The sequence below is a fragment of the Acomys minous genome (genome assembly GCF_964271855.1).
Source record: "Acomys minous genome assembly, chromosome: 1".
NCBI classification, from domain to species: domain Eukaryota; kingdom Metazoa; phylum Chordata; class Mammalia; order Rodentia; family Muridae; genus Acomys; species Acomys minous.
Genome location: NC_140483.1, coordinates 25,871,048 through 25,942,500, shown reverse-complemented (window position 1 = coordinate 25,942,500; position 71,453 = coordinate 25,871,048). Strand labels below are relative to the sequence as shown.

Here is a 71,453-nt window from a genome sequence, read left to right as displayed (position 1 = left end):
AAGGGAAATTGAGAACTGAGGGATGGACACAGACATGCTAGTTTAGGATGACAGTCATCCTGACATACCAGGAAGAGGTGGGTCATGGGAGGTGGGACTTCCTGTGTCACTGCAGACATTCAGCACTTCCTCTGGGCTAGACATTGGCACTCGCACTGTGGTTTGAAGGAGTGTTTCTGAAGGGTGAATGTGCAGGATGCTTGGTTCCTAATGGGAACTGGGACCTTTAGCAGGTAGGACCTAGTGGAAGTCGTTAGGTCTTTGGAGCACACGCTTGGAGGGAATTGTGAGCCACAGACTTTTCCTCTCTCACTTTGTTTTCAGCCACTGAAGGGAGCAATTTACTCTGTGTCTTGCTCCCAGCAGGCTGTGCTATCTCACCGGGAGAACTAAAGCAGTGGCTCTTCGATCTTGGAAACTGCAAAATTACAGTGAATCTTTTCTCTCCTTTTGAGCTGTCTCAGGTTGGTTCCTTCCAGTGGCGGAGAGCTGACAAACACTTGGTGTGGGTGTGCTGGCGGGTGAAGGCATCATAACTGTAGAACCTGCTTGCACCCTTTAATGCTTTCATGGTGTCTGCCTCCATTTTCTGCTGCTGTAGCAACATGCCTGATACTAGGTAACTTATAAAGGAAAGAGGTTCATTTAGGGCAATAGTTCTGGAAAGTGGGATGCTCAAGAGGCCGGTGCCAACATCTGCCAAGTTTCTTCCGAGGGTCTTGTGCTGGTTCAACTCATGTCAGAAAGTGGAAGAGCAAGTGGGTGCATGCAAGAGAGGCAGGGCACAGGTGTGGCCTGGCATGAGGTGGTAATCTTGTCTGCAGCATGAACCCCTCTTAAGGAACTAGCCACCTTTTAAAAGCTTCATTACTTCTCAACAAACACCATTAGAGTGGGAATCATACTTCAACATGCTTTTCAGAGGAGACAAACCATATTCAAACCATAGCTCTGAGATCTAAAGCAAGGACCTTCAGTGTCACACCCACACTACAGAAATAACACTATCTAGGCTAGTGGCATGGCTGGCCACGCCTTCCTTGGGTGTAAAATAAGGATACGGGGTTGGGTAATGTCTGAGGTGCTTTCTAGTCCTCCTGTGAGTTTTTGTAAGCTAAGGGTACAAGAAACTTGAGGTAGATGTGATGGCCGTGGCTGGGGTCAGCTGGAGGAAGAAAGCACGCGAACCCCCAATGAGAGACCCTTTTGGGGGAGGACTCCAATTTGAGAAGACAGGACATGGTCAGTTATTGAATGGGAATAAATGAGAGACGATTGGTACCCTGCCGAAGCAATAGGTTTGTCATCTCATATGACAAGACATCAATCTGTGGGGGACAGATTAGTGTGTGTGGTGGCTTCAGCTCCTGACCACATGGCAGAAGCTATGAACGGGCACCGCAGGAAACGGGACTGGGACTGGGCTGGCGAACAAGTCGGGTTCTTAGCTCTGCCTTTCCTTTTCTGGTGTGTACGTGTGAGCGGGTGTGTGAGTCATCCTTCCTCGAGAGTGGGTGAGTGAGCTGATGATGCTCACGGACTTCTTTTTCTCCGGCTCTGTCTTCCCTTTCTGTGTGTGTATATGAGCACGTGCCGGTGGAGTCATTCCTCGGGAGCAGTCCAGTCCACCTTGTGTTTTGAGACAGACTCTCCTACTGGGACCTTGGGCCTGCTGATTAAGCTAGGCTGTCTAGTCCTAGTCCCGAGGATCCTTCTCTCTGCCTCCTCAGTGCTTGGATGACAAGCAGCACCACTAGGATGGATCCTCTTTTAAGTGTGAGTGCCAGAGACGACAGGCACTTTTCCCACTGAGCTCTTCCCAGGCCCCCCCCCCCCCCCCCCCCCCGCTCACCATATTCTGAGACTTAGACTCCAAGCTGGCCTCCTACTCACTATGCTGGAGAGGATGACTTTGACCTTCTGATCCTCCTGTCTGCATCACTACACCCGCTTTACAATGTAAGAGAAATAAAATCTAAGGCTCCTTGCATCCTGGATAAGCACTCAAAGCTATAGCCAACTGAACTACAGCCTGAGCCCTGGACTGTTTCTTTATGCTGAGAATTTTGGCCTGAATGTGCACCAGGGCTCTTTAGTTTAGGGCAAGAGAATCTCAAGAGAGATGACACTACTGTTCTTCAATTTGGGGAGGTGAGACTGCATGATTAATGTGCATATACCAACACACATAATTTTATATTCTAAACTAGCCTAGCAGGGCATGGTAGTTATTTAGTTTTTAAAGAAGCAAGATTTTAAAAAACGCAATATATATGAGTCTATGAGTCTGTGGTTGTGTCACATGCGTCACAGCTTGTGAGGAGGTAGCTGAACTTCCAAATCAATAAGGCAATTGCGTTATTTCCTTCAAGTGTTTCAGGCTATTACTTTAAGTGAACACAGGGTAGTTGGCTGTGTTTGCTCAGCTGTAATCAGCGTTGGACACACTGGGCACACTGCTCTCTTCCAACACCATTGGGTGTTTGCCTTGAACTGGAAGACGTGCTCTGTCTCCTTCATTCCTTCCTCCCGTCCTTTCCCCATCAACCTTGGGCTTCTGAGAGACCAAAGCAAAAGTGCACATCCTTCTGCCAGCTGGGCTGCGAGCTTTCCGCTCTACATCACCATCACTTGCTCTAAGAGGAAAAAACAATCAGTTTTCTGAGACTCTTTACACTTACACACACACACACTCTCTCTCTCACACACACCCTCTCTCTTCAACAAAGTGCTTTTTAATTTAGAAAAAGCGCTGAAAACAACAGGTCCACTATAATTCTGCAGTGTGTCTCAGAGCAGAAAAGCGGTCCCCAACCCAGCAAGAGAATTGCCCTCCCTGAAGCTGCTCCCAACTCTGGCCAGCTCACAATTCCAACCTTTGTGATGACCAAAGAATCATGGCCCTGTCCCCTTCCCCACAGACTCCACCCTGCTGGCCCCCAAAGGTCACCATCGGTGATGTCACGGAAAAGCATGTGTTAAGCGAGCCTGTCCTCAGAAGCAGCCGTGGAAACTGTTGGTAGATTCCAGAAGGCTGGCAGGACCGCCCTCCTTCTGCTCAGCCCTGGCCCTGGGAGACGTCTCCCTCTTGGATGCAGGGCACTGGGGGAAGGACTCTACTGAGGCTGTCGTGGCCTGGGTGGGCGATCCCACTGACAGTGTGGATGTGCAGCCCACTGCTGTGCTCTCCAGATTCCCCCCCCTCCACCCTCAGGCAACCCATGGAAGACAGGGACAGCTGGGACTCGGCCCCTCCCTCCAGCCCCCAGCCCCTCCTCGCACGGCTGTTTCTACTTTTCTCTTCTTTGTATCTGTTTGCCCTTGCACTCCCTCCACCCTTTACCTTTAGTAGATGCACACACAGAGATGCACACTCACTCAGGTACATCCGACCCTGCCTCACTCAGCCAGCCCTCTCTGTTAACCCTCTCTGGCTCTAGCTGGGGACCAGAAGAGTCCAGCCAAAGCCTAGCAAACTGTGTTAGCTAGAGCCTACACAGCTGGCTGGCCTGTCAAGAGCTTCTCCCAAAATGCTTAGAGCTGAAGACCTCATGGAAAATGCAGAAAGGACCTCAAACTCCAAAACAAAATCACCACCAAGATTCTACTGTCTTAGTGCTACTGCCTGCAGGACATGAATTTCCTGTTATCTGCAGGTGACTTTCAGGGGCACTTCAAGCTGCTCCTATAGAGAGTGACTGCAGTGTGATTTTAAGCTAAAGAAACCCAAAGCAGGGTAGGGCGGCATTAAATAGCCCAGTTAGAAGCTTAAGGACCTGAGTTTTGATCCATGAAATCCATGTTAAAAAAAAAAAGCCCTCTTGCTTGTTATTCTAGGTCTGTTAAACAGACAGTCAGATCCCTAGGGCTCTCTGGCTAGCTGAACTAGCTACTTTTTGCTTGTATTGTTAAAAAGGAGGAAAAAAAAACCCAGAAAGAAACAGCAAGGCTTGGTGGCACATGCCTGTAATCCCAGCACTTGGGGAAGTAGAGGCAGGCGGATCTTTGTAAGCTTGAAGGCAGCCTGGTCTACAAAACAAATTCAGGACAGCCAAGGCTACACAGAAAAACCTTGTCTTAGAAAAGCAGAGAGAGAGAGAGAGAGAGAGAGAGAGAGAGAGAGAGAGAGAGAGAGAGAGAGAGAGAGAATGTGGTCAGGTTTGACTAATGACATCTGAGGCTAGATTGTCCTCTGACTATCACATGCACACACACACACACACACACACACACACACACACACACACGCACGCACACGCACGCGCGCACACACACATACATGACAATCTAAGACTCTGTACTACCTTGGGGTATAGAAACTGCAGTACGTAGCCAGCATTATTTACCCTACAGGAGGGAAAGGGAGTGTGCATGCTTGCACACACGGGGACTGCACAGACATGCTGGGACTGTGTCGACCGGGTAAGGAACTTGGAGCTTGGTAATGAAGGTTGAGGAAGCAATGCTTGCATCTTCTTTTATCGCCTTTCTCTCTGATACATCTCCTTGGAATGTGTCTTTCAACTTAACACTACGAAGGCTGTCCCTGAGGCTGCCACCACTCGGCATTCCCAGGTCCATCTGGGGAAAGTCCTGGTTTCGATCGGAAGTCCCTACTTCTGTCCTGTGTGCCCAGCACCTCTCCCCTTCCCTCTCAGATCACTCTGTTCCACATTCCTCCCATTTAGGGCTCAAGCTTTTGTTGGCCACGCCCTTTGGCTGCTCTATACCCTTCTACCCCTCTTTTGGATGACTTCCTGTGGTCTTTTGAGTCCCATCTTCTGATGTCTCTCTTGCATCACCTCATGTCTTTTCCTATAACATCTTGACATCTATCTGACCCCGCGTTTTAAATGTGACCAGCGCTGAGTGTTAGGACAATGTCTGTGGCAGTGGATAGAGGTTGGAGGATGGGAGGCTGGCCTAGGAGAGCATCTTGAAGTCTGTTTCCATATCCTAACCAAAGGGACCAAGAATAGGAGGAGAGCATTGCAAAGAGGAGGTCTGCCAGGGCCTGGCCAGGGATTCTCTCCCATTGAACTTACTGGGCAGAGTCTGATTTCAGAGTTAGACCATCAGAGCCCATCACTTGCTGAAGGGAAGTTTCTGGAAAGTTTTGTCTCACTGCAGGAGACTTTCCTAGAAGACCTTTTGCCGACTCTTTCAACCCTTTACCCGATTCCGATATAACTGTGGCATTCCGAGGGTTGTACAGAAGGCAGGGGCTCTAAAAATAGAAAGCATTATTATTGCCGATTAAATTTCTTTCCACCTACAGAATTTTCTCAAAGTAATAAGAAGAGGAAGCCTGAGCGTGCTCAAGTGTTCAGGGAGCAGAGATGTGTGATGAAAGAGTGGGGAGGGAGCACAGTCAAGGTGAGGCCAGGCAGGTAAGATGCAGGTTAGGGTAAAAAGTACCAGGCAAGGGGGACCTTTCTCATGCACCAACTTTTAAAGGCAAGTTCTTGGAGCACTGAAGCCTCTGTGCAGCTGGAGGCAGCGCTGAGCCTCCAGGCTGGAGCTAGTCTTTGTACCTGTCTGCACGGGGTGAGGCAGGCATGCTCCCAGAACCTCAGGCAGCCTCTGATGTCTTCGCACATTTACATTTACGTCTGAGGCGTATTTCCCTCTCACTGAGACTGGTTTCAGAGGAGACTGACAGGAGCTGGAATGTTCCTCAGGACACCTATGGTGGCTCAGGAGCTAGAAAACCACACGGAGAGACAATAGGGAAAATATGCAGAATATACAGTTTTTATGTTTTTTCTCAATATCCCCGCCGTGGTGTGTGTGTGTGTGTGTGTGTGTGTGTGTGTGTGTGTGTGTGTGTGTGTGTTGTAAAGGTCAGAAATCTATGTCTGGTCTCTTCACTGAATCAGGAACTCGCTGATTTAGAAAAACTAGCCTGCCCGGTAGCAGATCCTAGCATCTGTGTGTCTTCCTCCCCTCAGAGCACTGGGCTACAGCTATGCATGCCACACCTGGCTTCTTTAAGGGTGCTGGGGCTCCACACTCAGGTCCCAGTGATTGTGAGGTAAACCTTCCTCCCACTCAGTCATCTCACCAGGCTCACTTCCCCGTTTCTTTTCTCTTCTCTCCCATTCCCTCTCTTCCTGCTCCTTGCCCCTTCTCCTGTCCCCTTCTTTCCTTCCCTTCCCTCCTTTTCCCCTTCTATCTTTCCCCTCTTCCCACTCTTCCTCCCCATCTCCTCTTTTTCCCAGCATCCCTCAAACTGAGGCAGGATGAAGTCCTGCAAATCTAGATTCACCTTATCTGCCCACTAGAGGAATTTAAAAGAATTTAGTGCCTCCTTCAGGCAGCACCACAAAGTCCAGTCACCTGGATGTGTGCCCTGTGTCCCTTCCTCTCTAGGATGGCCTATTCATTATCCCAGGAGCCTTCTCAGACCCTCTGCAGGAGCGACTTATCGAGCCCCATGTGAAATCCATCAGGGCCAAGCAAGCAAGAAACCTGGTTCTGATGGTAACTGGTTGGGGCTACTTGACTCTGAAATGGAATAATACCAAACTGTCATTTGTTTATAGGTAAAGAAGAGGTTGTATGACATCTTCTTCACGTGGCTTAATGTGATCCCTCTAACTTTTCTCTTCTGCGGGATAGAGGAAGTGGATAATGAAGTCTGTCTCGCCTGGTGGTGGTGGAGATGGGATGACGTCATGTGTGTGAACTGCTTTACACAATTCCTAGCATAACACTTTCTGTACGCTAGCCACTAGGATTAGTACGGGTATTATATGGTCACTAGCTTGGCAGGCTTATTTCCCAGGCTAAAATAGTGCTCTCTGCTGGTTATGGAGCATGAAGATTTAGGGAGCTCCCCACTTCACAGGACGCCCAGCACATTCTCGGTTGGGTCCTTGGGGGTTCCCCTTCAAGTGCAGTGCACAGTGTAATATAATGAGAGTGGATCCTTATTTTGTGTGTCTTTCTAAGCGGTTGATGAAACTGAGCTTATTTAAGCCTAGAAATCCCCACAGGATGGTTATAACTCTTCTCACTTGTCTGACGTCACAGAGACCGTACGCGATGGTTCAGCGAGGCTATTTTCATTTGTTTCTAGTTCATGATTTTTCACCCACTAAGTTGTATGCTCTTTCTTCGGGCTTCATGACTGTCCCCTCTGCAACCCAGCTTCTTAAGCTGTGTGTTGGGATCCTGTGCCTAGTGGAGACCACGAACGATCTGACAACAGTTAAAGGTTTCAAAGAAGTAGTCAAAAATGAACTCAAAATGGTTCTGGCACTGCTCGGCCATGCTATGCTGCATCCTGGCTCAGCCACAGTCTTTGTTCTGAATACAACACATGCACACTCTACCCTCAGCCATGCCGTTACCACCGGGCATGCTGTCGCAAGACACTGTGACAACGGACAGTGCCTGAAACACCTCGGCTCGGATTCAAGACTGTTGCGTGCTGGAAACTGTGGTGTGTTTAGCGTACACACAAGCTTTTTCTGCTCTCACAGAAACATGAATGTGTAATTAGGGACAAGAAAGGCTTTTGAATATTTTTCCCGTCATCGTTCTTCAGTGTGCAAGCATCAAATTAGTGTATTTTGGGATTGTATTGTATTAGAATAGAGTTTGGCTTGGGATAGGACAGGATGTCCAACAATTTTTGAGATGGCCCTAAACAGACTTCCGCCATCATGTACTCTGTACTTACGTTATATGATTTCCTCAGCACTGAGGCTTATAAAATAAAAATACAAACAAGCACTGAAAGAACTCTCTACATTCCTGCTGTGTCAACTGTTCTTCCAAGATTTATTGTTTGTGTAAAAATAAACAAGTGCATCTCATTAGCATGCAAATTTACTTTTTAGATTTATTAAATTATATATATATATGTGTGTGTATATATATATGAATGACTTTAAAATAAGTTCCATTATGATTTATTACCACTAAATGCCTGACACCTATTTTATATGGGTGTCACAATTCCAACAAACATTTCTTAACTGGTGCTTATGCAAGCAATCCTAATTAAAATCAGTGGTCAAAAGGAACGACATCAAGTTAGGAGGGGGCTTTCTGGAGAGCGGAAGGGTTTTTAGCAAGAAAGCAGGTCTCGGGGAGACAAAAAGAGGAAAGGGGGTAAAATCTCAGTTTGTGCATGCATGTGACTGTCAAAGAATAAGAAGTTCTTGGGCGGGGCTGTGTAGGTCAGTTGATAGATGCTCCTGTGGCACACAGGAAGCTCTGACTTTGATTCCTTGCCCCCCTCCCCTGCCCGATGCACGCCATAGAAACCTGGCACAGTGGCACACACCTGTGACCTCAGTGCTTGGGAAGCAGGAGGGACCATAGAGCCAAAGTCATTCTTGGCTACATAGACAGACTGAAGCTAGTCTTGGATGCATGAGATGCCATTAAAATCAAAACAAAAACACACAACCTCTGAGAGTTTCCCTTTCTACTCCCTCTCCTAGCCCCATGGTTCTCTTCTGGGCTCTTCTGGTGTCTATTTCCAAACCACGTAAATTATCTTTTCCTTAGTTTTTCTATTTTAAATGGTGTTGACTGAAATTTTTTTTTCCTCACAGGAGAGGGAAGATGTAACTCATCTACATCACCCTCCTCACTGCATTTTTTTGTTTCTTCATTGCTTATCCATGCAAAGTATTTGTTCTACCACGGAGCTACACACCTCAGCCCAAGCCATATAACTTTAAACCATTTATTTCATACTTTTGAGGAATGAAAAATTTAAAAATCCATACATTTCCACTTTAGACAATATTTCTTACTTCTGCACTGTAACTGGGTGTTCCTTCTTGCCAGCTGCCTTTCTACTGCTTTCATGTTTAGGGTAATCTATTTACATTCTGTCCTTGAATTATTAAGTCCCTTGTCTTATTTATATGTTGATTTTTAAATTTGGAACTCAATGAGTTGTGGGCAGTGTGATTATGCAACTGTTTTCTTCAGAATCAAAAAGTGTGATTAGACTTAAAACCAAGACACAGTTAGCCAGGCGTGGTGGTGCATACCTGTAATCCCAACACTCAGGAGGTAGAGGCAGGTGGATCTCTGTGAGTTCGAGCCCAGCCTGGTCTACAAAGTGAGTCCAGGACAGCTAAGGCTGTTACTCGAAGAAACCCTGTCTTGAAAAATGAAGAAGAAGAAGAAGAAGGAGGAGGAGGAGGAGGAGGAGGAGGAAGAGAAGAAGAAGGAGGAAGAGGGGAGGAGGAGGAAAGGAGGAGGAGGAGGAAGAGGAGGAAGAGGAGGAAGAGGAGGAAGAATAACTGTGACTTTTTAAAATAAGTATTGACTAATTTTTCCTGGTATTCTAAATGTTTTTTCTTTCTTCTTGTTCATACTATAATGCTATTCTTTCAAATTAGCCCCATAGTCACTGTGATGATTAATATTGTCACAGGTAGGATCTAAAATCACCTAGGAGACGAGCCTCTAGCTGTGTCTATGTGGGTGCTCAAGTTAGGTTCATTGAGTTGGAAAGAGCCACCCTGGACGGAATAGGAAGGAGACAGTGAACTGGGTGCTGCCATTCCTGATGCTTTGCTTCCTGGCTGCTGATGCAATGTGACCAGGTGCCTTTGGGCCCTACAACCATGCCTTCCCTGCCACCATGGGCTGTATGTCCTTAAACCAAAACCCCAAATATACCCTTCCTCCCTTACATTGTTTTTTTTTTTTTGGCAAGGGTATTTTATCTCAACAACAGGACAGGTAATCAATACAGTCATGCAGCTTGCACTTGTTACAGGCGCATCCTTTTGCTCTGAAAGACCACCCTCCTGTGCTGTGCTCTCTAGCTTGCTGGAGGACTCTGGATTTGAGTTCACTTTCTGTCATTTGTGATACCATGCTCTCCTCCAGGGCACCTGCTTTACTTGTCTGCAGAGTGTGTTTAAGTGGCTACAGGAGAGTCAAGGAAGGCTCATCACCTGGGCCTTTTGTATGTGTGGGTCACTGCCCCGATTTGGTTTACCTAGCATTCTGGCTTTGCCGTTATTTTTGCCTGAGTGCTGCTTCACAATACACTGTTTTGGTGGTGACAGTGCAGCCATGGTTGCTTTGTGGCAGGCAACTTTGTTTCTTTCTGGTTTGGACATTTTTTAGTGATTTTTTTAAATTTTTTAAAAAATATTTTATTAATTTATTCATATTACATCTCAAGTGTTATCCCATCCCTTGTATCCTCCCATTCCTCCCTCCCTCCCGCTTTCCCCCTACTCCCCTCCCCTATGTCTGTGACTGAGGGGGACCTCCTCCCCCCGTATATGCTCATAGGGTATCAAGTCTTTTCTTGGTATCTTGCTATCCTTCTTCTGAGTGCCACCAGGCCTCCCCATTAAAAACAAGGAATTCCCAAAATTTGTGGACAAATGGATTGAACTAGAAATGATCATAATGAGTGAGTTCACCCAGAAGCAGAAAGAGTCAAATGGTATATACCCACTTATAACTGGACACTAGCCCAAGGAGCATGTCCCACGAAAGTCTTCACTGACCAGGAAAGTGGGTCAGAGGGGAGGACATCCTATTGGGACTTTAGTGACTTCTTAATTCCCAGTGTTTCTCAGCTTTCACTGGGATGTGAGGGGGTTTTGACCTAGTTTCTCCACTTTAACTAGGTTGTGTGTGTATGCGGGGGTATGTGTGGCCCCATTTAGAGTTTTTTTTTTGTAAGATCCTGACATTTCTGGCTTTCTTTTATTGTTATCTTCTTTTCATTTTCCGCATACTGATTTTTCGGACTCAGTAAATGTCCGCCCACTGGAGTGGTCCTTTCTGGCCATTCCCACCCCCTTCGCTGATATTTCTCTACTGCTTCATCTTTGCTGTTGCTCTTGTTGGTAGCCTTCATAGGGTAAGTGTCTTGGAATTTGCTTTGTCAAAGCTCAGGCTGGCCTTGAACTTAACTTGTGGCAATCCTCCTGCCTCAGCCTCCCTCTCAAGTGCTGGGATTATAGGCATGTAGCACAACACCTGGCTGGCTGGTTCTTTCTTTTCTCCTTTATCTGCGTATCTGGAGAGGTTCTTTGACTTTAATTTGTAATAACGCTTGCTGTGTGGCTGTCCCACATTTACAGCAGGAGTTCTGTTTTATGCATGGGATGTCTCTTTGAGTCTCTAACACCAGTTAGAATTATTCAGAAAGGTTTCACTTTGCACGGCTGCTAGAGAGATGGCTTGGTGGTGAAGAGCAGGCCTCACAGGTGCTCCTCATTACCTATGATGGGTGGCTCACAACTGCCGGTAACTCTGGCTCCAGGGGATCCAACACCCTCTTCGTACTTTAGTGTGCCCATGTGTATATATTTACACACACACACACACACACACACACACACACACACATACACAGAGAGACACACACACACACCACTATGCATATATTTTACTAATTAAAAATAAAACTAATTGTTTTGGTTATTTTTTCGAGTTCGTGTCTTATTTGTTCACCTAGATTTTTTTTGTGTGTATGTGTATATGACATTGTTTTGCCCCAAACATCTAAAATCCTTGAGCACCTATTCATAGTTTTTGATTGACAGTGCAAATTAATTTCTGAAGTCAGCACAGAGTTCTCTTGTGGGTATATAGTCCTGCTTTCTTTCTTTGGAGTTTTTTTTTTTAGATTTGTTTATTTTATTGTACATGTATGAGTGTTTCCCCCGCATGTATGTATGTATACCACATGTATGGTGTCAGAGCCTCTGGAACTGAACTTATGGATGACATGGGTGTTGAAAATCAAAGCTGGGGTTTCTGCAAACACAACAAGCACTCTGAACTGCTGAGTCATTTCACCAGCCCCCAGGCCTGTGTTTTTAATGGAATTCTTTCCTAAATAGACATCAGTTAAAGTCACAAATTATATATATATTCTTTATGGGATAATAAACATAAAAATTGATAATAATCATGAAGAGAAATAAGGAGTATAGTTGAGAACATATTTATACTGGAGATCTAATTTATACTGGAGTTTGTTGCAGTTGTTTTAATAAAACTCTGTTTCTCAATTTCAAGCTGCTTTATTGGTAAGTCAGGGGAAATTGGGAAGCAGTGTGAACAAAACATTGAGAGAGGAGATTCTCAGAATGAGGATTGCAACCAGATATGAGGGGTACAGAAGTCAACGTTTGAATTACACAGTAACCTTATGCCTACAGGAGTTTCTGATTTTTTCCCCCTGAGGTAATAGCCATTGATTTTGTGCTATTGCTAAAATGATAGACTGATGTTGCCTTGCAGAGTGGATATAAAATCCTCCCCAGGAGAGGAAATAGCACATTCAAAGGTCCTGGGGTAAGAAAGACCATGGCATGTTCCGGGCACTAAAGGGTGCCTTGTGTGGCTATGAAGTAGTGACCACAGGTATAGATATACACATTTAGTGTGTGTGTGTCTGTGTGTGTGTGTGTGTGTGTGTGTGTGTGTGTGTGTGTGTGTGTCTCACTAGCCAGAGGCCAGAACATGGGAGCATTGAAGATCAAGTTTTGGAGAAAAAAAAAAGTTTATTTCTCAGTGCAACAACCAACCACTAAAGGATTGAAAGCATAAAATAACGAGAAACACAGAAAGAAGTTAGGAGGTTTTTATAGGGCGAAAGTAGATGGCAGAACTAGGTGGGTTTGTTAATGATGGAGAGATGAGGTTGGCTTAGATGAGGAGTGAGAAATGAGGAGCCAAGGAAGAAAGTGGCTCCAGAGATGAGCCTTAGGACTTCTGACCTGAATAACATGGTAGGCAGAAATGCCATTCGTAGTGGAGAACTCTAGAAGGCTGCTTTGGTTGGAAGCTTCTGAGTCTAATTTGCCATGTTATCTGGAACTCATCCAAATACCTACCCTTAAGTATAGATCCTAAGATCTAGAGAGAACTGAATCACCGAGACAAAGGGGCCTGTGTCAAGAAGGGATAGCCAGACATGTGAATTCAAATTTGAAAGTAGAGGACGCCCTTGGAGAGACTGACATTGGGTCACTGGATGGCTAGGCCAGGCCACAGCACCAAAAAGCACACGGGCAGTGGTGGGAGGGGGTGAGTATTGACTGAGTGGTTGCTGGACTGTGTGGTGGTTTTGTTTTTTTTAATTTTTCTTAGATGTTTCCATAGTGTTTTCCATAATGGCATGAACCTCAGAGGCCATTTTGTTGGTTTGTTTTGTGTTTCTCAGCTACTTGGTAGTGAGATGAAACATATGGAGGAATAGGTTGTGACTTGTGATATTAATAGAAAAACAAGACAATCCATAAAATGGAAGACCATTTTTGTTTAACAATTTAAAGTACTTACTTATTGCTATTGTAAATAAAGCAGGTAATATAAAAATAATGGAGGTATGTAGTAAATACTGTAATATAATAGATAAACATAATTTGTAAACTACTGAGAGGTTTGCATAAGAAAATGGAATCAAATCAAAATCAAGTGACCCTATGTCAATCATTGTTTAAGTCCTATTGCATCTCTTCCTAGTCTAATTTTGTGAAGGTTCACTTTTGTGTTAACATTTTTATTAGCATAGTCTAATTGTGCCAAACGATCAGTTTCCTTACAGCTCTGTTGTACACGAGTGCAAATACTTTTATAATATTCACCCACCTCTTACCATCTCTCATCCTTTCTTCCCCTTCCCTGAGCCCCTTTTATCCTATCTAGCAGTGTCCCTTCTATGTCCCTGTCTTTTTTGTTTCTAGAGTCTACATGTGAGAGAGGATATGTGCTACTTATTTTCAATTCCATTCATTTCATTGCAAATGTTTCACTCTTAATGGCTGAATAAAACTTGCTGTGTATATGTGTATATATGTCTGCTTTCTCTATCCATTCTTCTCTTGGTGGGCACCTGGGCTGATTCCATCACTCAGCATTTTATTGTGATGACTCCACAGTACATCTTATAGTGCTACAGTAAACATGAGTGTGCATGTGTCTCTGTCACAGGCCATCTTTGATTCTCTTGAGTATACACCCATCAGTGGTATGGCCAGGTCCTTCGAAAGTGCTGTATGTATTTTCTTGAGGACTCCTGTTTTCCATAATGGCTGTACAGATTTACATTTCTCCCCACCAGCATGTTTTCCTTGTTTGTTTGCTTACTTGATTGACAAATCCACTTCTGGCTCCACTTTAAATTCATATAAAAATATTAAAAGAACCACAGTCGGTTCTTTTCCCTACAGACGCAATTAATCTTATGCTAATGGAATATGGCGAGAGTCTAGTTCTGGTTTTTAAAAAGGAAATCTACAGAAAGAAACCACTTGGAGTTGCCTATTGTGCTACATTTCCTCAGATATACAGTCTGGTAGTCAGGAGGCTCCCCCAGTTTCCTTATGGGATACCCTCTTCTTCTTCTTCTTCTTCTTCTTCTTCTTCTTCTTCTTCTTCTTCTTCTTCTTCTTCTTCTTCTTCTTCTTTTTATTCTCCTCTGGTCCTGGCAGTAGAAACATCCTTGTTTTCAATGAACTAAACAACTAATCACTTTCAACTTGCTTTTGAGGCAACTAATATTTTACCAAACGAGCCTATGCCGAGACTGAGAAGACTCCAAACACTCTGCATTGGCACAGGACCTCGAGTACGATTGATGAAATAGCAGGTCGTAGAACAAAAAGCCAAGATTAATGAGGATGCATTTGGGACTCCAGGAAGAAGCTCTTTCAATAGCAGGATCACTGAAAATTGTCTGTGGACAGATGTGCTTCTCCTCAGGAAAATTCTAAGATCTTACAGCTGGTCTGTCAGGCCGGGTCCAGACACTAAGCTACTGGACTCTTCCGCAGAAGCGAATGTTCATGACTGCTGAGGCCAACGTCTGGAGCAAACTACTCGGGTGTGAGGTTCCCTCCCCAGCTCGCTCTAAGCTCTAATGTGCTTCGCACTGCACTCACTGCCAGGCTCCTAAGCAGCATGTCTTTATGCCGTCAGTCTTTTAGTAGAGGGGAGCAAGCTAACAGGGGCACTGCTATTGACACTGACCTTCTGTTCACAGGGCACGAACGCTCTGGTGCTCAATACAGGTAGGTGTGCTGACTGGCTTGAATTGTCAACTCGGCACCATCAGTAGTCGCATGGGAAAAAGGACCCTCGCTTAAGAATTGCACGGGTAAGAGCGGCCTGTGGGCATGCCATATCTGTGAGACATAGTCTCTCGTGTGGAAGGGCTGTGCCCCTGCGGCCGGTAGGTGGGCCTAAACTGTATAAGAAAGCTAGCTAGCTGAGAGTCAGGCAGTAAGGATGTCCCTTCGTCCCTTCGAGATTCGTACTTCAAGCTCCTGCCTTAAGTCCCTGCCCCGACTTCACACAATGACAAGTGGTGACCTGTAGCTACAAACCCTTTCCTCCCCAAGTCGCTTTTAGTAAGGATGGAAACTAGAACAGGACTCTGTGGGTACACCTTCAGTCAAGAAGCTGAGCCCAAACTGACCCATAAAAGAACTTGTTAAAGTCTTCCTCTGGCAAATTTAAAACAACGGCAATAACTAACTAGTGAGATCACACTGAGTTTGTGTAGATTTTGCATGTTCTTGTGTTTTTAAAAAAGAAAAGATGTAGGGCTACCATCTTAAGTACGCCCAAGGATCTGCATCTGTACTGGCACCTGGGATGCTCAAGATGCCCTCCCGGCTGGCAGGCTCCAGATGGGCGGGGCCACCCTGTGAGCCGAGGACCAGCCTTTCTGCTTGTTCATTCCCTCCGGTGTTTATGCTATGTCTACCCAATTTGCGCTTCCCTCCACCCCCATCCCACTTGCATCCCCGCCTCCTTTCCCCATCTGCAGCCTCCCTATTCTTATCAAACGCTGGCTGCCGCTCTTCTCCAGATCGCGTAATGCCCGTTACCATAGCACCCGGGTACTTCACATTATTAAGACAATCTCTTTATTAGTAAGCCTGCTCCTCTCAGGGAGCCAGGCGCTTAGAGCCCTTTTGAGGAGATGATGAACCTGTGTCTTGGAGGCTTAGGGATTTGTCAAGGGTCAGGACAGACAGGTCGTGAGTGCTTGGGCTGACGTCCTGATTCTGGCTAGCACGGCATTGCTGAGAGGATGGCTGAGACTTCTGTCTCTGTTTCTTTATTCCGTTCCCTTGCTTTTTCCTCACACACTCAAAATAAGTGTATACATTATTATGCTTGTACAAAAGGCTTTCAAGTGCAGCCCGGCTTTCTATCCTCTCAATATATCTTTGAACTCTGACTTTTGTGCTCATTTTAAAGGCTGAGGAGGCTGTAGGAACTGAATTTAAAGGGCTCTGACTGCTTACGTTCGTGTAGTTACTCAGGGCTAATGCTAGGACTCAAAGTCAGACTCAAACCCAGCCTGGTAGTGCAGATCTTCAGTCTGGATATTCTAGAGGCTGAGGCAGGAGAATTACAAATTCAAGAACTGCACAGTTTTCACACACACACACACACACACACACACACACACACACACACACACACAGAGAGAGAGAGAGAGAGAGAGAGAGAGAGAGAGAGAGAGAGAGAATATGAGTTCAAGGCCTGCATATGTACTGAGATCCTGTCCTTCCCCCAAAATAACAATAAAAAGAAGGCTAAGGAGTTATAGTTCAATTGCTCTTCAGCTCCCAGATCCCTAGGTTCCACATCCTTAGTGCCAAAATAAAACCAAAAGAAAATAACAGACCAGCAAAAACAACCAGACACCACACTGTCTCTACAACCATCTCTCTTATGGACAGTAGGCAGATGTGCAGCCAGAAGAACAGGCAGGTAGACAGGCAGACAGACAGACAGCCCCTGTGTTGCTCTCGCAGAACAAGCGCTCAGCAGTTACTTGTTGGGCTGCTCAGATATGTGTAGCTCTTTGTGAGCCAAATGTGATGCTACAGGCTCTCCGGCTCTGGCTTTGGACGCCTTTCACCGTAGAGACAACCAAGCACCCTTCTGTGTCCAGCTATGTCCAGCCACTGCCGCAAGTGTGGAGGGCATATGAGAGTCTCCCACGTCACTTGGGTTCTTAAAGGCAGCGAACGGTGGACGAGACATGGACTGTGCCCACAGAGCTGCAGCCCAGCACGGAGCATGACACATACCACCCACACGGTTACCAATTATTTATCGATGCTCAACCGTGCCTCAGCCTCTAGGGAATCAGTGATCAAGACAAGTGATTGGAGCCTTGCCCTTCAGGAACTTTAGCTCGGTGGAGAGTCAGCTGCTAAACTCCTCAGTAACACGATGATTTGATTATCACTGTGAAACGTTCTAGAGATGAAGTGTGGCTGTGGTGAAAAATGCAGAAACAGAAGTTTTTGACTTTGGCCAGGGTGGGAAGATGACCACAGCAGCAGTACATGCTTTCTAAGGAAGAAATTCTGATCCAAATGGGGCGGGTGGCATGCTCAACCCCCAGAAAGGAAGTGAGCTTCCTTCTATGTAACAGTTAAATCAAGCCCTTGATGTGAAGGCTGAGGCCCCAGCTAAAAAGGCAAGAAATGATGAAGATGAAGGGCAGCTTTTACCAGCAGTAGGTCAAATGACGTCAGTCTGTGGGCACGCTCCATATTCAGAAATTCAGAGACAATGTAGCCGAGCTAGCTGCAGATCAGAAACCCAGGTCCAGGACGCTGGGTGGGATGGGGTGGTAGGAAGCGGGGGTTTTAAGTGAAGGGTGATACAGAAGGAGGAGATCTGCAGACAGTGCCTGGAAAGGGTCAAGGAGAGGTGGCATTTAGGATGCTGGCTGCTGGATGTTGCCTGAGATTCAGCAGATGGCAGTGGATAGTGGGGAAGAGAAGTGATCCAGGGTGTGGGGAGAACAGTTGAAACAAAAGCAAGATCAAGGACCAAATAAAGTGAGCTCTCCGAAGGGCTCTGAGAGATGGGTGAGAGGTATCGTGGCTCTGTCTGCAGCAAAGGAAAGCCACTAGAGATGTTTGGTCTGAGGATTTGCTTCTAAGCTGTGCGTTAGAAGGAAGGATGTGTCAGGAGTACTTAGGATGGACAGGTGGGAGAGGGGAGGGCTGCAGCCTCTTCTGCCTCCCTTACAGCATCCTCCTAGCCTACCGCTGGCAAACCGATCAAGAAGTAGAAGTTTTAAAACAGCCCTCTTCCCAACAGGCCATTCACTCTCAGGACTAATCATCAGTGCTCTTCTTAATTAGCAGAAATGAGTGATCCCTCCCTGGAGTGTGGTGAGGGCGTGGCCCTGTCCCTCAAAGTGATGGTAGCTCCAGAGCTATTTGTTGGATTAATTGCATCTCTTCCCCTGGTGCTTTTGCTTCGGGTGGCTGGAAGACTTCGGAGGCTTTTCTCCATCTGTCAGATGAAGTCCCCTCTGCCGCCGTTGCCCTCTGAACCTCGGCTTTCACAGCTTTTCAAGGCTTGGTATGCTGAAGCCTAAGGAACTAGACTGAAAACATCACAGATGACCACGAGGCCTCTCATAGGGGAGAGTGTGGGGACGATATTGGCCTTGGCCTTGGCCTTGGCGTCAGAAGGGCTCCAGTCCCTAAATATCTGGTTCTTAACTGCTAGCCTGCTGATATGTCTGAAATTCCATCATGAGAGTCAGTGATGTTTGGGTCATTTCAGAAATAGCATAGTGTCCCAACAGCTGCTCGCCGGTGAAGTCACAGGCAGTCAGAAAGAGCCTTCATCTCTGCATGCCAAAGCGCCGGGAACTGTCTGTCTCTCCATCTAGCCTTTTCCTTGCTCTTTAGTCCTCTGCTTCTCTTCAGTGTAGATGTTCTGGGACTGTTCTTGCTGAGCTGTGCTTTTTCACTTACTTTCTTTCCAACGAAGACTTCCCAATAGCAGTAGCTTTAGACCAGCACCACACAGTTTCGACCTCACCCCCTACTCTTACCTCACCGTCTAGAACCTTCATCGGTCCTACAGTGTGGACAGCTCAAGGAGCATATTTGTAGAATGAGGAGCTGGGGTAAGAACACAGAAGTTCAAGTCAAAAGAACTGGCTCCCAGTCTTACTTTAGCTAGGAAGTATTCCCCAAAGGCACATGTGCTAAGAGCTTGGTTGCCAGCTGATGGGCTTCTGGGGAGCGGCTGGGTCATGAGTGCTCTAACCTCATCAGTGATTTACCCACTGATGGATTTATAATTGGTGGCATTATTGGGGAGGTGGTGGTGGTAGGAACTTTGAGAGGTAGGGTTTACCCGGAGCCGGCACTTAGCCTCTGGAAGAATATCCTGTGTGTCCTTAGCCCCCCCATACCCCCACCCCCCAATTCTCCCTGCTTCCTGCTGTCCTGGCGTGAGCCACTGTGCTCTTAATAGGTTATTCTGTTTCAGCTGCCTGGGTCAGAAGCAATGGAGCAACCATGGACTGAGTCCTCTGAAACCATGCACTCAAATAAATCCTTCCTTTCAGGTTATTTGCTACAACATGACAACCAAACTAACCTAATGGGTGCGAGGAGGAAATCACACTGAAAAGGCAGTAATGCCAGCTCCATGGAGGAGCAAAGGATGACTTTTGACCCTGTACCGCAGCATACTCAGTTAAGACTTGGCCTTCTGAAGGTATTTTTGAGAGTGGGATTTCCACACCGCATGCTCACAGCAATCAGATGTGGGGCTTGTTGAAGACATATGTGTCCAGGAACCTTCCAGGCCCAAAGAATCTGATTCAGAAACTTAGGGCAGGGCCCAGGGATTTGTGCAGGGCCCAGGGATTTGTTTACAGGCTTTCCCAGGAGGTTTGGTGCACAGGGTGTGGCCCTGCTTAGGTGCACACCTTAGATCCCACCTTCTAGCTCCCAGAGATGTCGTTATGTCTCTTCAGTGTCCCATAAAATACCAGCCATCCTGGGTCTAGTCCCTTTTGCAAAGCTTGCCTATTTATTGCATAGGGGATTGAACTCAGGGACTTGTGCAATCACTGAACCATATCCCTAGCCCAAGGTGTATTCAGGACCCTAAACACAGAGCTTTCACAAACTCTGCCATTGCTAAACGGTCCTATTTTATTTACTCCCGTCAACTATTTCTCTTCCTACAGCTCTTTCTGTTTGCTTTTGCTGCTGAATGCTGATCGACTCCCTCCCTGCAAAACCAAATGATTTTTTATCCCTTCCCAGTTATCCACCTGATAGAAAATAGGAAGTGACAGAGGGCCTCATACAGTGTGTGAGTGTGGGCCCCGAGCATCCCACGGCAAGCTTGGAGAGGTCAGAGGATAACCTCAAGGATTTGCCATTGCTTCGCTGTTTGAAACAGTGTCTCTCCTTTGTCAACGAGGTCCTGGGGACTCTCCAGTCCCTGCTTTTTCATCTTGCCATAAAAACACTAGGATTGCAGACTTGTGTTACCAGTGTCCAGCTCTAGGTAGGTTGTAGGAAGTCAAGCTAAATCCTGACAGCAGCATTTTTTTTTTTTAACCCACAGAGCCATCTTGGATTTTGTTTTTAGGAGTAGTTCATATCCTGCTAGGAATGGGCTACAATGGCATGGTATACACTATCAAGTGCTAGACACATGAGCAATTTCATTACTACTGTTTATAGAATTGCAAACCTTCCTACGAAGGTGAACATCTCAGAACAGAGCCAAACGGGCTTTGCCAGCATCCTTCCTAGCTTGTGACATCTACACGATTCGCTCAGTGGACGTTTAGGGGACTGTATAGTAGTTTTTCCTGCCACACAGAGCTCTTCTCCACGAGTCCCTAAAATCAAATGCAATAGCCATTTGCCTCTGTGTAAATATAGCTTTACAAGTGGTAGGACCTTTGAGCTGTGCTGAGGTTAATGGTGTCACTTCTGACGTCCCGTCTGCCACACCCTGCTCAGCTGCCGGCAAGGGTAATCTGCCTCCCTCCCGCCGTCACTGGATGGTATATTTAGAGCCTCTTCCCCAATGGTAAGTGGGATCTGAAAATAGACTGCCTCGCTTGTGTGCGATTGGGTTGCAGCCTCCAACGTACACCTGACTATGTGGATACATGTGGTGAGCAGCTAGCACGAGGCAATCCCACAGAATTTTAGTGCCAAGGGCTTTGGCCTAAGAGCAATGCTGCACTTCAGAATTTCTTCCTCCCGTTCAGGGACTTGAAGGGGCTTCTCCAAACTCGCATGTGACAGCCACCTCTTTGGCTGCGTTTTCTTGCATCTGGGCCCGGTCCGGATTGGAGTGTTCCATATTTGCTCCCCTTCGGAAGGGACCAGATGTTTTCCCCTGGTCTCAGCTTAGCTCTCCTCCCAGCATGATCCCCCGATGTTCTGCATCCTCAGAGCTCCCATGTGCATTGCAGCTGTGGTTCGGTTGTTTATGACAGGAGGGCTCTGTGATCATTACGTGGCTCGGCATCAAGAGAAATAGGAGCCTTTGCAACTGTTCTTTCTGCTTTAAGGAATTTATGACATCCTCATTTCATATAACACCCATGGCTTACAGTCCACGGCAGCAGGGTAAAGTCTGCTGTTAGTAATTGTCACCTCAGGCTTCAGAGCCGGCTCCGTCAGTAAAGTGCCTGCCACGCACTCATGAGGGTCTGCTCTCCTGTCCCCGGCATGCACATGAAAAGCTGAGTGCTGTGCTGTGTGCCTGTCACCCGGTGCTGGGGAGGCAGAGGCAGGAAGATCCTGAGGTTTCTCAGGCCAGCCAGTGTACCCGGTGTACCCAGTGAGGGAGTTCCATATTCACTGAGAGATTCTGTTTCAAAAAAATACAGTGGAGAAGCATAAAGGAAGACACTCAGTATTAACTCTTGCTCTCCCCATGAGCATGTGTGTGCATGCACGACACAAGCAAACACACACACACACACACACACACACACACACACACACACACACACACACCATGTATGCATCCATATACCACACAGAGAGAGAGAGACACAGAATGATAAAAAAGACTATGATGATAATAAAAACAAACAAATAAGGCGGAGAACAATTGAATGACATCAATTGCTGGCCTACATAAGCATCTGCACATACATGTGTACAGCTACACACCCCCCACACACACTTATGCACACATGCACACACACGCCCCTAACAATTATAATTGTCACCATCATCTTACCACCGTACGTTCTGCAGGCACTCATTAAGCATTTAGCAACCTACAAAGCAGGATGGTAGAATCTTTGGTAATGTAAATATGAGATTGTCCATGTGTGCGAGAAGGCTACAGTTTAACAGCTAGTTATGATTCAAGTATAAAGTCAGAGCTGTAAGACACAATCGTGTTTTTAGGAGAGCAGCAGGAAGTTCTTTTAAGAGAAGGTTTAGCAGAGGAACTGGCCTTTCAACGAGGATGATTTTGACAGTGGAAGGAGTAAAGCAGGATCATGTTAGGCTGGGCTCACAGTACTATGAGCCATAGGTCAGAGCCTACGAAGTCTTCACGCTGAGTGGGTATTGCCAACCACATCTCTGGAGCAGCAGGGCCTTTTTGGTTCTTTAGACCACATTAAGTATTTTAGCAGATAGGCAAAAGGGATCTCCGTGGTTTCTTGGGATGCTCTTTTGCCATTTCTACTGATGGGTTCTTCTAAGTGGTTCCCAAACTCGGTGGCACAGTAGAGTCCCCTGGGTGCTTTGACAGCTCCAAAACCCAGGCCTTCACCCTATACTAACCTAGCAGCTCTCATAGTGAACACGTGTGGTAGTGTTGAAATTTCCTGGGTGAGTCCAATGTCAGACAAGTGTCAATAACTTCCTTAAATGAGAACACCTCAGTCAGCTTGTTTCACCAGTGACTGGGCCAGTTGGCTAAGCCACAGAAGACACTGTACCTATAATTTGCACCCTGGATATATTTAAGCCATTTGCATTTTTTTTATGACAGCTGAGACAGTTCTATCTTAAAGCTAGTCAGCTTTATGCTGTAGCTACCTAGTATCTGTCCTCAGATTATCTCAATTACTGAGACTACTGTACTCTAGTTCTGTCCAGACAAGCCTATAATTCTGGGACAATGAAATCTGGGCTCTTAAAATCCAATGAAGGGCTGGTGAGATGGCCAGGTGAAAGCATGAGGATCCGAGTTCAAATCCCCAGCCTCTAGGTAAAAAGCTGCGTGTGGTAGTGTATTAGTTTGTACTGCTGGATGGCTAAAGCTCGCTGCCCAGACAGCACTGCCGAATTGGTGAGCATTGTCTACAAGGAGAGACCCTGTCTCTAAAAATGAAGGTGTAAAGAGATAGAGGAAAGATACAAGATGCCAATGGCTGGCCTCCAACATCATGAGCATGCGCATGCGTGTGTTAGCAAGTATCTACATGTGTACACGCCCATACACAAAATCAAACTGGGATCTGGCCATAGTCACCTTCACTTCCTCATGCTCAGCATCCTGGAGTTAACATCAGGAGAGCTTGCTGTAGTCAACATATGGTCACACTTATCATATAGTCACTAGGCTTCTGCTGTAAGAGAGTCTGTTGTGGGGGCTTAGTGAGCTACAAAAATAACTCAGACGTAGTTGCCAGTCATCTTGGGTTTGCCATTCATTACGACTTTTCAGAGAGACATTTATGATAATGCAAGGAGAAGCATGTTGATACAACAGTGGTGCCAGCCACAGCTATGGCGGCCTGAGGGGATGGTAAGAGGACCATCTAAAGGACTCATATCCTGAGCCTCCAGGGATAGACAGTATTTGGCTAGAGAGCAGAGGTGGGGGCACTGCTCTGAACTGAGGAGTAGAAGGAACACATGGATGAGGGAGATGAGGGTGTGGCACCAGAAAAGGGTGGTTCACCCATCTGACCAGCAGTCAAGAGGGACAGCGGCAGGGAAGGAGATGCTGCACAACGCCCAACATTGGTGTGGTCCATCTGGCCCAGTGTCATGGGCAAGACAGCAGGACAACGGAGCTCTAGAAATGCAGGCCATTCACAACACAGGAGAAAGGACATTTTAACCGCAGAGCCTCTGGACCCACCTGTTCACACACACATACACCCCACCCCGTCCCCAGCCACAGACCTGTTGCCCTCTGCCCAGCACACTCCTCCCCACCTTCCTGGTTTTTGTCCCGTTGAATACTATGGATCATGTATATATGCCTGGAGTTTCCATTACATCAGAAGTTTGCCATGACCTTTCCATTTAAATTAGAGATGCCTGCTATGGTCCCTCGTCTCATCCAATTTATTTTCCTTCTGAGCACTTAGCATGGTGTAGAATGACATATGTGCTTGTGGCCAGTTGTTTAATGTGTATCTCCTCCATCCGACTGCTTAAGCTCCAGGATGTCAGGGTATATATCCTTCTTTTCTATTCACAGATCTTTGCTGGTCATTGGAGGCCAGTGAGTGTTTAATGGGTAATGAAAAAGAGCTAAAACAATATGTGAGGACCTCCACTTTGGGGCTGTGGCTTTTAAGAAAAGATTGACTGAGTTTTCATTTTATGACTGTCTTGCATTCATATATGTATGTGCACCATGTGTGTGCAGTGACGGGGAGGCCAGAAGGGGCATCAGAGCCTCTGGGACTGGGGCTACAGATGGCTTCTAGCTACCAAGTGGGTACCAGTAACCCAACCTGGGTCCTCTGCAAGAGCAACAAGTGCTCTTAACCCTTGAGTCACTACTTTACCCCAGGAACCAATATCATATCCACTTCTGTCACCGCTAGTTATGAGACCACATTCAAAATGTGAGTGTCTGTGTATGTGTTATATACATATATACATGCATGTATAATATATACACACATGCACTTATATGTATATAATATATTGCACACATGTATGTGTTTGTATGTATATGTAATTATATGTGTAGATATGTTTGAGTAATTGCCTTTCCTTCTCTGACTTCACTACCTTCATGTCAATTTGTTCATTTATAAAATTGAGATAATGAAGCCTGTATTACTTAATTCTAGCATTTTGGGAAAACAAATTGGAACTTAATATACTATTATATAGGTAAAGTTCTAGAAAATATAAAGGCACCAGTCTATCACAAATTGCTATGAAGTAGGCACATCTGAATTCTGTACCTAGGGATTATTGGTAATCATCAAGTGACTTTAGCTTTTCCTTTGTGCTTTCTGCAAAATATTATTTTATATCCACACTGGCCAAAAGAAAAACAAAACTAACCAGACATATAGCTATCTCCTTTGATTATCAGGCTTTTATCTGTAAGATTTGCTGGCTGAGTTCACATTTAGTGCCGTAGGGCAAATGCACAGCTTCATTTCATCACATGCTCTACTCAGAGCTCATTAATACAAGTTCAATGTACCACTTAGGAGGACATTTAATCTTGGAAAAAAGTAAGCCCAGAATTTTCATGAATGAATTAGCCACTTCCTTCTATGGACAAGGAGAGTTTGGTCATTCACTTGCTATCTTGATGAGAATTCACTAACAGTTGGGGATACTGGAGTGACTGAAGTTCGTGAGGCTGTCTAGGAAGGGCTTATGTTAGGCATACCAGATGAGCAGGAAACTGTTGTTATACCATGGATGGTTTTTGGTAAGACACAGTGGTACTTTGCATGAAGCTTTGGGTTGTTACGGGATCGTAACCCTCCTGGAAGGCATCACAGGAAAGATGAGCACTCTGGGGACTTGGAGAGCATGGCAGCCATTTTTTTTTTGATGCGTCATATTTATCAAATGTCTTTTAGCATTTATGTTGGAATGGCTCACAGAATCCACTGTCCCTGTTTTTGCAGAGCTAACAGTTATGCAGCGAACACAAGGCATATGCGTACTTGGCCCCACTCTACTGGGGGTGTGGCCAGCCCACACCTACGCAGTCTCACCTGAACACATGAGGCAAAGAGTTTGTGTGTATCTGTGCAAGAAAACACCCACATACAAAAAATAATGAAACCATTTAAAAAGCAATTTGCTCATTCTGTGAGGAAAAGAAGCTGACAGCATACGTAACAGTGAAAAGGGAACCAAGCCGCCAACATATCATTGGCATTAACCTTGGGCTAGGCTTCTGAGTGGGCATTTTAAAGGATGGGTTTCAAATGGCTGAGCGCTTAGAAGAACCCTTGCAAGCTTGGACTCGTCAAACAGCCAATTGAAACACCGTGTTTCCCTTCTGACAGTCATGTCATAGAACACGTGGTTTGTTCTTGATTGAGACACTTGCTTCAGACACCACAGCGGAGAAGACAGACAATTGGGAACAGGTGGTAGGTTAGCTTGCACTCCCATTTCTCGTTGAAGAGGAGAGTGGATGGAGCTTATTTAAAGAAAGTGAACTAAAGTGCCTCACTGAAGTTTTCATGCCATCTTCGTTGCCATCGCCAAATTAGCTTGTACATATGGAACATTTATTATGCCTCTGACATAGTCTAAGCGGTGGTGGGCATGTGCGGGTTGGCTGAATGCTCGCAGCCAAGGGAGATTCAGTAATTTACAAGTATCACCAGGCTATAGAAATAGAGTCAGGATTCGCAGCAAGACTGGCCTCTGACTTGGCACCAAGGGACGTACTTTCTAGTGGCGTAAGATGCTATCTTTGTTGTGTTTCTTTCAACGTTTTGATTGATGGGTTGGATAAGACATGGGAGGCCATCTGTTGTGTTTTCAGAAGTCATGAAATAGGGATATGTATAAGAGGTACACTGGCTAAGCGAAACAAAATATCTGGGAAGAGGAAGGAATCACATAAAAAATGTTCATTTTTAGAGGAAGATGGGTGGACAATGCAAGGTGGCCCCCGAACCAGTCATCCAGGGATGGGATGAGAGATGTACATAAAGGTGGGCATAGCATGAAGGAGGAAGTTTTTATCAAGGTTTCTCTGAATTGACATGTGGAGCTGCCCAGATGCTGGCCCGTGTGGGCCTCCTGGGAGCCTCACTGCACTACTTACACCAGCCCCACCCCTGGTGTAACGCTCTGAGAGCTAACGTCCTGCCACAGGAGCACCAGAGTCCATGTAGCTCCTCACAGTCACAATGTGACCCCCCTTCTTCTTGACTCCTGATGCTCTGGTCCCCTTCATGGCCTCCTTCTCTGTTATCTTGACTTTGTTCTTGCCTCTGCACTTTTTTTTTTCTTAGTTTTCATTTTGGTTTCTTCTAGAGGTCACATGTTGATTTTGTTCTATAGTAGCCTAATTTGACTAACCTCTCTGGCCATTGATGTCCTGTGAAGTATCAGGGGAAAACGTAATTTGTTTGTGTGTGAAGCCCCTTGGTTCTCATCCTATGACACTGGCCTTTGGGGGGTGTGCTGACAGCTAGCCCACCACCTGTTATCCCAACCTGAAGAACAGTTTGGCCCATACCAGAGTAGTCATGGAAGGCTAGCCCACCCTTTTCTCTACCTTGAGGATGTCTATATAAATGTTGATTCACATTATTAAGAAACGAGGTGTGTGTGTGTGTGCGTGTGTGTGTGTGTGTGTGTGTGTGTGTGTGTGTGTTTGGTTGGGGTATGCATGTATGTATGCAAGTGCGGATGTCCATACGTGAAAATTCAAAGGCCAGAAAACAGATGTCAGGTGTCTCTTATTTCTTTCTACTCTGTTCTCTTGAGGCAGGGGCTCTCTCTGAACCCAAAGGCTTACCATTTCTTCTCCAACAAGGCTGGTGGATAGCAAACCTGTCAATCAGTCTTTCTGATTGTTTCTTCCACTCCACGCCCCTCCCCAGTGCTGGGGTTACCGCTGCAAATGTCTACATTTGATTTGTTCCGTGGACACTGGGGATCTGAATACGCACATCAAACATTCTTGCCCACTAAGCCATCTTCTCAGCCCCCCATGGATAGATAGTCTTGAAATCTTAGCTACATGGACTCTCTGGAAGGACCAGGAGCATCCAGGGAAGGCCTCATTGTATTTGACATGGTGCCTCTTTCTCAGAACTCGCAGATGATCTGGTGACAAACCCCACAGGCTTCTCTTCTATGGCCTCAAAGGGTAGCCGAGATCCTGAGCACAGAAAGTAGGATGGTAAGTCCTCTCTAGAGAAGAGACGTGATGGCTCTTGAGTTCCTAACACTGAAATGGTTAAATACAGTCAGAGCAGTGCTTTCTCAGGGAATCTATACAACACACCCAAATATTAAAGGGACTTAGACTTGTCTGTGGGTCGGCTCTATCCAAGGCAATTTCTGTGTCAAAGGGATGTAGGGACAATCTCTGGGCAGATGGCACAGTGATGGTGCTCAAGGTGAAGTTATCTCCCCCGCCCCCACCCCAACCCATTGCAATGAGACAGCAGAGTGGGTACCACTTTGTGGAGGCAGCATCTCCTTCCTACCTGTAGGTAAGCTTCCTTGTGAACCTGCTCTGGCTCCTGCCTACTCTGTCAAGCTTCCATTATTAGGACATGGACCACTGTGGCTGGCCACCCAAGCAGGAGTGGCCCAGCCCAAATCCAAAGGCTGCTTGCTCTATTTTGGTTTTTCTGTCTTTGGGCATCTAGTCTCATGCTTTTCTAATTTTGTGCTTATGAAAGGCCTCTGTTCTCTCTTGGCCCCCACCCCCGCCCCTTTTCACAGATCAAATAACAAGTGCACTGGACAGAGAGGAGCCAGAGTGAGAAAATGCATTTTAATAAAACCCCATTGATTTTTGTGGGTGCGAGTGAAGGAAAAGGCACCTAAAGAGTCTTTAACGCCTGCCACCTCCCCCTTCCCTCCTGACCTACTAGGGCAGTCACACATCGATTGGTTCCCAGCTAATAGATTGTGCCACCCGGTAGGGACCTCTAGGGACTAGCGGGAGCTGGAGGAGTCGCTCACAGCAGCACAACCCAGAGTTAATCAAACTAGCAACAGGATCTCAGGCGCGGTGGCGGCGGCGGCGGCTGCGGCGGCGGCAGCAGCAGCAACAGCAGCAGCGACGGTGGCGGCAAGAGGCAAGAAGAGTAGCATTGGCGGCAGCGTTATGCGTGATTACTGACAGGCACCAGCTGCTGCCGCCGCCACAGCCTCTCAACAGTATGTGGACTCTCGGATCTAGAGGCAGATTCCTGACTAATCCCAGAGGGCTGGCCCAGCCTGTGCTCCCCCGGCTGCTAGCAAGCGATGGCCACTCTTGTTAGCCCAAGTTGAAGGAAGCCCGGCTGTGCCTGGGAGCCCGGAGAGGCTATACTCCTCAGAAGCGCGGCAGAGGAATGAACTGAACAGCAAACATGTATGGAAATTATTCCCACTTCATGAAGTTTCCCACAGGCTTTGGTGGTAAGGACCTCACTTGGGCTTCACTGTGTGAGTGTGAACCTGTCGGAGAGAGGCAGGGAGGAACCAGGATAACGTAGCTTGGAATTGGAAGGCGGGCGGGTATGTTCATATGCGTGTGCAGTGGGTACATTGCGTGTTTCGTGGGTGCTTGTCCAGGCAGAAGGGTCCCAAGGTGAAGGCATGCTTGCACATCAGAAGAAGGTCCTGGGATATTCTGAGAGTCTAAACCAGCGTGTTGCAAAGGGTTTAAACAAAGGTGAAGAGCTTTGCTACTACCCCACATGTCTGTGTGGGTGTGAAAAGTGAAAGAGTGAGGAAAATTGCTAAGATGTAGCTATTGTTTAATTTGTAATGAACAACAGAAAAAAAGTGATCTAAAGCCGTTCCTTGGGCAAAAAAAGTCCCAGAAATACTTTGCAACAAGGGCAAGGTTGTTGTTGTTTTTTACTTAAAAGCTTATTTCTTTACAATTGGATTTTCAAAAGGGAAACATAGCCCTTTAATTTGGCTTTCCTCTCTGCTTTCTTCCCTTTTGATTTGCTAATAGCCTCTTCTCTCCTCCCCTGCTGCTGCCCCCAATTCCACAGCAAGGGTTGCTGTCATCATTTCCGCTCTGGGGGTCGAGATCTAAGGCTGGGGGGTAGGGAAGGCTCTGCTCTTAGAACCTGCAAACTGAGGCTCGAAGTAGCCAAGCCAGGCAGGGTAGTCCCTCACTCCCTACAGAAGCTCCAGGAGGCTGAGCCCACTGGCTGCCTTCATGCCTGGGGCACATCTGTCCTAAGGATCCCTCCCTTCAGGGGCAGGGGTAGTCCAGACACTCAGCCATGTGCAAATGCAACCAGCAGCCAAACCAACTGGCTTCTCATGTGTCTAGTGACGGCATGCTGCTCATACTCTTAGGAACCAAAGTCAGAAACTGTGCTGTATGGATTCTGGCAGGCAGGATAAAGCAGATAGATTTGCGAGGTCCTAAGAACTGAAGTCCCTGCTCTCCTGACCTCCTCTGTGAACAGGCAGCCAGCTTATCCAAAGGCCTGGGAAGAAAGTTTGCCTACTTTACTGATTCCTCTATGAGGCACCATGACATATATTACCGTCCCTTGAGTGAGGAGGGATCTCATTCCTTCAGAGTGGGGCGGCCAGTGACTCTATGAGCCAAACAGGGGCCAAGCACCTGGAAATTGAATGCAAATGACACACTACCCTTTGCGCTGGCGTAAGCTCATTAAGTATATACAGTAATGCTGTTCTGTGTACAGTGACAGAAGCATTTGAAGATTGATTATTGGTCCCAGGGGCAAGGGGACAGTGGGGATGGGCATGAGGTAAAGTTCAAGTTATTTGGGCTAATTTGATGGCTGAGAGTTGTGGTCAATGCTATGACCTGACAGGTTGTGGTCCAGGCCGTCTCTACTCCCGTCTCAGACCTCTTCACTTCTCCCCTTGTACATGAGCTTCATTATTTGAGGGTCATATTTATCTTTAGCTAGATTCTTGAGCCCCTCAAGATCTGTGAGATGATGGGTCCAAAACAGGAGAAGAAAGAAGGGCTAGTTTAAAATTCCTTGGGGCTGGTTCCTGGAACTGTGAACCTCAGCAACTCAAGGACCTTAGGGAGAGTCTGGGGGTGATGTCTCATTTGCATAGACACCAAGCTGAGGCCTAACGGAAGGTAGAAATTAGTTCAATGTGGTGAAGGGTAGAGTTTCAAAGTGCTTCAAGAAATGCCTCTAATTACTTATAGTAGAATTGCTTTCACCTGATGTAGCCAAAAGACAAACATATACATATACACACAGTGAGGGGGGGATTGAGAGAGAGAGGGACAGAGACAGAGAGAGAGAGACAGAGAAGAGACAGACACACAGAGAGACAGTGAGAGACAAAGAGAGAGACATAGACAGAGAAAGACACACACACACACACACACACACACACACACAGAGAGAGAGAGAGAGAGAGAGAGAGAGAGAGAGAGAGAGAGAGAAAGAGAGAGAGAGAGAGAGAGAGAGAGACAGACAGACAGACAGACAGACAGACAGACAGACAGAACAGACAGAATGAGATCTTTGGCTTTGGTCCTTAGTTTTCCATCATTTGTCTTTGTGATCTTAGGCAAGTCCTGAACCTCTTTAGACTTTCACATCTTCACATCTTCAGTCTCTAAAATAGAATTTCTAGTCTCATTCTTAGAGTTTTGCTTTGAGAATTAAGTGAGATAGCTAGCCCACAGGAGGGGGAGTGTTGCCTGTACATTTGGTACCAAATACAAATTAATATTTTTATTCCTCCCATTTGCTCAGAAGCCAACATGCAAATTAATTTAAATACCAGATATTATTGTAGAATAACGAATTGGGGGTCTGGAAAAATGTACAACTAAATTTGCAAAAACCCACACATTCTGCTGGCTTCACTTTTTATAATTTGTGGAGGCTCCAGTATTTAGTGTAATTGGGTTTCAGACCTGATATAACACGGGCAAGCATTGTTTAATCCTTGCTTCTGATGATGCCTTTCGTTGCCATTCCTAAGAAAGGAATGGTTTATTTTGCTTGATTCTGTTGATGTCCTCCATTTTGTTTGCATGAGCCAGTTAAGAGGGGGCCTACACTCAAAGCCAAAATATTGCCCCTTCTGTACTGTCTAAGAGCCTACAATGAAGGAGGGGAACCCCAGTGCAGGCTCAGGAAACATGGGGACATCACCTGCACCCATAATGCCTCTGTGTTCATAATTATGTTGCGAGGGTGGGGTGGTAACTCCTGCCCTTTCACATATTAGTAAATGGAGCCACAGAAGGTTCTGGGGTCCTGTAAGAGTCTCTAGGGCAGTAATGTCACTGCTGGGAAGTAGCATTCATTTGTGGGCCCTGCTTATGATGTGGCTGAAGGCCAGTGCCCATGGGAACTGCAAAGTGCCCACTCTCTGAGCTTGGACTCTGCCCTTTGTGGTAGGAGAACTGTTTTCTCCTTCTTGGCTAAGTCTTGAGTTTGCCAACTAACTGCCAAGGAAAAGACTTGTTTCCCAGTATGCTTCCTTTTAGAAGATTCAAGACAAAGCCTGTGATACCCCATCCGACTGTGCACTAATCCCAGGGGAGAGAAGATAAGGGGCAGAGGTGACAAGCACCTACAATGAGGGGACCAGCTATCAGAATGATCTGTTAGGGCCAACCCAGTAGCAAGCAGGCTCACTGACACTGCTTGCTGTTCTATGTTCCATTTCTTTCAGAGAGGAGTAGCCAAAGGCTGTGGGAGGTAAAAGACCCTCACAGCCACAAAATGGCACAGCTGACCCTGAAGCCAGGTAGTCAGGCTGTAGGTCCATGCTCTGCAGAACTGCCTCTCACAACTTTTAAAGCCAACACACTTATTTTGCAAGGAGAGAGGCAGTGGTCTACTTCCACCCCAGCCAGGAAAATCTGCCTGATCACTGACTGCAGAATAGCTTAGGTGTAACAGCTCCTTGGGGACTTCCTCATTTGTAAGAGTCCTACCCACCTGACTTGGCTCTTGGTGTAGAAACAGCCCCCTTTCAACTTGAGAATAGCCACAGAGGAGAGTCGAGCTGGCAGCGTTTGTGTACGTATGTATACTCACATTTGTGTATTTTTCCAGAACACATTTTTCCCCCCTCTGCAGATGTGTGGGTGGTTAATTGAAAGCTACCATGGGTGTAAGTGGTTAGGGTTTGTGTAGGAAGAAATAGCTGTTTATGAAATGTAGGAAGGAGTATATTTTCTGAAACATTTACGGTATTACAAAGGGGGTAGATAGATCAATAGCAACCAAGAGAAGAAACTATGCAAACAGCAATCTTTCACTTCCCCCATGGTATCACACTGGAGATGGCTGGGAGCGGGGCTTTAGCCCTGCTGGATGTCGGGCTGCTGGGTGTATGAAGGCAGCTGCTGTTTTCCTCTCTGGCGTGAAAGTGGATGACAGAGATTCAGAAAATGGGAGACACTTGGTGTTTAGAATTCCTGGGCATGAGTGGCTCTCATGAGATGGACCCAATCCTAGGAGTGAACGCAAAAGTTGGCCTTTACCAGACGCCTACTGTGTGCTGAGCACTCTCATGGATACTATCTGTACGTGTTAGAGCTCTCTGGGATCCTCGGAGATTAAATACTGTTATCATTTCCTCCTTTTGCAGACAGGGAAGCAGAACCATAAAGAACTTGGGCAAACTGTCCAGGGTCATCTTGCCAGGAAGGAGCAAAGTCCAGTGATTAAGGTCAGAGCTGCTGCTGAGCTTAACCTTACACGGTGTGGCCACGCCCACATGCGGCCACGCCCACATGTGGCTAAGCTCAGGGAGGGAGCGTGGGTCGGGGTAGCAGGTAGAAAGGAGTCGCTGATCTATCTGAAATAGGTGAGTTACTTGTAAAGGCAACATATTTTCCCCCGTATTATTTACAACATATGGTTGCTTATGGTTCATAGCAATTTTTTTTCTTTTGAATCATCATAGCAAAAGAATAAAATATCTCAGCGGGGAGGCAGGGAACTAAACAAAGGTGTATCTTTTTTCCCCTCTAAGCGGATCCCATTTTGTTTGAACATGTGCTGGATTTCTCCATTCTGGGGCAAGGGTTGGCCAAGACAGTAGGCAGCAGACACTTGTACAGGCTACACACCATCCACCAGAGAGTCTTGCATCAAACCTTAGAGTGAGAAACAACTATAGCTCTGGCTGGGCTCTGGCAAGGCTGCTGGTCTCTAGGGGAATCTCTCTAGAGAAGTTTTTATCTCCATTTCTAATTGCCTTTCTGTGAGTTGTGACTTCCAACACCCTGGTTGTAAAGCACCATCCTCACAGTTAAGCAAAGCATCCCACAGGTCATCTGTCCCGACTGTCCAGTGACATGTGGCTTGGCTGGGATGTGGGCATGTACGCCATCTTCACATTCATCTTCACATTCATCTTCTCAGTTCCCTTGGAGCAATCTGAGTGGGCAGAAAGAGGAACAGGGGCAGGCGCAGGCTGCTAAGCCATAGCGTCCCGCGCCGCCCCCCCCCCCCCCCCCCCCCCCCCCCCCCCCCCCCCCGCTACCCGCTTCAGGTGGGTAAGCATTTACCTACAGCTGTAAGGGTTAGATTTTTTTTTTCTTTTTGGGGCATGGAAAATTATAAATATACCAAAGAAGTTCGTTCTCCCTTTTCATACAACATTTGGAGGCTGGTATTAAAGCTGGCTGGAATTCTGTATGTACCTTCCCCCCACCCCCCGCCCCCTTTTTTCTTACAAGAGCATATCTGCCCTTAAACTGTCAGACTGTATGAACACTGGGACGTGCTGAAGTAGACATGACCTGGAATTGGCTCTTAGTTCCAGACAATCACAGGTTAGCACATCATTCCAGGACAGGGGCTCATGAGGCTGCCATGATTAGGGACTTCCCATCCCAGGTCCTCCAAAGCCCTTGTCACCAGGGCAGGGACCTGGCTAAGTCCTGACCCCTGTGTCCTCACTTTTGAATTAAATGGCCTAGAGTCCCCCTGTTGCTGTTGTCAGCTGCTGTGCCTAGAAGAAGGCAGGGGTGGGCATAGTAAGGATTTCCAGGTTAAAGGTCAACTCAAGCTCCTGTTAGGATTTCAGAGTTAATATTTGAACTCTAAAAATGGAAAAGCCTGTGATCTTTAAACCAAATGAACATTTACAAGAAGTTAGAGGACTGGCAAGGAAAGTGCTTAATAAATATTTTAGGTTATTTGCCTGAGTTTCATTTCTGGGACTCAATGTTTTCATCTCTCTTTTTTCCATTTTACTAGTCATGAATGTGATGGAGAAGGAGGTTTATGGAGGGCTTGGAGTTTGGAACACCTGTGCTTTCTCAGCCCCAGCAATGAAGGGAGCAGAGCAGCAGTCAGAGAGACTGATGAGACAATGCTTGTTCATTTGTTCATTCATTCATTCATTCAGCTTAAGGGCTAAAACCTGGTTTGTGTAGGACACGGGAGCAGAGGACCGGTCCCCTGCTTGGCCTGCTGGAGTATAGGCACAGGCTACAAAGTCTTGAGAACATCTGAGGCTCCATTAACTTGGGGAGTTTCTTCTCAGGCTGAGTTGAAATGTATTGAGCTGAAACATTCGGTTACTTAGAACCCAAGGGCGGAGGACACCAGGAGTGAGAGTGTATGGGAACAAAGCTCACAGCAATGTTGGATGGATGGCTGCAGGCTTTGGGAAAGCCTGCCCTCAATCAGAGGCTGGGAGAACTGGACCAAGAAGCCCAGAGAGACGGGGGGCTATGGGACGAGCCGCTGCGGGCAGAACTTGTGTTCAGTGGCTATTCAGTGGGACCCTCAGCATCTGCCTCAAGCTCCTGCAGGCGGCACATGGCTAGAAGGGGCTCATGGTAGAGAAGCTAACCAGAATGTGGACCTTTGCTTGTGGGACAGACAGTCTTTTGTTAGTGAAATCCCCTGGTACACCTCATTTGTTAGGGGCAACATCAGACCCATCTGGACCAGCCTGGCTTATAATTAATTGGTCCTGGGTGGCAAAGTAGTGTGCAAGCAAAACTATCGAAAGAGAGGCATGGTGTGAGGTTAGACCCCAGTGTTAGCTTACTCATGGTACCGACAGCAGTGATTCAGAGCAAGCTCTCTTCAAAGAGCTATTTGTCAACAGGAACCTCTGTTTGCTCATCTGCCTATAGGGGATGAGTCTTTCCTAACAAACCAGTCAGTACCAGACTGTTGTTGGAATGAAACAGACAGTGGCCTCAGGTGAGACTGGTTCTATCTAAGGTTTGTCTTGGAGCTTGGCACATAGCACTAAAAAAAAAAAAAAAAAAAAAGGTTTTGAAAAAGCTAGTAGTTGCTATGGAAATGGCAGCATAGATTCATGAAGAATGTCATGATTACAGGCATTATTTAGTGGTTACAATATGCTTGGTTTGAGAAATCAGGAGACCTGGAGGTTTACATGGTGAGGCCCTGACTGGATCTGTCTCTGAGCTCATTCCCTCTTTATAAACCAAGATGATTCTTGAAGTCTTGTAAGTCTGGTTCCTAATCAAAGGCAATATAGTCTTAATTGATTTATGACACAGTCAGTTGAGAAAGGTGATTAATGTTATAGGGCACTGGGGAGATGGCACTTTCTCAGTGAGTATGAGGGTGTGACTTAGAATCCCTGGGAGACACTGAAGAGCTGGACACAGAAAATGTCTACACGGAGATGGGGAGGCGGAGCCAGGAGGGGAGGCGGAGCCAAGAAGGGAGGCGGAGCCAGGAGAGGAGGAGAGCAGAGCCCAAGAGAGAGGAAGCTCTTAGGCTAGCCTCCTTGGCAAAACTTCCATAAACACCACCACTGCCACAACTACCACCACCACAACCAAAGAGGGCCTGTCTTCAATAAGGCGAAGTTGAAGTCTGACGCTGGGGTTGTATTCTGACATCCACACACTCATACCCGCATTCGTGTGCAATCTGTACACACTCACAAATAATAAACATAAAAGAACTGGTTATTATGGAATAAACTAGTTTGTATTTGCTGATTTACAAAAAATAAAAATAAAGAAGGTTTGTTACGCAAATAAGCTGATGAGAGAAGCATTGAGCCTATTTAAGATACATCTGTTTTCAAGCAATTTAAAAAGCATAGTAGGAGTGTCATTAGCATATTAACGGGGTGTTAATTACAAAAGAGTCTTTTAAAGCAGGTTTTATAAAATCCCCACTTAGTAACCATTAGCTTACAGTACTCGAAACACAAACTATTCACGTGTGTTACTTAGAAGTAATAAAATTGTAATTTAAAAGTAATCTGCCAACTTGTCACGAATTTAAACTGATTTTCCTCTCAATTGATCCAAATGAGTGAGGTTCTGCTATAATTATATATAATGCTGGTAATAATGAGGCTGATTATCAATCTTTCCCTGCTTTTCACCATTCCATCATTACAGGGTTTCAGAGCGGGAGTGGAAGGAGTCAGGAGGGGTGGGGGTGGGGAGGGAAAGTGGAGGGAAGAGAAAAGACAGAAAAAAGTATTCCCCTCCCCCTACCCCCCCATTCCCCCCCTCCACCCCCTGTCCCTGCTTCAAGCACTGGAAGAAGCCTCTTCCTGAACTGTCTGCGCTCACCAGAACTGCCCTCAGTGGCTGGGAAAGGCTGGCTGCCTTTGCACTTTGCAGCTGATCCTAGCTCTCCAATGAAAGGTTGTGCTGGCCAGGGGCCCTACAGAAAAAACAAACAAACAAAGAAACAGTTGGGGTTTGCACTCTGAAGGGCTTAGTCAGGAGCAGGAGAGTCCTGTTAGAAGGATTCAGGGTCAAGATCCCAAGAGGGGCCAAGAGCTGAATCAGGAAGAAACAAATGGGAAGGATTGTCTCAGGAAATCGCTAGAAACTAGCCTTGTCCGACCAGCATTAAAGCCAAGCCCTGCTGCTCTCCTTAGTCTCAAATGCCTTACTCCCTTACGTAAGTTGTTTGATGCCACTGTCTCTCAGGTCTTAGAGCCCCACAAGCAGGGACAATGAGATTACCAGCTTCATATATTACACACATGCATGAGAGTATCATAACGGCGGCCATTGGTCCACCCAATGAATATTGGCTAGTAAAAAAAAAATTTAACTACAAGCTTTTAAGTGCTGTTGGCATGAGGTGACTTAATGTATGTAAAGTGTTGAGAACTCTGTCTGGCTCATGGCAATTCCTCAATAATATTAGTTAATAATTGTCATTCAGGAGAGGAGACAACACAAAAGTGTCAATTAAAGCCTTTCATATGGCAGTCCCCTGCCGAACTCTCTCAGCAGCCTGCCTGTGTATTCAGAGCCAAGTAGGGGAAAGATGTGTAAGTTTTCCTTAAACAAAGAACAAGCCAGGCATCGAACATTCTAATTGTCAGCTTAGGCACAATATCCTTCTACTGGATGAAGGGAAGGAGGCTTGGGTATGGGATTGCTCCCCCACCGTGGGAGAAATCAGAGTGGGACAGTGTCCCGGGATGCTCCCCCCTCACGCCGACTTATTGTGGAGAATCCAGTTCTGAGAAGCTGCCTCCTTCCCCATGGGTGGGCGTTAGCTTTTATCAATGGCTCATGACAAGTGTCCTTGCCCTCCTGAAGAGGGTTGCCAGTGGGAAAACAAACTCTCCATCCTGGCACAGCAGCAAAGGGGTGGACATGCCAAGCCATTTGCTCCCTTGTCTGGCCAGTCAGAAAGACTACAGGCTTGACATTTCACTCTCATTGGCTGAGGACCGGTTGCTAAGCAACTGCTTACCTTGGTAAGAATTCTGTAAGTCCCAGTACTTCTTTCTCTCTTCTCCTCCTCAATCAGTATGTCTTTTTCTCTTTTCCCCTTCTCTCTGTTTTCTATTCCTTTCCCTCATTCTTTTTCCCTCTTTCTCTCTGTCCTTTACACACACACACCCACACACCCACACACACGCACACACACACACACTTCATTTGCTGTTCAGAGATTCCACAGATTTTGGGTTTGATAACTGTCTGGAACATTGATTTCCCATTCAAGTCATTTGTGTAGATGAATTCTACATCTAGTTATGCATAATAATTAACAAAAGTTTCACTGTACAATCATTAGTCAACAGATCATATTTGAGCGCAGTGCTAGGAACCATGATGGTAGGTTTATAACAGGGGTGTCCGAATGTCTGACGTTGTGGCATGATATTGGGGTCTACAGATGTGTTGGGGCACATTCATGGCTAGTCCGGGATGCATGTCACCCACCCTGGCTGGGCAAGCAAAGGGGTGCCGGACCACTGGTCACCAGGAATTCTGAAGAGAAGTCGTCAAAGAGGATCTGTGTGTCAGGATGAACTGTGAGACAATATGAGGGAACCTAAGGGAAGCACTGGGGTAGAGGGGGGTGACAGAGGAACACTTTGGGCTGTTTATGAGCCAGTCATTCAGAAGAGTCAATATTTAAAAACCCTGGTGTGCTTGTATCAGTGCTACCAATAGAAACCCTTACCTAAGCATTCACTAACTGGATTGGACTAATTAATTTTTCAGGACTAGATACTGACCCCAAGTCTTTGTGCACCATAGGCAAGTCCTCCCACCTAGTCACATCCCCAGCCTTTTGATCTTCACAGCGCTAATCTTCTGTGGCTCTCGCTTGTCACACAGTCCCGTCTTCATACTCCCTACAGTGTAATGAGCCTTCCGGGTGGTGCCACTGCACCATGGATCCCCGGCACTCTTTCTAGTTCTCTGAGGCAGGTGTGGTTGTCTCAGTCCACCCAGTTCAACAGAGAAGTCCAACAGGACTTAGGTTCTAAGAAGAGGAGGAGACACAGGAAGCAAAGCAGGCACACCCGGAGGACACAGCAAGAAGGTTCCCTCCAGACTGAGGAGAATGGACTCCGCACGCAGCAGCAAAGTGATGGTGGACTTTCAGTGTCCAAAACCCTGATGAAGAAAGGGTTTAAGAAAACAAAAGTCTCCATGGCCTGGAGGTGAACCTAGGGCATTTTTTCCACATCATAGCTTGTGTCTCCTTTACAGGATTGTACCCAAATGTCATCGATGTCATAACATACGTAGACTTTGGAAAGCAATGGTGTTCTTTCGGTGTTCTATAGATGCTTGTCACAGTTTTGGCTCCTGATAATACTCAGCGTTTCAAGCTATACTCATTAGACAGCTTGAAGGCCAGACAAGGACAAGTTGGTGATAGCAGGGCTCCCACAGCCAGTGGTTAAGCTAAGACCGTTCCAGACTACTGTCGCCTATCTTTTCTCTCTAGTGCCTGAAAGCTGTGCTCTTGGCATCACTCACAGAACAGAGATAGCTGGAAGGACCATAAAGTTACAAGTACCATCTCCTTGCTGGGAGAAACGAGGCCCACAGAAAGAAAGCACTTTCCCCTGGTCTACTGTCAGGAAGGAAGGGGACCTCTGGAGGAATTTCCATTAGATAAGTCATTTTATTAAAAAGCTGCTGATTGAAGAAAGAAAAATGAACTCTGTAGAGTAGTTTAAGGGCATTTTCAAGATGCAGGATCAGGGAGCCAGCAAGGCAGACAGGAGGTAAAGACAGGGTCCTCAAACAAAGTGAACCAAAGGCAGCAACTGTTCCAGCTTGTCCCTGCTGCCATAACAAGGTACTTCACATGGGCTAATTTATAAATAATGACTTTTTTTTTTTTTGCTTGTAATTCTTGAGGCTTCAAAGTCCAAGATCAAAGCTCCGACAGATTCAGTGTCTGTGGAGGGCTGGCTTTCTACTCTCACCATGGCATTTGTTGTAAATTCTGATCCTTTCATGATGGGATGAGTGGGAAAGACACAAATGCTGTCTCCTCACGTGCAGAGAAGATTTGGAAGGCCTCGTAGCATTCTGACACTTCTTTTAGAAGGGCATTGATCTATTTATGATGGTGTACCCTGAGGCTCCCTTCGCCTCCTCAAACCTTGGGTTCGAGTTCCAAAACGAGTTGTGGAGTGTCATACACACATTCAACCCATAGCAGAGTCCAGTATCTTTGCTAAAAATCAAAGCCACCATTGCTAAGAACCACTAGGTCATCATGAGGGACAGAGCTCCAAACCATTTGTGAAAGATGCATTTGTCTCTTTGAATTTGATTTCATTTTTGAAAATCTGGTTATGAATTGTGTACCCCTTCTGGGTTCATTGGCACATCAGAAGTTAGCCACATTAAAATTTAAAAGTAGAAATAATATTTATTTATTTGCTTGTGTGAGAGTATGTTTGTGTGTGTGTGTGTGTGTGTGTGTGTGTGTGTTTATCTTGTAACATACATGTGACATGACATATGTGGGAGATCAGAAATGGCCTACAGGAGTTAGATCTCTCCTATTCTGTGAGTCCTAGACAAAGTACCTGTGCCATCAGGTTTGGCAGCAAGTACCCCTACCCAATGGGCCATCTTGCTGGCCTTGTACCCGTCTAAGACAGTTAAAAACTGGGCATGAATGCACTGTTTTATCCTATATTAACAAAGAACCTTGCTCACCACTTCAGTTCATAATCGAATTGCCTTCATTTTTACTACAGGTAATAACAATATGCTTCAACCTTCAAACTGATTGCATGTTACCATCTCAGTTTATCTATAAAACAACGTATACATTCTTTAGTATCTATTTTTATGCTTCTATGCAATCAATCTTTCTCTCTTCCTTTCTCTTCCCTTCCTCTTCCTTCCTTCCTACCTTCCTTCCTCCCTTCTTCCCCCTCTCCCTCCTTCCCTCCCTTCCTTCTAAATACAATATACTTTGTATTTGGTGTATTGTTCCTTGGCTCATTTCCATGACAAAGAACCTGGGAAGAAGCAACTTAAGGGAAAAAGGTTTTATTTTGGCTCACAGTTTGGAGGATACGGTCCATCATGGTAGGGAAGATGGTGCAGCAGGGCTAGCCTCTGTCTGTGGTGTGGGGCTGCAGCAGGGCTAGCCTCTGTGGTATGGGGCTGTCTGCTCATATCTAAGCAGATCAGAAAGCAGAGAAAGAAATGCCAGCACCCATCTGGTATTGTCATTTACCCCCTTTCATTCAGTTCAGAACCCCCATCAGTGGGGTGATGACAGCTACATTCAGGGCAAGTTTTTCCTGCTCAACTAAACCTCTCTGGAAACATACTTGTCCAGGTGCATCTCCTATGTGAATCTAAATCGAAGTCAAGTTGACAATGAAGATTAGCCATTAGGACTGGTATTTCTCTAAGATCAATTTACTGCTTTTAAAAAAGTTTAAATAGTTCCTTTCAGAATGATACATTCAGATAAAAGTGAATGTTGGGCCCAGGTGTGGGTGAGTGTGTGGTCTTGAATTTGTTTGCATGAAACAGTTTTCCATGTTTAATTTTTTTTTAACCTTTCTTTCTTGTATAGGTGTGTGTGTGGGCATGCATGTGTGTGTGGGCATGCATGTGTGTGTGTGTGTGTGTGTGTGTGTGTGTGTGTGTGTGTGTGTGTAGATGTATAAACGCACACGCCACAGTGCATGTACATTGTCAGAGCACAGTTTGTGGGAGCCAGTTCTTTCCTTTTACTATGTGGGTCCCAGGGCTTGAACTCCAGTCTCTAGACCTGGCAGTTGGTGCCTTTACCCACCAAGCCATCTTGCCAGCTCTAGAGTAACCCCTTTGCTCATATAGACCTTCACTAAGGAAGCAGAAGGGCCGAGAGGTGCTGCAGGTGCACACTTTCTTAGTGGCTCTTTAAGACCAAGTCTACAGTTAATTTCTCACACCCCTTGCTCGACCCCAGCACTTTAATGGAGAAGGGTGTTTCCTGCCTCCCAGTCCTAGCACTTACTGTTCAGAACCCTGTCTACCTCATGTAGAGTGTAATTCATGGGAGGGGTTGGCATTGGGCAGCTTCTCCTGCAGGCCATACGCTGACCACTCAATTCTCTCATTTTCTATCCTCTGTCCCTGTATACAAGATGCTGCATGGCTGAACTAAGGGCAGTGACTTTGCACATTTCTTTGCATCTGTCCTTTTATATAGACTGCTGAGAAGTCCAGGGCCACAGTCAGGGGGGCGCTGCCCTTGATGTGTCTCTAGACTCTTTTGCAGAGACTGCGGTTTCTAACTCCACTGGTGAGAATGTCCCATGGTGGGCTCTCAAGATGACAGGAAAGCACCCATTCCTCTCTTGTGTCTTGTGTTGTCTACTAGCTACAAGGAACATGGGTTCAACTGAGCTAACAAACTAGTTTATGATAATCTCTTGGTCACTGCTTCCGTGCTCCTAGAACCTCTCCCCACAGGCGCTAGTGACATAGCACCCTGTCCCCAGGTGAAAGTGCTGTCTACAAGGCTGTGTGCACTTGTCTCCCCAGCCTTCCTGGGGCCTGGTGCCCACAAAGCCACTTCAGTCATCCCAGTTTGCATATGGGTGAATGGATTTTAGCCTTGCCCCAGCTCTCTGTAAGAGCTTCAAGTAGGGAATCTTCGTGAAGCTCGGGCACCTGTTCACCCTGCTCTTCACATGGGCATTAGCTTGCTTTTCCTGACTGACTGGTCCAGGACACAGTCACAGAGGCCTGAGACCTTGTGAGCCATGACATGGTCATATCTATCCATGCACTTTGTCTATCTGAGCAGCTAGCATTTATAAGAAGTAGCCAAAAGGAGGAGAAGCCCCCAGGGAACAAAACTAGGGGTATGCTGTGCCTCTGCCTCCACAGGGGCCCTAACTTTGCTTCCTTAGCCTCTTCACATCCTATGATTTTTTTTTTCCACAGGCTCCCCTGGCCACACTGGCTCCACAGCCATGAGCCCGTCGGCGGCCTTGTCCACAGGGAAGCCAATGGACAGCCACTCCAGCTACACAGACACTCCTGTGAGTGCCCCGCGGACGCTGAGTGCCGTGGGAACCCCCCTCAATGCTCTCGGCTCTCCGTATCGAGTCATCACTTCCGCCATGGGTCCCCCCTCAGGAGCATTGGCAGCCCCTCCAGGAATCAACTTGGTGGCCCCACCCAGCTCTCAGGTAGGTGGCGTTTCTCTCCAAGGCTAGTATAGCCATCTTCAAGGCTGGAGGCTGCTCCTAGAGTAGACCACACGCCAGACTAAGAGCTTGAGCTGGAGCCATAGGCAAGCATGCTCAGTGTGGCCTTGCTGAAGTGTTTAGATTTGCTCTGTAGCCTGCTCTCCTTCCAGGACCTCACTGTCTGTGCTTAGGATGGTTGAGAACCAATGATATAAGGGGTGGGAGAAATGGCTCTGCCAGTAAAGTGCTTGCCATACAAGCATGAGGAACCGAGTTCAGATCCGCGGCCCCCACAAAAAAAGCAGGGCATGGCAGGATACACCTGTGATCCAAGTGTTGGGAAGGTGGAGACAGGAGGACTCATGAAGGCTTCTTGGTCCCTCATGTCAACTTCTGGCCTCAAGACATATGTGCACACATACATGCGTGCTTATGTACACACAGAGGGGTACCTAGGCAATGAGATACCATATGTTTTGTTAAAGGGAACACAGAAACGATCAGGGCACGTCTTTGCTAAGTATTTTCAACTAAGAGGGGAAATAGGCAGGCATAGCACACAGACAAATCTAGAACTAGGTGTATATACATACATGGTGTGTGAGAGACAAACAGAAGCCAAGGAGAAACCTTGACCTGAATTCCGAGTGTCTTCTGATGCCATGGAGAAAAGGGGTCTGCATAGCAGAGCTACTGCTTTGTGGAGCCCCAGATGGCCTGGCCTTCTAAGAGTCATGGTTTCCTCCTTTTGGAGTGACGGGCTGCTGCTACAATAATGCTATATGAAAATATTATCACTGGCATGCTCCGTGATTAAGAGCACTTATTGCTGGGTGGTGGAGGTGAGACATGTCTTTAATCCCAGCACTTGGGAGACAGAGGCAGGTGGATCTCTGTGAGTTAGGGCCAGCCTGGTCTATAAAGCAAGTTCCAGGACAGCCAAGGCTGTTACACAGAGAAACTCTGTCTCAACAAACAAAACAAAACAAAACAAAACACAAAACCACCACCATCAATGAAAACAACACCAAAAAACCCCTACACACAAAAAAAAAACCAAAAAGCAACAAAACAAAACAAAACAAAAAACAGGCCTGAGTTTGGCTCCTGGTGCTCAAATGGTGGTTCACAATTGCCTGTAATTGCCATTCCAGAGGATCTAACACCCTCTCTGGCCTCTGCAGACACTGCACACATGTGAAGTGGATGTACACAGGCAGATAAAGCACACGCGCACACACACACACACACACACATGCACACACATGCACATGCAGACACATGCATGCATGCACACACACATGCACACACATGACAAAAGTTAATAAAAATTCTTTAAAGAAAAACAATTCCTGTCATCAAAAGCTTACAAAAATGAGTATCTACCTTCTGCTCATAATGCCCATGTTTCAGAGCGGCCTAACAGCTAGTCCCTTGTCTTAGGCTGAGGGATCAAGAGCTAACCAGGAAATAGTTGTGCATAGCCTTTCCCATGAGTGCTGTCTTAGACTCTTTTCCTGTTGCTGTGGCAAAATTCTCTGACGGAAACGACTTATGGGAGGAAGGGTTTGTTCTGGCTCACAGTTCTGGGTGATAGTCTATCTTTGTGGGAAGCTGAGATGCTGGCCACATTCCAGCCATGGTTAAGAAGCTGAGAGCCACACGGCCTTTGCACTAGCCCTTAGCTTGCTTTTTCCACTATTACATAGTCCAGTGACCCCTGACTAGGGGGACAGTGCCACCCACGGGGACCAGGGCTTTCCATATCAAGGAACACAAGCAAGATGATCCCTCATAGGCACACGGCCAAAGAAAACTACAGAGATGATTCTGTCACTGGTGGGGAAATAGGCTGTGCCTATTCTAGCGGGAAGTGTACTGCAAAGGAGCAGCACAAGGATGTGGGGCACTAGAAGGAGAAGATTTAGGAACAAAAATCCCACTTGTTGTACTGTCCTTTCTCTCTGTAAACAGCCAGGACGCCCCGCTCCATTCTTCTGCATACTTGCGGGTGGGGGTAGCATTGATAGACTGTTCGATGCTCAGTTTGTCTGCATAAACATTATTATGAACATTTCCATGACAGCGTTCCTGATGAGGCTAACATTTATACCCTCCTCATAGGTGGAATGGATAAGCCAGTGTACCTACCCTAGGACAGACAGTTTCCATCCAATCACCTGAAGGTCAGATTAGGATTAAAAAGCTGGAAATCCAAATGATTAAGGAAGAACTCTTCTTCCAGATGGCTCCCAGTCCTACAGCCTAGGAGGACAGTGTGTGTGTGTGTGTGTGTGTGTGTGTGTGTGTGTGTGTTTGTGCGTGCGTGCATGTGAGTGCAGACTGTATGTGTGTGCACATGCGTGTGTACTCATTCCTGCTGGTGGGTGAGTGTGGCAGAGGCAGTCCAGAAGTCAGCTTTGTGTTTCTTTCTCAAAGATTTATTTATTTATTATTATGTATACAATGCTCTGCCTGCATGTACACCTGCAGGCCAGAAGAGGGCATCGGATCACATTATAGATGGTTGTGAGGCGCCATGTGGTTGCTGGGAATTGAACTCATGACCTCTGGAAGAGCAGTCAGTGCTCCCAACTGCTGGGCCATCTCTCCAGCCCCGTGTTTCTTTCTCAATCATTTCTCAACCTTACTTTCTGAGACAGTGTCTTTCACTGAACCTGAAGTGCCACTCTAAGCTAGGCTAGCTGCTCAGTGAGTCCCTAGGATCAGTCAGTCCATCTTCATCCCTAGCCTGGAGAAAGGGGTGTCAGATGAACTCCATCCTATCTGCCAGCTATGTGAGTATTGGGGACCCAAACCCATGCTTGTACCACCAGCACCTCTCCACTAAACCATCTGTCGCATCCTGGGCCTGTTTGTATGTAATATTTTCCTGCCTTTGGTCTTGAGCTGACACACTGGCTTTTTCTGGTCCTCAGACTATAGCATGTCCATCCTTGGAGTTCATTTGCCATCTTACTATGGAGATCCTGCGACTGGTCAGTCTTCAGAACCATGTAGAAACATTTCTTATACCACGTTACCCTGACACCCAGGAAATCTTGTATGGTTGGGTGTTGTTTACATCGTGCAGAGAAATCACAGCGTGTTGTGTGAACAACACATACAAGAGCAAAACCCAAGAGGAGCCCAAGTTGCCCAATCATGGGTGCTAGGGCCTTAGGCTTCAGGTGGCAGTTGGAATGTGGAATAATATGTGTGCCATTTCCCGCCTTTCAGAATGAGTGTGGGTTTGTTCACTTTCTTTTCTAGAAGCACATTCAAGGAAGGGAAGACAAACAAAGCCTGGTAGTTAGAAGGATGCATTATGGTATATGGGTGAATGTTGGGGTTTGCAAAGGGTATTACCATTCATTTAAATAAATGAGTTGTAGTGGCTCATACCTATAATCTTAATGCTTGGGAGTCTGAAGCCGAAAGAGCCCTACAAGTTCAAAGCCAGCCAGGGAAGCTATATACTGAGTTCAAGGCCAGCCGGGGAAGCTACATACTGAGTTCAAGGCCAGCCGGGGAAGCTATATACTGAGTTCAAGGCCAGCCTGAACTACAGAATGAAAACCTGTCTCAGAGAAAACAAGAACATGGGCTGAAAGAAAGCAGAGTTGGTAAAATGCTTGCGGCACAAGAATCACGACCTGAACGCGCCCAAACCCACAGATAAAGCTGGGGGTGCACTGCAGAGGTAGAGATGGGTGGGTCCCTGCGTCTCGGTGGCTGACTGATCTAGCCACACCAGTGAACTCGAGGCCCCAGAGAGAGCCTGCCTCCAAAAACAAGGCAGACAGCTACTGAGCAATAAATACTCTGTAAGGCTGACTTCTGGTCTCCACATATAGGAACACACACACACACACACACACACACACACACACACATGCTCACGCACGCGCATGAATACATGCACACAATTAGAAAGTTCATGAATAAATACATTCATAAGTAAAAGCTGTTTGTGAGGCACTATTATGCATGAGTGCTATTTGACACCACCTTGGTTTGGGGGTGCAAAAGTGCTATAAATTTGGCTGAGCATTCAAAACAGATTTTAGAAAAACTCTAAGGGATAAACAAGGTAATTAAAAATAACAATCATTGTATCTATGAAGACATATAATCAGGGTAAGTTGGGAGAGTGACAGGACCTGAGGGTAGGAAGCAGGCAGCCACCATCTCCCCGAGGCTGCTTTTAGCAATCACCACGGAGTCTCCTGACTAAGCCAAACCTGGCCAAATAAATTCATCTCCACAGGCGTGTGTCAGGGCCGCTATTCCTGGACCATATGCCTGTACAGAGGGATCGGGGTTGAAAGGTCAGCTGAAAGCTTCGGTCCTGGCCAACTGGGCTGTGTGCAGAGGCTGGGCCAAGTTTGGCTTTGGTAGCTATATTAAGCTTGCCAAGTGCTGGTGAAGCAGCCTCGGACTGCGAGCTGCGCTCTGGGCTTGAGCCTCCGAACCACACGCAACAGAACTTTGCCCAGGTGACGCGCTCCTAAAGGCTTCAGTCTTAGCCACGGGGACTTAGACTCTGAGGCCTTGGGCAGGGACTGTTCCTACATCCTGCCTTCTCTGCTCAGCACTGGGTCTGTGAGAGCTCGCCATGGAAGCAGGCTCTTTTGGTGACCTGTGAGTACAGCTCGGGAGTGTTGGGGGCGGGGGGGGGGGCGAGAGGAAGTGCTCCATGTGGAAGGGCAGACAGGGTCTCCCGCTCTGCTCTGTTACTCCTCTCTGTGAACTCCTCTGAGTGCACTCTGGGTTTTTGATCTTGAGGGCCAAGGAGAAGTGAGCTGGCACGGAGCGGCAGGGACCGTGTGACCTTTCACAAAGCACTTTAGCTGATTTCTGTTTGAGTTTCATTTTCTCTACTGTGGGGCACAAATGCTTGCCCTGATTTTCCTAAAGAGATTTTAATGAACGTCAAAGGAAGTGTGGATTTGAAAAATGCTTCTTGAGGTCTGTAATGCCCTGTGGTAGCCAGAGGATATTGTTGTTGTTGTTATTATTATTCCTGCATGATATATATTGTACACCAAACTGATTCTTGATTCAGGTATACCATGTTGCTGAAAGATTCTAGAGAAGTTTGTCTTAACCAATATTCACAGGATCATGCCCAATTCTAGGGGCTAAAGAATATACACATACACATGCACACAATATTTAAATATATGAAAGAATCATATGCACACATTATGTAAAATACATATACAAGTCATATAGATGACATATAGCATATGATTATATAATATATGATTCAGCCCCTTTTGAGAGCATCTTAGTAGAGAGAATAATTTCTAGACACCAGATATACAGTTGGTACCTGAACACTGCATGTAGTCATTTAGGCTACATATTTCACTGTGTGTGTTCACACATGTGCACATGTGTGTTTGCAAAATGCTGTATATTGGTCAGTATAGTTCTGTCAGGAAGACTCTGAAAAGGTCCTACAAATATCCGGAGTCTCCCTCCTCTCTCTCCCCTGATGACCTGGATGCTACCCCTATTGACTTTATTTTTTCTTTGCTTAGTAATTTATCGACAACTGAGTTCTTACCCTCTCAAATGTTTGCATTTTTATAGCAAGTATTTTCACAAAATTGAAAACATTGTAGTTGGAATAGACCCAAAGATTATCTAATCTGATGAGAAAGAGACATCCAACTATAAGATCTTCAAAACAAAGGCATTGCATTCAAGAGTCTAATAATATCCATGTACATTAAAAAAAAAGAATTGGTTAGCTGGGCATAGTGGTGCTCACCTGCAATACCAGTGCTTGGAAGCCAGAGGCAGGAGCATCACTTCAGAGCTAGCCTGGGCTACAGAATGAGACTCTGTCTCAAGAAACAAATAACATTTGGTGAAGTATGTTCAGAGTATAAGAAACCTCAACTTCTTCATAGCTAGGGAACACATGTGCGCGCACGCACACACACACACACACACACACACACACACACACACACACACACACAATTTGGAAACCACTAATCTAGTTCAGAGAGGAAGAAGCGATTTCTGCTAAGTGGTAGGACCTGGCCAAGGTCTATAGTGAGGAAAAGCAGGGCCAGACCAGGATCCAGGTGGGAGGCCAGACTGGTTACAAGATTAGAGGTGAGGTCTGTATCCTGGAACAGGGACACCACCCCGAGCCTGGCCTGGGTGGAATAATTGGGGCTGAAGATAGCTCAGAAATGGAACCAGTGTTCTAAAACGGCTACAGGGAGCATCGACCACTGGCGGAATCTGCAGAATAGATGACCCGGTACGCTCCTGTCCGGTTCTCACGGCTTAGCCTGCCTGCGTGCCAGTGGCAGGTCAGACCGCCTGCTGAATTTCAGCTCGAAAGTGCGTGTCTCAGCAGAGCTGTCTCTAATGGAACGAGACAGCCAAGGTTCAGGGACTCTGGGGCCAGGCAGCTAATAGGCCAGTATTGACAACAGCTGCCTTCCCTTCTCCGCAACAGTGTTTCAGCCCACACAAGCCCCGAGCCAGCCCGAGGGGTGGGGGTGGTGGTGGTGGTGGTGGGGGAAAGGACACTTGTCCTGACCATTTTGTCCCACCATCATCGGATTTCATGACGAAGAGAAGTGGAAGAGAGGCTGCTGACTCAGAATGGGGAGTGAATCACCAGCTGCTCAGGTGAGGGCTCAGGGTCTCTGGCCCGCCAGCTCCAGCTGACAATTAGGCCTAATGTGTAGTGAGTAGCATATTTTTCCCCATCCATCTTATGTCTACACACCCCATGCTTCACTGAGGCTGAGTGTGAAAGCCAGAATCCCTCTGCTCAGAATTGCTAGTGGCCCCTCATTGCGATCCTCCCAGCTGGGCCATCAGAACTGCAAGACTTCCACGCCTACCTCTCAGCATCATCTAGGTCTTTGGGCTTCCTTCCCTTCAGGCCTTCATTCTCAAAGCCTTTACAAATCATTGGCCCACCCACCTCCTATCCATTGGGTGGGGGTGGGGTGGGGTTGGGGGTAGGGTTCCTTCCAAGTGCTGCCACCTTCAGGGAAGTCTTCCCTGACCTCACAGTGTGTGATCGGTCCTAAACCATCTCATTCAGTTTTACTCAGCAACTCCTTGAGATGGTGCCTGCATCTTTTTAACTTGTAGAACCTGTACAGTGTTTCTGAATGAACAAAAATGGGAAAACCATGGCAAGGCTAATAATGTCTTCATGTGAGAAATGGGGGGTTGTGTGTCTATGGAGATGGATCAGTGGGTAAGATCACAGGAGTCACAAGCATGAGGACCTGGGTTCAAATCTCCGAGACTCACAAAAGAAGCTGGGTGTGGTTACCCAGGCACCTGCAGTCCTAGGCTTGTGTGGGATGGAGACAGGAGGATTGCTGAGGGTTACTTGCTACTAGACAGGCTCCAGGCTGAGCAAAAGACCCTGTCTCAAGAGGATAAAGGTGAAATAATCGAGAAGGATGCTTGACATCTTTCTCTGGCCTCTGCCTATGCACAGGCATGTACACCCGAGTAGTTCATACATGTGTACCCTCACATCCCTGTACAGAATAAAAATAGGAAGGCCTCCTCGGGTTGTTGCAAGGACTTACAGTATTAGTTAGCATTGACTGAGCTTCTCGTAGGTGGTCACAACACACTGACCCCTCACGATTCTGTGTTCACCGCAGACTGCAGCTGCAGAGTTAGGAGATGTGTGGGAGGCACGGGGCTGGTGCTGTCTTTGTGAGACGATGACCCTTGCTCCTAGGATCTTTCTTGGCCACCGGAGGATTTGGAGACAAGACTGTGATCAATTATAAGGCTCCCTCTCCAGCAGTGATTCTCAACCTGTGGGTCTCGACCCCCTTACGGGCACGTCAGACGACCCTTTCACAGATATCCCACATACCGGATATTTACGTTACGACACTCGTAACAGAAGCAAAGCTACAGTTATGAAGTAGCAATGGAAATGATTTTATAGCGGGGGGGGGGGCGGCGGTCACCACAACACGACTATATTAAAGGGTCGCAGCATGGCGAAGGTTAAGATCCGTTACTCTTTGGTTTCATCTGATGATTTACACCATGCCACGGATTCTTCACCTACAAATGTACATTAGCATCGTCAATGAAATGATAGAAACCCCACGGCACGATCCTTCCTCAGACCCGCCCTATGAGGACATCCAGGCAGCGGCCCGGGCGGCATTTTCTCTGGAAGCTCCCAGGTGTAGAACCTCCTCGCTATGCTACACAGAGGTAGAGTGTGAGAAACTGGGCGTGGGCTCAGAGAGCCTGGGAAAGGGATTGCCTCACCACACCTTTTCATCCATCATGCGAATTAGCAAAATATTCACAGCCTTTAACCCAGAGCCTTTGTCTGTCTCCCATACTCAATAAATATTTGCTTAGTGAATAAAAAAGCTAGTGGTTTTGAAAAGACCCAATTCAGGTCTATTATGGTTTACTGATCATTTTTCCTATACCAAAGCCCCAGGAGAGGAGAGAAGCCCTACCCGTGGGTCGGTTTGCACTTACAGTTACATGGCCATACAACATAATTCAAAATTCAGGAACATCAAGGAGAGCCAGGGGACCCTGTGTTAGCCCTCAAAAAGCTTCCTGATCTTTCCAGTGGATACACATGTGTCAGCTCGTACCGCCTTCCTTTCTATCAAGTTGCCTGCTTTTTCTCTCTCTCTCTCCTTCCCTCCCTCCCCTCTTTGTGTGTGTGTGTGTGTGTGTGTGTGTGTGTGTGTGTGTGTGTGTGTGTGTGCATGTTTGAAGATTCACATGTGTGTGAGCACCTATGCCTACAGAGGCCAGGGGACAACTTCACTTATTCTTCAGGCGTCATTCACATCTTCCTGTCTTGGCTTTCTCCTCCTCCTCCTCTTCCTCTTCTTCTTCCCTTCCTCCTTTTCCTCCTTCTCCTCTTCTCTCCTCCTCCCCTACTTTTGAGGTTGGTCTTTCGTTGGCCTAGAACCTGCTGCTCTGGTTAGGCCAGCCATCCAGAGAGGCTCACGGATCCATGTCATTTCCCAAGCTCTGGGATTCTGAGCACATGCCACCACATTTTGGCTTTAAAAAGACAGACTCTAGAGATTTTACTCAGGTCCCCACACTTGCACAGCAGCACTTCACCTACCGAGCCGTCTCTCCAGCCCCTTAAGGAGACCAAACATCTTTGAAGATCAAGATACAGACCTTCCATATTTTATATCTCCCTTTGCCTAGCTGAGAACACCGCGGTGTACCCACTGGCATGGGCACAGAGCTTGCATGCCTCTGTTTCTGACTGCATTTATTTCTTGGATTTATTCAACTTGTTTTCTCTGATGACCACAGATCTCCGATGCCTCCTCAAGGGCACCAGGATAAGTGGGGAGGAAATGTCCACTTTTGACAAGGGTGGAGGACCAGGAGAGGGAAGCTGACCTACCTATTCAGACATCCATAAACACCAGCTCCATGCTGTGTGTGTGTGGGGGGGGGGGGGCTTACCAGGCATCGGGGAGAATCTATTTGGGCTGTACAGATTTTGTATTTTCATGGGAAGATCATTTGTTAGTTACCACCAGGTTCAAAAGCAAGACCTGGAGCATTCTGCCGTTTTGCTGCTTCTCAGTGACTTGAGCACTGGGGCTAGCGGCTTCAGTGAGCTCACAGAGCATAGGGATGGACCATGTCCCTGTCCCTGCTCTTCCATTTTATCACGAATGGCTAAACTTGCACTTTTATTTGCCCATGTATCTCAGAGCCCTGCGGAAATGCCCAATGGTTGACTAATGAATAGACTTGCTTTTTTTTTTAAATTGGTGTGTGAGGGTTGCATTCTCTCTCTCTCTCTCCCTCTCTCTCTCTCTCTCTCTCTCTCTCTCTCTCTCTCTCTCATTCTTTTTTCTTTTTTTTTTGTTGTCTGGCAGGGAAGTTTGGCTCTTAAGAGTCTGCATGTCTTGCCTGAGGGCCATAGCTCCTCCCGGTGTACTGCTGAATCTTCAGTCAGTAGTTAATAAAAAATTTAGAATAGCACAGCTGCCATTGTCCTCGGTGTGCAATGTGCAGCTTAGCTCAAGGAAAACACACGCATAAGAGGAAGAAACATGCACAGCCTAGTAGAGTGTGCTGTGGTGCTGGTGTTATGTTTTAACTTCTAGAAATAATTTCTTTCATCTTGTGTACTTGTCCCATGGCCTTGCATTCATGTCACAGATGAGCAGTTTGGGGAAGTCTGTACTCGGAAGTGACGTCTTGAAATGGAGCTAATCTCACGTGCACGTCCTTTGCAGAAGGCCCGGGGGATTGGATTTACCCTGCCTGTGTCTTAGTCTTTCTTTTTGTTGGTTTCTCTTGCAGTTAAATGTGGTCAACAGTGTCAGCAGCTCCGAGGACATTAAGCCCTTACCAGGTCTGCCTGGGATTGGAAACATGAACTACCCATCCACCAGCCCGGGGTCTCTGGTGAGACACATCTGTGCTATCTGTGGGGACAGATCCTCAGGTATGGGTCCCGTGCGACAGAGTCACTCCCCTGATCAATACAAGTACTGTTCTCAGTGAAACAAAAAGACCCTTTATAGTGGTCTGGCCTAGAGGTTTCGGTTACGGGGTCCAGAGCTTGCAGTCTTGATGATGCTAAAATAATTTTTTTTTTCAGCTTGAAGGATTAGCATCATTGGAAATGTTTGAGAGTCTCTTTGGAGTGACACAATTGGGTCCATGTCTGGGATTAAGAAGCTGTGATGATCAAATATTCCATATTAGATTTTGTTTAATTTTTTAAAAAGTTATTTTCATAATCATAAAGTGTCCCAAATAAATACTTATAAAATCAATACAAAATTGGAAGACTCACAAAAGTACAAAGAGAAAGTAAAACATTTTATGTAATATCACCATGAAGGAGAAACTCTTTAATATTTCAGCATATTTAGTTTTATCTTTTTATAACATGCTAGATTTTTTTAGCATGCCTTTATGGGAAATATATTTCATTGACTTATCCTCTACCATTTTGCCAAAATTGCTTCTTTCCTAAGTTTTTTCTCTTCTTCTCTGCTCTTTCTGCTCCGACTTCTTTCCCCATCAGTTTTTTTTTAAACACATTTGAGTCTCTAAAGAATGAGAAAGACAAGTGTGCTGGTGCCGGCTCATAATATCAGTACCCAGTGGTTGTCGGGCTGGAGAGATGGCTCAGTGGTTAAAAGCACTTACTGTTTTTCCAAAAGGCCTGGGTTCGATCCCCAGCACCATATGGCAGCTCGTAACTGTCTGTAATTCCAGCTTCAGAGAAGCTGACCGTGTCAGTTAAACCAAGGGTCTTCTGGATAATATATGGCAATTAAACACCTTTTTATTTATTATGTACAGCAAAATATTGCGCTGAAGTGGGATATTTCCTTATCAAAATCCAAGAGTTGCTTTGACAAATGCCAATAAAACCTGAGGTCAGGAATCTTCTAATGATGCTGTCTTAGGTTGGTGATACAGGGGAAGGCACAAAGCAATGCCACTTACTCTTACCTTGGGTCCTGTGATTCAGCTTGCATCCTTTGGGAGTTATTATTTGTGCTTAGGAGATATGGCTGTTTCCTTAGGGGGTGGTCACAGTCTTCTTTGCAATGAAAAATCTGAGTAAATGCAAGAACGGTCTGTGGAATGTTCTCTCGTAACCAGGAAAGCACTACGGTGTGTACAGCTGTGAAGGTTGCAAAGGTTTCTTCAAAAGAACCATCAGGAAAGACCTCATCTACACGTGTCGGGATAACAAAGATTGCCTCATTGACAAGCGCCAGCGTAACCGCTGCCAATACTGTCGCTACCAGAAGTGCCTGGTCATGGGCATGAAGAGGGAAGGTGAGGTGCCCCGCTGCTCCCCTCTACTCAGGGAAAGCAGGTTGCATGCAAAGAGCTGTGAAGACAGAAGCACAAGAAAGAGTCAGGCTGCACTGCACTTTGGGAGGGAGATGTCTGATGTGGAAGTTAAGATGAGTCTGGGTACCACAACTGTCAAGGTTTACCACCAGAGCTCAGAGGGCAAGAGACATGTCTTCCTCCATCTCTGGGAGCCCAAGGACAGGTGCCCATGCAGGGCCCTCTCTGTTTCTTGGCCGATTAATGGGCATCTGGTCTCAGAGGTTTCCGAGGCTTTATGGCATGCAGCACCAAGGGACATCAGACTGACCTTCAGGTGGAGTTGGCTTCTTGCTCTAATCATAGGGCTCCATGGAGGGAGAACTGTAGGTTTGTTGTGGCCCTCTGGGATTTATATCTTTGCTCTGCTATAAATCCATTCATGTTGGCATTGTCTTCAGTGTTTATAGATTTACAGGTCTGACAGACTGGCCTTCTCAGTCCCATAGAGTGTCACTGTGCCTTTAAGTGGCTTCACCTCCTAATTTATAGTGTGAGTTGGTGGGGTATGCTTATGTCAGGAGGAAAACGAATCTGAAAGTGCAGTGCTTTTTCCTTCTTCCTCTTCTTGCTTCAAGATCGAAAGTCATCTTGCTAAGTAACACAAATAAATTGAAATGGGCAGCCAATTAAGTAGAGCGCTTTGTGCAGGTGCCTGGTGTTAGTGGGAAATCTTAGTGCTTGTTCAGGAAGGATTCCAGCCCTTGCAGGTAGGAGTGACTATTTGAGTGGGCTCCCTCAATGCCTCTTGTTGTGAGATTGAGGAAGTCTGCAGGTCCTTGGGCCTATGGGTAGCGGGAATGCCACCACTAAGGAAACATGGCAGGAGAAGGGTACATTTTGGAGTCACTCAATCAGCAGGAAGCAGCTCACAGATGGACAGAGAGACCCTGAGAGACAAGGGCCATCCCATGCCGCCTCCCTACATTTCCCTTGCCTCTCTGTGGCATTCCTTGGAGAGACACCAGTGTGAGCGAAGTGTCTGAGTCAAGCCATTGCCCCCCAAAGCATCATTAAGAGAAAGGGGGAGACCCTTGCTGCCTTGCTGTGGCTTCAAGGCTGTGTATGGTATAGACACCTTCTTGTCCTGCTAGTTCAGCCTGTCCCAGTGCCATGGAGGCCACGTGGAAGGTCCTTTAGTGAGCTCTGGAGATAGCCAGCCCGGGTGCCTATGCTGGTACAACCACCTCCTATCTTTTGGCTTCTGAGAGGTTGTCTAATTTCTCTGTGGGTCATAGGTCCTCACAGAGTCATTGGAAGGGGTTCAATGGGATGTAATAATCTATATTAAGTATTGTGTGTAGGATATAGCTTCTGATGCAGAAAGTTCCCCATTAATGTTGGTTACTGGAGAACCTGAAAACACACTGTTTACATGTGGGTGGATGAAGCCTGAAAAGCCAGAGTCTGGTGCTCTTTTGACCAGACAGTGTCCTGGATGTATCAGGACGTATGTGGTGGCCGGGAGCGGAGGATATCTGCCAGGTGGCATAGCCTCCAATAACCATATGCTGCTTCAATTTGCAGTTCTAACAGGAGGAGAGAGTAGCCAGCTCTTAGTTAATGGCAAAATTGGAATTGGAACCTAATTCCCTGAAGCCAAGGCTCTTTGGAGCTTCAAGGTTGTTTTTCCCTGAGTGTTAAGAGTCTGTTAGAAGAGTCAACTGAGGATCACAGAAGGAACTTGATTCAGTTTGCTTCCTCTATTTGTTTGTTTGTTTTTAATTTTTAAAAATTTTTAACTTTTAGATCAGGTCAAATAGAAATGTATTAATTTCTTAAAGATAAGTGAAAGAACATTCAACTTCAGGCAGAAAATCTGGCTGAGAGAAAAATATGCACTATAGTTCCCACATGTTGTCACTGGACAATGATGGAGGGAGTGAACTGAAAAAGAACAAGAAAAGAAGGGAAACAGGGAGAGAGAGAGAGAGAGAGAGAGAGAGAGAGAGAGAGAGAGAGAGAGAGAGAGAGAGACGGAGACGGAGACAGAGACAGAGACAGAGAGAGGAAGGGGCCAGGTAGAGACACAAGCCCACAGGGAAGGAAGACAAAGGGAATGGAGAAATAAATATTGTATTGAAATGCTTACAGTTGATTTGGTAATTCCTACAAATCCATCTCAGTTAGTTACTGCATTTTCAGCCTCCTGGACAGGAAAATTAAGGCAGAGTGAGACCAAAGGCACCAACATGCATGTGGCAGAGACACATTTGGAAAAAGACCTCTTTGGCTCTGAGGCGTGTGTTGCTCGTTTCTTGCCTTTCCACCCCTCTGTTCCATTCGTTTCTTCTTTTCACTTCCTCTTTTTCTTGTCTCTGCCCTTTCTTCCTCGCCCCCTTCCTTTCTATACTCTTCCTGTTTCTCTGGGCCGCACAACACCATCGCTACCTGATAGGGGTTATTCATGGTGGCTTTTAGGCCTCTTCTCTGCTTGGCCTTGAGAAAGAGCGCTCATCACTCACAAGGGAGACTCAGCCTGCTGCTCCAAGCTCCGGCCCTGATTCAGACTGCCTCTGTGGCCTGTAACTCCCTCACAGGATAAGGGATCCTTACCTCCTTCTCCCTCGCGCTCCCCCCCCTCCCCAGGGCTAGGAGCAGGGAGGGAAAGACCTGGAGGAGAGGCTACTTGGAAATGTGCTTTACCAAGTTAAAATAGAATTTGCTGTTTTGGGAGATATGAACTGTCTTCCAGTATTGAGTCCTGTACATTGCTGCGGGGACTGAACTGGAAACAGCAGCCTTCTAGATAGATAGGAGCCCAACAGTGTAGGGTCTGCCTTACATCCTGATGTGTGTGCCCAAGGGTTCTGAGAGGTAGAGCGAACTTTGATGCAAATCCCAAGTTTGGAGAAGGCTGCAGAAACTCAAGCCTATACCTTTGCCCTCCGCGCCGCCTCCCCCCCCCCCCCCATGAAATCAGTGCACATTCTGAAATGTCTTCTAGGTGACAGCCCTCCACCCCTTCACTTACCAAATTCCCACAGCCGGCTCCCTGAAGATCGTCCCTGACAAGTCGGATCAGGTGATGCTGTGTTCAAGCTGGTGCACAGGGGGCCTACCTAATGGGACGTGAATACCAGGGCTGATGCATAGGATCTGACAAGGGGAGTTTTTACAGTGATGGGCTTTATCCTTAACTGTTGCGTGGTCACAGCCTATCAGAGGCAGCAGCATAGGAAGGATGACAAACAGAGGGGAAAGCAAGGAGACCGGTAGCTTCCTGAGAAGGGATTTGCAAGGGACTAGAGCTCTGTGAAGCTAAGACAGCTAGCTTAAGGGGGGTTTGACCATGCACTGTAAACAATATGTCTAAAGACCCCCATCTCTGCATCAACAAGGAAACAGCTTCATTGTCTTCATTCTGTCTGTCAGCATTACGATGTCCCTGGTTCAATAATACCATGACGAGTCTCCTTTGATACAGGAGAAATCTTGAGGCTTAATGTACGTAACAGTCCCACACTGGTCCTTGGCACTCTGTAACCTCTGTCGGTCTTGCCACATGCCAGCCGTGCAGGAAGAAAGGCAGAGGAGCCGGGAGCGAGCCGAGAGTGAGGCGGAATGTGCCAACAGTGGCCATGAAGACATGCCCGTGGAGAGGATTCTAGAAGCCGAGCTTGCTGTGGAACCAAAGACAGAATCCTACGGTGACATGAGCATGGAGAACTCGGTATGCTCTCTTAAGTCGCCATCCAGCTTTTGTTTCTTGGGCGGGGCTGCAGGCGACAGAGAGGCATTTTAGAGTCTCAGGACCTCATAGAAATTTGTTCTTTTTTTTTTGTGTGTGTGTCAGACAAATGACCCAGTTACCAACATATGCCATGCAGCTGACAAGCAGCTCTTCACCCTTGTTGAGTGGGCCAAACGCATCCCGCACTTCTCAGACCTCACCTTGGAGGACCAGGTCATTCTGCTCCGGGCAGGTAAGGCAGCAGAGTCCTCTTGTCCTGAGACAATCCCCTGAGACAGGTTATTTTGAAATGACCTTTGGGGCCCTAAAAGGAGCAACTTGCAATTGTTACATTTTCCTTGAGTTCACTATGTAGTCCAGGCTAGACTTGCACTCTGCCTCTGTCTCCCAAGCACCGAGATTAAATGTGTGTGCCACTGTGCCAGGCCTTCATTTTATGTCCTTTACCAACTTGTAAATTTATATGGTGCTATCCCAAGGACTTTCATTCCCAAATGAACCGCCATTCATGAAGGAGTAGGGCTTTTCCTCCAGGTAAATGTTCCTGCAATTTTATATTTTATATTTAATTTCAAAGACTCATAAAGGAGAGATAAACATGTTTTTGGTTTAGATCACAAGTGGGGCATAAGTAAAAGACTTGTGAGAGAGCAGGTGATATTTATCCCCTTAGAAGTCGAACCACCTTGTGGGGGAGATTAGTTATTAAGCAGCTGAAAAAATCCTTGAACAAATGCTGAGAGGAGGTATAAATGTGAGCCAAAAACAAGAGGAGGGGCCTTTGGAGACTTGGGGTAGTTTTTGGCTGTTCATTGCTCCACTTTGAGATGCCTGAGGGAAGGCTTCGGGGCTCTGGGCTCCGGCTGAGGTTCCAGGTTCTGGTTGCTCCAGGTTCCAGCAGAAGAAATCCTGCCGACTTTGCCAAGAGAATTGTTCCTTGGAACTGATATCCTTACGGTTTCATTATTGTATTCTTTAATCTTGTTTTCCTATTGTTTAGGTTAGTCGGGTTATTAGTGAGGTATCCTCGGTTAATAAGTTCATAATAAAATATATTCATTAAGAGAATTGAGCCTATAAACTCATAAGCCACTATCAATTTGAAGCAGAATCTTACAACTATAAGACTGGTAAACAGAGATATTCCCACTTTACAGGTAAAATAAGAAAGCCAGAGATTTCAGGGGCTGGGGGGATGGCATAGAGGTGGGGTAAAACTGTTTGCTGTACAAGCGTAAGGAACTGAGATATGATCCCCAACATATGTGTGAACAGAAAAGTTGGATGTGATTGTGCGTTCCTGTCACCCAAGCTTTGGAGGTTAGGAGTGGCACGGAGATGGAAGAATTTTGAAGGCTCGCTGTCCAGCCAGCCTAGCTGAAAAACAGCAAGCTGCAGGTTCAGCGAGGTTCAGCTCTCTATCCTGAGAGTAAGAGAGAAGATTGATAGAGTAGGAATGCTAAGTATTCTTCTCTGGCCTCCATGCCTGCACATACACGTTTACATATATGTACACATACAAGCGTGCGCACACACACGTGCACACATGCATGCATAGAGAAAGCCAGAAATTTCTGCTTAGATTTGTTATCTGGAATTCAAGGCTTCCTTCATTCTAAGATTCTCTGTGCTACAATCTTGTGTCTCATTTCTAGGGCACCGCAATCTGCCGACACCTGCCATGGCTCCTCTTTGTCACAGAGCCATCAGGGAACTTTCACGAGGATCGGCTGAGCATTGGGAACTAGTCCACTCACGCATCCCTGTTGGATGACGAGTGACCATTGAGTGTCCACTGAAAGCTACATACTGTGCTGTTGCTATAGATAACACCAAAGCAATAGAGCTAGGCTGTCACATCCCGGGGCAGAGACTACAACGTACAGTCACTGTATCCATCATTCTGCGAATGGTGACTATCGTCCGGGAAAGCTTCAACTCATATTTGTTGACACCAATGGCCAAAAAGTTTCCTGTACTCAAGCTGTCATTTTAGGCTGCATCTAAGAAACTGCAGGGGCATGTGCAGAGCCATGGGAGTCAGGAAACTCTAGCCTTATCCTCTCTCCTGTCACTAATTACGTGTGTCACCTTGAGCTAGGTCTTAACCTCCCAGGATGATCCTCAGTGCTGCTCTCACCACATGGGATGAGAAGCCATGCATCGCATAGTGCGGCTCTCCGGGAGGTAGGAATGTGGTTACTTTCCCCACAAGGTCTCTTCTCTATGCTTGCAGGGTGGAATGAATTGCTGATCGCTTCCTTCTCCCACCGCTCAGTTTCTGTCCAGGATGGCATCCTGCTGGCCACGGGCCTCCACGTCCACAGGAGCAGCGCTCACAGTGCCGGGGTCGGCTCCATCTTTGACAGGTTGTGATTTCCTTCTGTTTCCAGGATTTGCACCTGGTGTGTCTATGCACATGTGTATGTACACACATTTCTCTCTCTCCTCCTCCTCTTCCTCCTTCTTCTTCTCCTCCTCCTCTCCCTCTATGTGATCCTGGTATCCAAAGGCAACCCAATCAGGAGCACGTGACTAAATCAAAACCACATTTTATTTAGACTGAGACAAGTGTCTCGTTCTATGGCTCAGGCTAGGCTCAAGCTTGGGTAATCCTTCTGCTTCAGCCTCCTGAGTACTGGGATTATAGGTGTGAGCCCAGTTTGCAGATACAATAAAGCACAGGAAATATAAATCTGGAGATTGAGAGAGGGATTTTTGGCAAAGGTGATGACAATAAAATAGAACCAGTCAGAGGCCAGCATCATTGCCTGGCAGACGCTTTCCTCACGGTTTCTAGTCAGGGACATTTTTGGCATCAGATAGTAAAGCTGCAGGCGGGGAGGGAGAGGAGTGTACCCAGGGGCCAGGGGTGGAGAAAGGGTCTGGGGTCCATCTTCAAGAAGCTTGGCATGTTCTGGACTCTTTCTCTCTGAAACACAGACCTCTAGGCTATGGTAGGAGCCCGCTCAGTTAGAAAGTGACATCATGACAGAGATTCACTCCCTTAAATGTACTAAGATACATTTAAAAAATAAATAATAATATAAATATAGCATAGTGTATATATTTTATATATAAGTAGATTTCTGACGTGAGGTCAATAGAATGGGCCACTGGTAAAGAAAAAGAAAAAGCTGAAAATAGCCCCTTTATCAAGTTCCAGGACCCAGGGCCCCTTTCCCTCCATCATAGATGGTCTTTTTGGGAGAAACACATGCTCAGCTTAGATGCGTCAACTTCTTCCCTGCCCCTTTCTATGATGTGCTTAAGCACCTCCATGGTTCCTAGAGATGTTTGCCCTTGTACCTGTGCTGCCTTCTGTGGGTTTTTCTATGTGTACAGTGCCCTGGCATGGCTTTTCCTGCTGCGCTTCTCATTTGCAAGTCCGCGATGCCTTTCTGTTCCCTGCTGGGAAGCCATTGCCTCCTCGCTGGTGAGTTCTGGAGGCAGTTAGTCACTGGGCTTTTCCATGTAGCTGCCAGATTCACACCGGCTTCTTCATCTACACTGTAAGTTCCTTAGGATGAAGGACTTCATCGTCTTCATCCCTGTACCCTAGGGAACCTAGATGCTGACCACAAGCAGCACCTAGAAACTGAGTCGGCCCGTCACAGGTATTGGTGGCATCCATCTTGTTGGTCCTAGACCCGGAACTCAATGCTTCTCTCTTTCCCTGTCTTTGTTTCCCGAGAACAGGGTCCTCACGGAGCTGGTTTCCAAGATGAAGGACATGCAGATGGATAAGTCGGAGCTGGGGTGCCTGCGAGCCATCGTGCTCTTTAACCCAGGTGACTTCTGTTTCACGCCAGCCACTGGGCACGGGGCAACCCTCTCTCGAGGTTGACCTCTGGGGCTCTGATGTTGTTCACTCCCTGCCCCAGTACCTCCAAGCTCAGCTGTGGCAGCAGTCTGAGCTCAGAACCTGTCAGAGGATTGAGTCTTCTCTTCATTGCCTGTCCTCTCCAGAGCCACCCTCAAAGTATTTTAACTGTGTGTAGAGTTTCATTGCGTGGAGGCATCTGGGCAAAATGAGAAATGACAGTGACTCACTGTGAAAGAGAAGGAGGAGGGAACCAGTGGTCAGGTTCTGGGTATAGCTCTAGGTAAAGTCACTAGGATCTACTGGTGAACAGGATGTAGGGTGTGGAAGTAAGACAGGGGTCAAATATGTCTCAGGGGGTGTTTTGTTTCCCTGACTAAACACAGAAATGGAATGCCCACTCATTGGACACCGGTATAACTTCAGCATGTTCTAAGGGTGAGTGGGTTGTGACCAGGATTTTGTCTTTGGACAATGAACTTGGACAGTAGGTATCCATGAGAATGGACTTCCCAAGAGAAGCCAGGGCCAAAGGTATATAAAGACATACAGGCAAGAGCTGCCTACCTCTCAGCCTGAATTGGGAGGCAGCCACGATGGGACATCAGTTGTGAGCAAAGTCAGCAGAGAAGAGGGCCGGGGGTCGTGGGGGGGGGGGCTGAAAATCTCACAAGCTGGCTGGAGGAAGAAGAACTGTCAGCGGAGCCACGTGTGCGGTCATCGGGAGGGGAGTGGCATCTTGGAAGTCCAGGGGCAAAGTGATCCAAGAGGAGAGAGGGAGGAACTTCATCAAACGCTCCTGCGCATGCCTAGTCTTCTGAAGTAGGACGTGACGTGACGTGACGTACATGCGTGCCTTGGTCCAGGATTCTGGGATGCAGGCCAGGCGTAGGTTTAGTTTTCATACCCCGTCTTCCCACTCAGCCAGAATGTAGAAAGCATCCAGTAAGTATGTGAATATCACTTTTCTCGGCAGGCCTGAGTAAAATTAACCTCTCGTTAAGTCAGCACAGGGTTTCTCTCTCTATTAACAATTTAAAATCCTCAGGACCGAGAGTTTGTTAGGAAAACAAAGCACAGGAATTGTAACTGTACGACAAGGGGGACCCGCTTACTTCCCAATTGTCCCCATAAATGAGTTCCACGTGTGTCTCTCCTAACTCTAGGGGAGGTGGTCACTGATTGGAGGAGGGGGCCCTGCTGAGCCTTTAACCAGAAATTAAATCCATTGCTTTCTGCAGATGCCAAGGGTTTGTCCAACCCCTCTGAGGTGGAGACTCTTCGAGAGAAGGTTTATGCCACCCTTGAGGCCTATACCAAGCAGAAGTATCCGGAACAACCAGGCAGGTGAGAGAGGGATCGGGGAATGGCCACGTTAATGGCAGTGCAATTCCTCACCCGCATTGACCGAGCACTTCCTGTGCAGACTTACTCTCCAGACCTGCTGTGCTTACATCAGCACACTAAGAAAAAAAAAAAAGCCTCAGTCGTGATAGGTCTAGCCTGTCTAGATCGCCATCCATTCCCCTAGAGTGCGTGCTTGGAGCAGTGGCTGCAGATAGAATAGCATCTTGCCCTGTCTGCCCGTCGGCTTGCTTTTTCCTGTTTCGTTACCAGTAGTCAAACATAGTTCGAAAGCAGTAACATTAAGTGGGAAAATTTGGAAAGTGAACGAATAACCTTTCAGTAGTTTTTTATTATAGTGTGTTGCTATGATAGTTGCGTTTGGTTACTGTTCTTCATCTCTTACTGTGTGTCTAATTTATAAATTTAGTTTTTCCTTGGTATGTATGTGCACATACATTTTTTTTTCTGTATCTATGTACAGGTTTGGTGTATCTTCAGTTTCAGGGATGCATACAGGGTGCTGGGACAGATCTTTTGCAGATGGGGCGGGGGACTAGCATCCATATCTTTACATGCTGGGTGAAGCAGGAAATGAACGGGTTGACGTGGGAGTGCGCTGCCCGTTCTACCAAGTAACAGACACTCAGAGAGGTTGCAAAGCTGGTCGCTGGTGGAGGTGAGATGTGAGCCTCAGTCCCTGTGAAGTGACAGTGTGTCTCTCACAGTCTCGTGGTGACTCTCGTGCAGCACAAACGACAGGCCGAAGAGTGTTGCTGGTCCCCAGACATCGATCTGTGTGGCCTTGTCGCACCATCTATACTATGACTATTTGGTCAAAACAAACCTTTTAAAAAGCTTCCTCCAAGGCAGGGTAAGTGAAGGATTTCCCCTTTCTGAAAACGGACTAGAATAAGAAATGGTGATCCTCACATCCCATGGTAAGTGGGTGAAACAGAAAATACGTAAGACATTAACTTCGCCTTTACGATTAATTGTATAGCCCCCTCCCAACACACACACTGGCGGCTTATTCTTCTGTGGAGTCAAATTTTCACTTACTCTGGATTGTACATTGATGTCTACCAAATGTTCGGCAGAGACTGAACTGTGTGTTTTGTCAAAAGTCGTGAAGAAATCAAGTATGTGGGTCTTAGCCCCAGGTCATTTAATAATCAGGCTGCTGTATTATTAGATGTTAAGTTATAGCTGGGTGTGGTGGCAGATGCCTTTAATCCCAGCACTTGGGAGGCAGAGGCAGGCGGATCGCTGTGAGTTTGAGGCCAGCCTGGTCTACAAAGTGAGTCCAGGGCAGCCAAGGCTAACACAGAGAGACCCTGTCTCAAAAAACAAACAAACAAACAAACAAAAATGTGAAGTTGTGATGACAGACTCATCAAAGCCGGCAACTTAACCCAGTGGACGTTTCCTTTCTCGCACCTCAATCAAGGTGGGCACTTGGCTCACAGAAACAGCTCTCATCTCTGTGCCTGTACCCAAAGACCCAGGCTTAGTCCTCTTTGTGGCTTCATTGTGCCCAGAGCCCGCCCTTCACCAGCCGCTGGAGAGATCAAAACGAACCTATCTTTGTGTCTGGTGGTTATAAGGCCTGGGCAAGCCACATTAACAGGAATCCCTGAGCAGGGAACTTTCTATCAAAGCTTCTAGCCCTCAGGTACCATTAGACCTGCTGTGGTCGGTGCTGTCCTCTTCCTAGAACTAACTCTGGGTACTGCTATTAATCATTAAGACAAAAGCACATCCCCAGAATTGCCTGACTTTCTTTCTTCCCAATTACAACAGCAGTGGCAGCCTTATTAGAAGAAATAGTTGTTAGATCAGGTAATACATTTTTATTGTAAAAATAATGGGTATGGCTTGTTCCAGTGTCCAGTGGTTCCATGTATCCACACGTAGGAATTGCATCTACAGGTGTGTGGTTATATCATTTGTTGCATTGTTTTTCTCCTTTGGCCATTCTAGGGATTAAAAAAAAAAATCGGATTATTGCAAGAAAAAGAAAAAAAGAAAAAGAAAAAAGTCATTTCCCATAGTTTTGTCATATTTTTGCAAAATGTGTATATTTTCAAGGGCTTAATCATCGCCCTGTGGCTGGTGTCTAGATTGTTTCTAAATATCACTTTAAAAACCGCAGAGTTGATGCTTTTCCTGGAAGGGACTGCCAAGGGCCTGGCCACCTCTAGCCCAGTGGTTCTCAAGCTCCTAATGCAGCTCCTCTTTAGTACAGTTCCTCATGTTATGGTGACCCCCTCCAACCATAAAATCACTTTCGTTGCTACTTCATAGCTGTACTTTTGCTACTGTTATGAACCATAATGTAAATATCTGGCATGCAGGCTATCTGAGAGATGACCCCCCCACAGGGGTCTCTACCTTCAGCTCTCCTCTGAGATGCTCAGGGAGGTGGCACAGGCAGTGTCCCCTGTCCCCAGCATACCTCGTAGAGGGGTAATGAGCTCACAGGAATCTCATGCACAGCAGATGCATGAGGGGAGTCACTTGGCTTAGTTAGGCAGGTAACTAAGGTGGCATAGGCTGGCCACCTCTGATGCACACTGGCACTGCCCAGCCAGGGCACGTTTCACAGTGGAGTGCTGCCACTTGGTGGATAGGATTTAGCAGTGCACCCCTGTAGGGCCTAAATTCTTTGAGAAAGTTAGAAGCAGAAATCAAAAGCAGGGTGCAGAGCCCATGCACACCTTGCACACACAGCAAGCACCATCCAAGGCTGTCTTGCTGCCGACATGCCAGCAGGAGTGCAGTGACAGTGTCTCTTGATGCACGAGTTTATTCTATTAGCCGTGTCCTTTAGTGCCCAAACCCAGAGCTGACAGCATCGACAGTGACTGGAAAACGTCGTTGACAGCTTTATAGGATGCCAGAACCAAATCTCCATCTAACTTTGCACTTTAAAGGGAAGCTCTTTGCCAGGAGAGCTGGGTTGGATGGTGGCCTCCTTCTTGGTACACTGTCCCTTTGCTGCAGGGGATGACACTAACGTGCATCCTGGTTTTTTATCATCAAGAACTCTGAAGTTTGTGTTAGCGTTGGCATAGACCTTTACATTTTTCCCATGTAGGAAAGAGTGATCTCTGAGTTTCCTGATATTTTCAGATAGTGTCAGTTTTTTCTTTTTTAATTTATTTTTCTTTTTATTATTTTTTTTAATTTTGAAACATAAATACAGTACACTATATATAGCAAGAAGAACCATGAAACAATCAGGAATTGTATAAATGTTATAGTCATAGTGCTTTGGTTATTTGTATTTTGGCAACCTCCTATCTTTGTGAGTATAAAATTCTGAATGTAAATCAATATATATCATATCTCATCTCTATCTACTTAAAACATCTATCTAGACCTAAAAACATTGTACTTCCTAAACAACTAAGCTTAATTGTAAAACTAAACTAGCTGGTCTTCAACCTCATCAGAGACTTTAGAAGGAATAAAATTAATTACCTGAGTGAACTGGAAGTGCAATTAGCAGCTTCCAAAATGAAAAACTGACAGAGACGATTTGCTGCCTGAATAGTCACCCAAAGCTCTCTAACACTGGAACATCCTCTTCAGCCTCTTGGCCCAGTATACCTGACAGACATATTTGTGAGGGAGGAACTATTGAGGACTTGCTTATCCTGTCTTGGCAGAGTTTGGCTGTTGACTCTGCCTGCATCCAAGCTTGCCCTTTTTTTAGGCAGAATTCTGTCTGTGGCAGAAATGAACACATTTTACCCAGTGGCTTGTTAGCCACATTTGAAGTCATACATTTTAATTATGTTGTCATATTTGGTTGTATGTTCATATAGGTGCATTTGTGCATACAGGTGTGCATACATGTGCATGTAGAGGCCAGAAGTCAATCTCAGATGTCATTCTGTAAGTGCTGGTCACTTTTTCTTTTCTATTTTTTGTTTGTTTGTTTTTTTAGACAGGGAGGGTCTTTCACTGGTCTGGAACTCATTGATTATGTGGGGCCAGCTGTCCAGTGAGCCCCAGGGGCACTCCTGTCTCCTACTCCTCAGAGCTGTGATTAAAAACTCATATCACAATGCTTGAATTTTGTTTTTTGTTTTTAAGTGAGTACAGGGTATTAAACTCAGGTCCTAATGCTTATGTGGCAAGTGATTTACAGATGGGGCTATGTCCTCAGCCCCGGTGCTGTATTTTTAGACATCATGAGATACAGTTATAGAAGTATGCACATTTTCAAGGAATGCTGGAATTCCAATTCAAAACTTTTTCTTGAAATGAAAAGTTGGGAAAAAAAAAAACATTGAAGTCACACGGGCAAATTGAAGCATGTTTCAAGTCAAGGGACCTAATGGGCTGTGCAAATGCCACACAACTCTTCTCATCTGACCTATCTTCTGTGGAATCACAGTGAACATCCCATTATAGAAAGTATGGACAGGTGTTAAAGTGTGTACACATGATAGGCTAAGGATATTTGCACATACACGTGTGTGAGATTGTACATGTATGGCAGCCTGAGGGTGCCTATGCAGAAAACATGCGTATGTATGTAAGTGTGCATGTGTAAGTGAGGGTATATGTGCAAGCTTATGTTGGGGGCGTCCTTCTTGTTGATGTAGTAAGATATTCTGACAATAACAACTTACAGGAGGATTTATCTTGGCTCACAGTCTGTGAGGAATACTGTTTATCATGGTGAAGACACGGATAGGCGGGAAAGCCTGGTGGCAGGAGCAGGAGAGAGCTGGTTACATTGTACCACAGTCAGAGAGCAGACATAGAGTGGGGTCCAGGCTCTAAAACTCCATGCCCCTAGTGACTCATTTCACCTAGCGAGGTTCCACCTCCTAAAAGCGCCACAACCTTTGCAAACAGCACCACCAGCTGGAGACCAACGGGTTAAGCACATGAGCCTAAGGGGACTCTTCCCACTCAGACCACAGTAGGGAGGAGGTGAGAGTGAAAGTGAAGGTGGTGTGTATAGGTGGGAGTAGTGGGAGTAGCACACATGTGGGTCTCGGGTTGTGAAGATGTGTGATCAGTGTGTGTGAGTCCAAAACAGATTGGCTCTTCAGAGGCTCTCTCCTTCCCTCATGCCAACCTAGTGAGAAGCTCAGAGGTGGAAGCTGGTCATATAAATTAGTAGTGACTGGTTACATGACAGTAGAAACTGGATTTTAGAAACAGACTAAGGTTACACAGCCATAAGAGTCCCGCTAGACTCTGAGGAAGAGCAGTGTCTATGGTCATGCCTCATACATGGCAGGTCCTCACATGGTTTCATCTAGATGTCTCGGGAACAGCACACCTCATGTATCATGCCCTGTTCCAAGTGCCTCCACTGCTAATGTTGGCAGACCCTGAGGAATGCATGAAAATGCTTGGCTAGGCAGGCAGTGGCAGCCATATAGTCCCATGATCATGTGTGTGCTGAGGGCATCCCTGGAATATGTCATAGACTTCAGGACTGACAACATGCTGGTTGGAGGGATCCTGGTTTTAAAAAAGAATATGAACTAGCCCTCTAGCTGCTTTCCGAAGTTTCTAAAAGCTTCCTGGGCTTGCAGTTCTCCAACTTCTTCATCTCCATTTCTAGGTTTTCCTATTACAGCTTGGTGGAGACCTCACCACCACCACCAGGTGCCTTGTCTTGCCATTCCCTGGTCACAATGCCCCTTGGCTTCCCTGCAGGTTTGCCAAGCTGCTGCTGCGCCTCCCAGCTCTGCGCTCCATCGGCTTGAAATGCCTGGAGCACCTCTTCTTCTTCAAGCTCATTGGGGATACTCCCATTGACACTTTCCTCATGGAGATGTTGGAGACCCCACTGCAGATCACCTGAACCTCCTCAGCTGCAGCTTCCCCATCTGGGGTGTGACCCCTGAGCTGGTGTGTGTGGAGCCCTACCCTGCACACTGTCCCCAACCTCCCACTCTGACCTCCCTTCCTGTCCCCCAAAATGTGATGCTTGTAATAAAGGCAACCTTTCTACAATGAGACTTTTCTAGGTGGAGTTTTGTATGGATGTTAAAAGGTGACCTTTCTTTGCTATCTAAGGGGCTGAGGTCTTTCTGGAAGTTCTTCGGAAGAGTAGCCAAGCCTCTGTACATATAATTGGTTTAAATTATTTTTTCACTTGCCATGGAAAGCAAACAAATGGAAAAGAAAATAATAAATATGATATTGGCACTGCTTGGAGTGTGTGGTGCGTTATTATGCAACTTGGAAGTTCTCTGGGATGTGGAGGATGGGGGCTGGGGGATAGCCTAGCACTGGACTCTGTGGTCCAGGGCTGAGGCAAGAGGCTGAGCTGAGCTGGAGACACAGCTGGCGTTGCTGCTGGGAAGAAGGGAAAAGCATCTTTCAGAGCCAACCTTGTTCTCCTCCTCCTCCTCTTCCTCTTTTTCTTTTAACTCTTCTTAAGCCCTCTTCACAGATATGAAAAAAGAAATGTCCAGAGAATGGGGATTATGTGGGAGGAGTGTGAGGGTTTTACTTCTGCCCCTATTGGGGAATGGGGTGGGGTGGGCTATCCCAAGCCAAATGAGAGAACACAGACTCCCTAACTGGGTGCCTGCCTATACAAGAGGAGGCTGGGGTCTGATCTTCCTGAATAGCTACTCTCTAAGTAGCAGGAACACAGACTCCTGTCAACATAGCAGATAGCAAGAAATGCTCGAAAGGGGTTGGACTATTATAAACAAAGAGACTGATGCCATTCTTGAGGCCTCTAAAGAGAGGGCTCCATCTTGGATTTGCCCATGTCCCTCATCTTCACTGAGAAAATATTGTCCAAGCTTTGTGCAATGCAAAGGTCTTTGGCGGGGGGGCACAAATTATCACCTGCCCATGTGCTTAATACTGTTTCTTGGCATCCTTTCTGTGACGGTTGGTATGAATTGCCAACGTGACCCCATCTAGAATCACCCAAGTCTCAGTAGGCATTGTCTAGATCTGGTTGGCTTGTGGGCGAGTCTGTGGGGGAGGTTATCTTGACTATGTTAGTTGACATGGAAAGACCCAGCCCACTGTGGGCAGTGCCATTCCCTGGGCTTGGATCCTGAAATGTATAAGAGTAGCAAAGTTGAGCTGAACAGTGGATGGTGTGCACCCATTT

The 71,453-nt window shown here is 46.5% G+C and overlaps 1 protein-coding gene across 3 annotated transcripts; it reads left to right on the top strand.

Annotated features, from left to right (window-relative positions):
* Positions 1-28,545: 28,545 nt before the first annotated feature.
* Positions 28,546-70,529, top strand: RXRG (retinoid X receptor gamma). 3 transcript variants are annotated; one of them, XM_084776717.1, is made up of 10 exons: positions 28,546-29,120; positions 43,336-43,583; positions 53,922-54,066; positions 55,242-55,421; positions 58,991-59,151; positions 59,275-59,404; positions 61,409-61,541; positions 62,872-62,963; positions 64,237-64,342; positions 70,031-70,529. In XM_084776717.1, exons 1-10 carry the CDS (start codon positions 29,072-29,074, stop codon positions 70,176-70,178), a joined length of 1,392 nt encoding a protein of 463 aa, XP_084632843.1. In that variant the 5' UTR covers positions 28,546-29,071; the 3' UTR covers positions 70,179-70,529. The 3 variants fall into 3 exon arrangements, with proteins under 3 accessions (XP_084632843.1, XP_084632845.1, XP_084632844.1); XM_084776719.1 differs by lacking the exons at positions 28,546-29,120; positions 43,336-43,583 and adding an exon at positions 48,006-48,227; XM_084776718.1 differs by lacking the exons at positions 28,546-29,120; positions 43,336-43,583 and adding an exon at positions 50,138-50,246.
* Positions 70,530-71,453: the final 924 nt, after the last annotated feature.

Coding starts and splice junctions, on each gene's coding strand:
- RXRG (XM_084776717.1), top strand. CDS start 29,072: ATGTATGGAAATTATTCCCACTTCATGAAGTTTCCCACAGGCTTTGGT. Junction 55,422..58,990: donor CATGGGCATGAAGAGGGAAG/GTGAGGTGCCCC, acceptor GCCACATGCCAG/CCGTGCAGGAAGAAAGGCAG. Junction 61,542..62,871: donor GTCGGCTCCATCTTTGACAG/GTTGTGATTTCC, acceptor TCCCGAGAACAG/GGTCCTCACGGAGCTGGTTT.